At 43.2% G+C, this 72,089-nt stretch overlaps 1 protein-coding gene and 2 pseudogenes across 2 annotated transcripts; 1 reads left to right on the top strand and 2 right to left on the bottom strand.

The window, feature by feature from the left end:
* Window positions 1–4,468: 4,468 nt before the first annotated feature.
* On the bottom strand, window positions 4,469–28,183 carry Ybx3 (Y-box binding protein 3). 2 transcript variants are annotated; one of them, XM_006995684.4, is made up of 10 exons: window positions 27,824–28,183; window positions 24,246–24,309; window positions 23,291–23,324; window positions 20,197–20,286; window positions 18,690–18,812; window positions 15,438–15,644; window positions 9,703–9,794; window positions 7,780–7,951; window positions 7,199–7,297; window positions 4,469–4,836 (listed from the first exon to the last, which is right to left on the bottom strand). In XM_006995684.4, the coding sequence occupies exons 1-9, from the start codon at window positions 28,059–28,061 to the stop codon at window positions 7,232–7,234; spliced, it is 1,086 nt and encodes a 361-aa protein (XP_006995746.3). In that variant the 5' UTR covers window positions 28,062–28,183; the 3' UTR covers window positions 4,469–4,836; window positions 7,199–7,231. The 2 variants fall into 2 exon arrangements, with proteins under 2 accessions (XP_006995746.3, XP_076424194.1); XM_076568079.1 differs by lacking the exon at window positions 15,438–15,644.
* On the bottom strand, window positions 19,658–19,803 carry LOC121828414 (small nucleolar RNA SNORA70; annotated as a pseudogene).
* Window positions 28,184–70,785: 42,602 nt separating the features above from the next.
* LOC102921309 (large ribosomal subunit protein eL36 pseudogene) lies at window positions 70,786–71,110 on the top strand (annotated as a pseudogene).
* The last annotated feature ends 979 nt before the right edge of the window (window positions 71,111–72,089 follow it).

Consider the following 72,089-nt stretch of genomic DNA (forward strand, 5'->3'; position numbering starts at 1 on the left):
AGGACCTTGAACTGACCACATTCCAGATGTACCACCTTCTCAGCTTCTGCTAATAAATCTTCAGTGGCAGGAATGGCACCACCCTCATCCACATGCTTGTGATACTGTGATCTTTCTCGAATCCTTCACCAGCTTCTATTTGCTTCAAGGACTCCTCAAGGGATATTTCCATTTCTCAGTGTGGCTAAAAAATCCCTTTGGAAATGCTCAGGGAGTTATTTTCCTCCATGGCAATAGTGTCTTCCATTTTCTGACGGTGAAAATGGAAACAAGATGTCTTTGCTTCCAAGGTGTCTTTGCTTCCGTTGTCTTGACTTCCTGCCAGTCCTCCCCTTGGTGCTGCTTTTGGTGTGCACTCCCCCTTGTGTGTCTCTTTGGCTTGAATCTTTCACAGATAGCTTTTAAAGTCAATGATCTTGGTTCTAGAGATGAATCCCTGGAGGTGCTGGGCTGTCCATGCAGGTGAATGAACACTTTGGCAATGAGGGGGCTTTGCCTTTGGGTGGGGAAGTAGTTTTGCCTTGTAAAGCAGCTGCTTGCAGGTGAAGAATTACCACTTGGCTTTCAATTCCAGCAGCTGGATCAGGTGTGATATAACGTTGAGAATCCACTTCTGATTTACCATCATTGGCTCTTTACCCAGCTTTTTCCTCTTACACAAGGAAAAGAACTCGGTATTTCAAGACCTGGCCTGGTTTTTTTTTTTTTTTTTTTTTTTTTTTTTTTTCTTTTTTTTGACAAACGGACTCAGTCTTACTAGTAATGGAGCTTGGCTTTGAACTCTTTTTGTTTGTTTGTTTGTGACAGGGTTTCTCTGTGTGGTTTTGGTGCCTGTCCTGGATCTCGCTCTGTAGACCATCCTGGTCTCGACGCAGAGATCCACCTGGCTCTGCCTCCCGAGTGCCGGGATTAAAGGTCCCCGCCTTGAACTCTTAATCCTCCAACTTTTACCTCCCCACAGCTGGGATTAAAGCCCTGAGATAACATGCCTAGTTTGTTACAGTTTTTATCTTTCTACCCACCCCACTCAGCTCCTTAAACTTTTCAAATAGTTCAGATAGATTTATATTAGCCCTAAGTGAATCTACAGGCAAATTTTAAAGCAGAAGAGAGCTAAGATTCTGCCCTTCTCACAAGCTGGAGCTCTGATGAACTCTTAACCACCTAGTCAACACAAGGAACCAAGTTTCCTTTGTCCCTTCCCAGAGCTAACAGTATTAATTACTGAAGCAGAAATTACTCACCCTAGATGGTGAGGTGATCCTTTTATTGAGGCATGGATATAAGATAACTTAGCATTGACACCTAACAACTACTAACATTAGTAAAACGCTCTTAACTACTGCAGAATTGAACAACATGGGTACAGGACTTCGAAGAATCAAGCTGAATGGACCAGGAAGCCTCCTCCCCAAGGACTGGCTCTCATAGTGTTACCATCTTGATGGGGTTTCTTTTCTCTCCCGGTCAAAGAATTAAAAGGCAGGAAAATACTGAGCACGACAGCTTTGGGGAGTCTCAAACACAGCAAACAGGAGCAGACAGGTCAAGAAAGGCTTTTATTGGGAGTGATGAAACGCATGGCAAACACGCACACAATGAAACCCTCCACAAAGTAGAGTGAGGGAGTTGAAGCCCAGACTCTCATTGATGGCTTGTTTTTGTTTTTGTTGTTGTTTTGATTTGTTTTAATTTTATTGTTGTGTTTTGAAGTCTTTGAAGGGTCTTCTTCTCATAATTTAGCTTTGGTCAGTTTGAAGAGAGACAGATGGCTGACTGGCACTCATCAAAGAAGCTTCTTTTTTTTGCAACAGATCAACTATTACAGAGATACACAACTATCCAAAATGAAGAGAGTATGTGACAGTGGGCTGCCCAACCCCAGCTGATACACCACAATACAACCCTACACCCGAGGCTCAGGGAAAATTGCAGAAGGGCCAGAAAGACCATAAAAGCCAGAGGCCTGGGTTGTCCAGCTAAGGTAGTGCCCCAAGGGATGTCAAGGAACCTGTACCCATGAAATCACTACCATGTTTGCCTGAACAAGACCTGCGCAGTGACAAAACCAGTTGACATGCCACTGTGTGTTAGGGTTGGGAGTGTTAAAGCTGGTCCTTGTTAGGGCTCTTGCTGCAAAGCCTGACAGTTCAATCCTTAGAACCACATGGAGGAAGGAGAGGACAGATCAACTGTACATTGTTCTCTGGCCTCCCCATGCACTGTGGCATGTGTACTCACAAACACACATAATAAGTGAGTTTTCTTTTGTTCTTTTTGCTTCTAGTTGCTTTTAACAAAAACATGGGACCATTGAGATGGCTCAGCAGGTAAGGGTGCTTGCTGTGAAGCCTAAAGATCTGAGTTCAATCCCTAGGACCCACATGACCAAAGAGGAGTAATCCTCTTAACTGCCACATGCAAGCACTTATAAGCAAGCTTACAAATAAACATTTAAGAAGTTATTTATGGTGGTGACTGCCTGGAGGCCTGCTCAAGATTAGGCCTGTTTGTGTCCTGAGGATGGTAGGCAGTTGTTGGGAAAGAAAAAAATTTCCTTAGTCTCATTCTCACTGGTAAATTGCCTGAGACCAACCCTGATAACCTAATGAAACTCAGAATCACACACACACACACACACACAAGAAACAAAACAAAAGAATGTAGATTCTATGAGTAAGGGAATCATCAGGAAAGAGAATGGGGGTGAATATAAAATACACTTGCTGAAAAAACAAAACACTGCAGTTTTACTATGTTCTAGCTCAAAGTACTTCACACACACACACACACACACACACACACACATCATGACTACATAAAGAATTATTTATCCGTTGTAATTAGCCTACAGAAGTCACTGTTCCTGGGACAGATTGTCAACACTAGTCAGCAGCTGGTCTAAGCCCTAAGGGAGACACTGTCTCCTTCCACACCATAATGTGGACCAAACAACTGCTTGAATGTGTGAACATGCTGAAATGGTTCCTGGAAAGCGGACACTGTTCTGTTGGTGCAGACTCTGTAGGGGAGATGAACAGTGGAGTTCAATGTGGGGCACTGTGTAGAAACCATGTTGACTTTTTGATCCATTATGGCTACCACAACCTAACCTGCTGAGTGCAGTTGGGTGTGTGGGAAGGTTGAAGGACTGCCCTGTCTCAATGTCCAGCTGTCACCGGCCTTCAGAGTGAAGTAGGTAACATAATTAAATGGACTCTGCCATCTACCACTCAGCTCATGGAAAACACTAATCTGACACAGATTACTTTCTCTATCCACCGAAAACTCAACTGAACATGCTGTGTATGCGTACCTTTCCATACCCTTATATTCTAAAATATGCAGATTATTTCCCTCCTTATCTTGTCAAGTTCTAACTGTTGCTGCCTCTATCTCTCATCTCTCTTGTTGGCACTATGGCCCACCTGGATACATCCTAATCCCTTGACTTACCCTACTTGAAGCACCAAATGATCCACAGTAGTTTATATAAAAGGAATTCTTCCCTTATGTAAAATCAAGATAAATTCCCCAAAGGAAAATATTTAGAGGGGACCTTTCTTGTCACTATCACCGAAACTATGTAAACACAGCCTCAGAACTATTTACAACAGGTTATTTACTGTTTCCGAGGGCAACCTAGGAATGACAAGACAGGAAGCTAGGCACTGTTCCACTTTAGTGTGGGCTATGGACATGCAAGGATTGGGGTACAAGCTGTTGAGACTTGTCCCTGAATGAATAGCCAGAGACAACTGTGTATACATAGGACATGGTATAAAGAATACTTCATAAATCTACAGAAAATTGACAGGAGATCTGAAACTGTCCATCCAGCTGCTGTTCTGATGATTGGCCAGGAAACTCAAGTCTCATCCTAACCACTCCCTACCAGAAATGAACTTATCTCTAGGTTGCATATTTCAAAGACACCCACCCAATTCCTATGACCTCAAATTCATGACAAAACATGAAACTCTAACTCATCTGTGTTGGGCTCAGCATTTAACAGTAACTAATGGCCTGAATGGTGGAGGGGAAAGGAAAATGCAGGGCTGGGGGGAGTGGTTAAGAGCACAAGCTGCTCTTCCAGAGGACCAGTCTGACTCCAGCACCCACATGGCAGCGCACAACTATCTGTAACTCCTTCACTTCCAGGAGATCTCTTCCAGAGATCACTCTCTGGCCTCTGAGGGCACCAGGTAATCCCGTGGCACATGGACACACACACTTAAATTTAAAAAAAAAAAAAAAGACAGGAAAATATACACTAATTACACAGCTTCTCCTTTGAAGGTAAAAATTTTATTTTTGAGGAACTTGTTACTGCACATTTCAGAGAGAGCTATGTAAGAAAGCAAAAATGTTCTCCCCTCATCCTAGGAATAAATAAGGGCATAAAATTTTGTTTTAAATCATGACACTTGGAAGTTTAGCACCAGCATCCAAAATGAACAACAAAGGAAAAAGAGCATTTACTATATATTTCAGATTTCTTTGGTTGGGGTAACCCCCATGTGGTATTAATATTTCTTCTTTTAATTCATATTACCAAAACAGTAAAAACCAGGAAAAAAATATAAAGCTAGTGGTTGCTGAAACTGGGGAGGCCGCTCTCCTGCGCCTGTGCAGGTTCCCGGGATGCAGCTTGATGGACATTGCTGGCTCATTCCCTTTGTAGCTGTTAGTTTCGTAGAGAATAGCAGTAAACATTCTAATGTCCAAATCTTGGTTAGTCTTCCATTTTATTGCTTAGATGGTTCTTTGGTGTTGGTAAGGTCGTGGGTGTGCTTTTTGCCTTGTTTTTGAATTGTCATTAATTCTTAAGGTCACCTGGAAGAAATTAAAGTCAAACTTAGCAAGATATACAATGACCAAAAGTTAAAACAAACAGGCAAAAATTACTTTCATACAATTCGAAATTATTTCCAAGGCTCTAAACCAAGTATACATCTTGCACAGGTAAAACAGGATGAAAATTCTTACTTTTTGGGGAAATATTTTTAATAAGTAGAAAAGTCAGTACACATAACGCACATGAAAAAGCCTTGTATGACTATGCCATCTGTAACGCAGTGTTGTGAAAGGTAGACACAGGCGGACTCCTGGGGCTTGCTGGCTATTAGCCTAACTCTATATACAACGGAGCGGGTTAATGCAGGTCTCAATGGGGATTGCGTCCATTCTGCCTAAAGAAACGAGGAGCGCTGCTGCCAGCCAGCACAGCAAGCAGTGTGCTCTCTGGGAGAACCAACTCCAATCGCTCAGCACACTGCACAGGAAAGCTCATTATAAACCCAAAACTGTTCCCTCAAAAAATGGCACCAACAGAGTGGGTTTCACAACGTACAAGAGCAACAAGAAGAAATAGACAAAAATCAGAAGGGGTGACAGGTAAAAACCTGGGAATGAGCCAGGTATGGTAGCGCATGCCTGCAATCCGAACACAAGACCAGCCTGGACTACAGAATGAGCTGAGGGCACCTCAATCTAAAAAATGAGCCCTAGTCTGTCTACCTCTCTGCCCTGCTCCCCCCCAAAAACAACCCAGAACCCAAAGAAAGTACGGTACAAACTTTTAGCCTAACCCTCTGACAGCTGTAGCTTCCCGGCTACACTTCAATCTACTAGTAAGACTGACAAAATCTCCAGTGAGACAGAAAACAGGTGACCGGCACACTGAGAGGCTGCTCTTCTCCATCCCCGTTCTAAAACCTCAGTGTTACTTCAAACACTCCTAGACATATCCTAGCCATCCGACCAGCAGCAGATGTCAACAAGGCAGAGGATAAACTGTTCAATCCCTAGTCCCCAGGCAGGCTAGAGCTGCAGAGGCCTCACTAGATCTCCCACCATACTGCACTGTCACAAAATAAGTAATGATGATCAGAAGATGGGCAAGGAAAAACCAGATTTATGCTGCAGGTAACAGTTTCCTGGAATTTAAAACCACACCCTGGTCAGGAACCTTTAAATTATCAAACTGAGCCCAGTGTGGTGGTGCATGCTTGCAATCCTTCACCTCTGAGTTCAGACGGCCTGAGCTTCATTGTGAGACTCTTCACTTGTGTGTTCTTTGAGACAGGGCCTCTCTATTACGTAGCTCTAGCTATCCTGGAACTCAGTCTTTCATGTGCTAGAAATAAAGGTGTATACCAGCACATCTAGCTACTAAAACACTGTCATAAATAAAAACCAAAGCAAAACAATGACATTGACTAACAGGTGCCAGAACAGCACTGGTTTTCCTAAGTGTCCTTTAGAATGAGAACAAGTCAGAGTCCCAGCACTCACAGGAAGTGGGTGGCAGGGGTCTGTCTGCAACCCTAGTGCCCTGTGCAAGACAGGAGCACCCCTGGAGTTCGGTGGCCAGCGAGTCTAGCCAATGGGCTTAGCGAGACCCTGTCTCAAAAAATAAGGTGGAAAGCAAAGAGGAATCTGCGACCTCTGCTCTCTACACAGCACACAAAAGCCGACTGTCAAGGCAGGCATGTGGGCACAAGCACCAGGGGAAACTTGAAATAGGATTGCCTCAAGTTCAAGGGGGCAAGTACCAGGCCAGCCAGGGGTATAAAGCAAGACCCTGTCACAAAACACCACCAACACATGCATTAAAAAAAGGTAACAGGGTGGGAGTGATTAAGAGTGCTTGCCACTCGTCCAGAGGACTTGAGTTTAGTTTCTATTACCAACACTGAGTGGTTCATAACTGCCTATTCCAGCTCCAGAGGATCTGACAGCCTCTTCTGGACTCGGTGGGCACTCACGCTCACAAACACATACCCCCACACAGACAAACATTATATATATACACACACAAACTTAAAAAAGATGACACTGTCTAAATAAATAAAGATGATAAAATCGGGCCACCACTTGGCTTAGTGGGTAAATGTGCTTGCCATGCCGGCCTTCTGAGTTTCATTCCCAGACCCCATGGTCAGAAGAACTGACTCCTGAAAGCTGACCTCCGACCTCCACACATGTGGCACACGTACCCACACAAATAAGAATTTGAATAAATGAAGGCTATCTTAGAAAAAGTGGAGATCATTAACCTGTCTCCTTACTTATACCTCAACTTAACTCAACCCCAAATATACTGTGCAGCCAATCATCCCTAAACGCCCCCATCTCCGAGGTGCAATGGAGATGGGCAGGGCGGAATCACAGGTGTACTGAGAACAAGGCTCACCCTGCTGGTGGTGAAGGTGCCTGGGGGCCAGGGTCACTCGGCACTGCTCTGCTCGGTGGCTGGAGCTGGGTTCTCAGTTGATGCTTCACCTGCCTTGGTCTGAAACAAAGCAAACGCAGAACCAAAATCCTTCAGAGGACTGGGTTTAAGGGTAAAAAGTCTCAAAAGAGAATTTTCTCACCAAGGAAGAAAAATAACAATGAAGATTTCCACTTCTCCATGTGTGAGTCAGAGATTAAGTGGCTTCTAGCTGGCCAATAAATACCCCTCTCCCTAGAGTACATGGCACATAATAACTGCTGTCACTTTGTGCTTGCTCGACATCGATTTCCTCCTCTATTAACTACTGTCCTTCATCCTAAGTTCCCAATCACTGCTAGTGTAATTCCTCTAGAGACTGTTAACAAGTCACACACTCAGTGTGTTGTAGGCAGAGAATATTCTCTACAGATGGACCCTAAGCAAAATGCTGTGCTTGTCAGAGTCCAGTTTCACACACAGCAAGACCATCTTCAGGATGACAAAGAAGGCGGCACAGCTAAGGATGGTCTGGGTGTGTCCCTCCTGGCTGCTGCCTTTACCTCTTTGCCATCTTGTGAAACAGTGTTCAGGGGACGGGGCCGGCGCCGATAGTTGTAGGGGCGTCGGAATCCGCGGCGGGCAGACGGCTGGTTTGGACCATTGGCCGCTTGCTGATTCTCTTTATCTTCAGCCTCTCCAATCGCAGGGGCAGGTCGTGGGCGAGGAGGTCCCCTAGAGCAGGGAACAGAAGCTACGTGAGGACACATACAGTGTGACTGAAGGCACTGTGTGGGCGGGGATGGGGGTGGGAGGGATCTCAAGGACACAGGGTTGGTTTACTATCGAATCAAGTGATTAACAAGTACTTGCTGAATGAATCATCCACAGACCAGACCTGCAGATGCAGATGGAATGTAGTCTTGGTGAGAAACTTTATTTCTCCATTATTTTGCTCCTTCACTTGTTCACACATTTGTAGTAAACCAGCACACAGTAAATATATAGGGTCCTACAAGGGACTTTGAAAGGAACCTAGGATAGGAAAATGAAGAAAGACGTATGGCCCAGGACGCAGCCTCCACGAAAGGTGACCCAAGCCAAGACCAAGACTCTTAATGAATCAACCATATAAGGAAGGTCGTGGTACAAATCCTTTCCCAATATATTTTACTTTTGTTTTAATAAATCCCTATTGATAAATTAGAAGGTAAAAGTTGAGTATCCCTAATCCACAAATCCAAAACACAGAATTTGAAAATATGTAAAAAGCTTAACTAACACCTTAGAGCATTCAAACTGGGGATTTTCCAGTTAGCATGTTCAACTAGTGAAACACATGCAAATGTTCCAAAGTCTGAAAGTGAGAACAGTTCTCTGGTACCTAGGTTTTAAATGGGGGAGAGGCAGCATGTAAGACACACCATCCAAAGTCCCATTAGTTCCCCTCACCTCAGTGAGAAGGAACTAACTAAAACCCCTATTATGAAGCTTCCACAGTGAGATGGCTCTAAGTGAAGAGCACCTGCACTCCAAATGCTGTGCACTCCAGACCTGTGGCCTGGTTTCCATCCCTGGAACCTGTGGTAGAGATCAGTCCTCTGACCTGCTCATAAATGCTGAGGCACACACACAAACGATCTTTAAGAGTCACCCAAAGGATCTCAGAGTCTAGCCCAAATGAGGCTTTGGCAAAGAAAAAGCGTATTAAAATGGCCCACCCTTCACTAACAGCCCTGACAGTGGGACCGACACCCAGGATGTACTGAGGGCATCATGGTAAGTATCACGGACCACTGAATGATTCCACCATTTTCATAGTGTGAAACTTCACTGCAAGCCCTGACTGGTCTGAATGCTGAGATCCACCTGTCTCTGCCTCCAGCTATCAATAACATTTGAAAATGTCCAATGTATAGATCTGGTGCCCACTGCACAGTCCAGAAACATGCCAAGGACACATAGCTACTAAACTCTGGTTCTTCAGAGGCTATGTGTTCCATAACTAGATTCAAAAGCCCCAGTAGACTACCTTGACGATTCAAATTCAAATTAAGCATTAAGCCAGACATGGTGTCAAACACCTTTAATTTCAGACTTGGGAGGCCAAGAGATGAGGCATGAGAAGCTCAAATTTGAGGCCAGCCCAAACTACATACTAAATGAGGCAAGACCTGGCCACCACACAGTAAGACCCTGTGTCAAAACAAACAAAAGAAGTAAAAAGATTAAGTAATTCATGTGACTTCAAGTTGCAGGCCATGACCAACAGCCCAGTTAAAGAACAGCATTCCGACTGCTAAAGAGTAACATATCTTAACACTGTGTAGAGCCCTGGCTTCTATCCCCACCATAAAAAAAGAAACTTTCAGGCTTGTGATCAAAGCCACCCTATCTTCCAATAATAAGCATAACCATGAAACAGACCCACAGTGCCCTCACCCACTCTACTGTCCCTCTCAAAAAGCTGTGGCAGACACTCATACCTGCGGAACCTTGGGCGGTAAGTTGGATTCCGATGAACCTGGAGCTGTGCTCCTTCAGGGACTCCATCCTTCATCTCTCCAATCTCACCAGCCTAGAGAGGGCAACGACAGCTGGAAATGAGTCAGGACACAGGGCAAGGAGGGTCAAAGCACATAGTCACGTGCAGAAAACTGGCTTTAAAAAGCAAATCAGAGTCAAGAGCTTTGTTACCCAGCCTGATGCTCCAGTAACAGCAGCCCTACTTACTGGTTATGTTTATGAATGACAGGAAAGGAGAACTCATTCCTACTGCAATAGCCTTCTTCCACTTCCTTAGCACAGAGCACCTAGCTTTCCCACAACATTAAAATCTGACGTTTTCAATACTGAAGAGACTATTTTAGAGACTTGGGCTATAGCTCAGCTGGCATGGCTCTCAGCTCGCACACGCAAAGAACTGGTTCCCAGCACCAAAAAACAAACATAATAACTTATTTTATAAAAGGAAATGACATTATATTTCTGAGCAATAGGACATGTTCAACTGCTTCAAACTCAGATGCACTGACTCATTAACTTAGACTGGTTTCCCATCCATGTCACTGTTAGCTGAGGGTAGGATTTAAACGCCTTGAAGAATGTAAAGAGGGTTCAACTCAGTACTGACAAATGTTTAGCATAACTTTACCTATAGCTCTTCCTTGTAACTTTTCCATCTGTTTATGTCAAGTATAATGTATAATGTGCTGTTTACTTGCAGGGAGGTGAGACAAGGTTTGGCCAGCCTCAAATGTGTGATCCCTCTGCCTCAGTCTACCACGCGCTAGAATTACAAGTGTGTAGTCACCACCCACAACTTAAAATTCCTATGCTAGTGATATAGCTCAGTGGATAATGGTACCTGCCTCTAAGACTGGTAGCCTGGATTTGACCAGGGACCCACATGATGAAAAGAGTGCTTGGTCCACAAAGTGCCTTTCTTGCAAGCTGGAGGACCTGCATTTGGATCCCCAGTACTAATGTAAACAGCCAGGCATGCATCTGAAATCCCATAACAGGGGAGGCAGAGACAGGCAGATCCCCGGAGCTCAGTGGCCAGTTTCAATGAGAGATCCTGTCTCAAAAATAAGGTATAGGGTTGGAGAGACAGCTCAGAGGTTAAACACACTGGCTGCATCATCCACATAGTGGCCCACAACTACCTCTAACGCCAGTTCTGGCCTCCAAGGGCAGCACCAGGCAAGCATGTAGAACAGACATACATGCAGGCAAAACACTGCCCCCAATACATACAAAATAGTAGTCAAGTATTAATGTAGAGATCAACAGAAGACACCTGTCACTGACCTCTGACCTTCACATACACATTCGCACTCACAAAACTACAAGCCATCCAAGCCAGGCATGGTGGCACAAACCTGTAACCCCAGCACTAGGAAGACTGAGGCAGGGACATCACCCTAAGTCCACGGCCAACCTAGGCTACTCAATGAGACCTTGTCTCTAAAACAAAACACTTCCTTGCTCCCCTTCCTCCTCAGAACCAAATACCATCCTTCATCTTTTTAGGATAAAAGAAGCACGACCATTTCCATCACTCACCAGCATGCCCACTAGCCTCCTCATGATCAACTCCTATTTTACCCTGGACGAGGGCTTCATGTTCATGTTTGTTCTCACCCCTTGAAACCCTATCTCTCTCTAACCTATCACTGATTAAAGCTTATAAGCCTCTTGAAACCACACCCACCTCTTTCATTTTAAAATAACCACAAATGGACATACAGAACAATCCTCAAACCACATTATAGTTTTACCACGTGTCAATGTCTCTTTCTATTTAGAATCATGTATTAAGTTTATTTGTATTTCTTTTAGGCTGAGATGTTTCATCTTTCTTTGTTTTCATGATCTGGGCACCTAAATTTGGGTTGCATTACATTTACTTCATGTGCTTCTGATAGGAAAGGTCTCCACTGAATGCTCTGCTCTCTAAGGAAGTCCCTTCACGGCCTGTAAATGTCTTCTTCCTCAGATGTTTCATATGTTCACGTATTTATTTCACCTGTATGGACTCATGGGTTTCCATTTTATTCAGCGAGCTATAATCTGTTACATTCATTAATGGCCAATAGGAACTCCTGCATTCTGGCTTGCTGCCTCTTGACAAGTCTCCAACATTCTTTAGAGTACTTCCTGCCTTTTTGGCACAGGATGTTCAAGGCTTGTAGTATTTTCTGACCCAGCTCAGAAAGCAAACATTTCTAGAAAGGAGCTTCTTTCTGTACAAGAACTATACCCAGAAACAACCAACCAGGGATGAGCTGTGCTCAGCACTCCTAGGGTATCCTCGCTTTGGGGTCTTTAAGTAGCAGTACACTCACATGCATCCCGATGTGTTACATGTGTATGGCTACCTCACCTAGCAGTTTTGGCAGTGAGTTCTTCATATGTTAAATAAGGGGCAAGTGAGACCAGGGGGAACTCAGCACTATAAAAAACAAATCAAGAAAATATCTTGCCATGATCCCACATTTCTCTGAGCTCCTTTACAGAGACAGTGGCTACAGAAAACCCACCCCCATCACTACCAACCATCAGGAAGGAACATCAAAGCGCACAGAGCCTCTCTTCCCACTTCCTGCCATTTAACTTCTCACCATAATACTCCACTGAGTTATCAAATCAGACCACCAATCAGCCTCATTTCCTCTACTTCCCAACTTCCTGTAACAGTTCCTTCCTGGAGTGTCCTGCCAGCATGCCCCTTCCCACAGCCCTTTGCAGGCAGTATCCACCTTCTCAGCCTCAGCCCTGACACTCCAACCCCGGCAGCCCCTCCGTGGCTGCATCCCCCTTCACTGGACACTCCCCACTCTGCTGTCCTTGGTGCCGCTCTCCTCTGCTACACTGAAACCTCTCCACAAGAAGCACAGTACTGTCAACTACCACACCTTAGACGACACTTTCCTCTCTTCAGCCGCTCTTGACCTCTGATTGCTTCTTCTGCCAACCTTCCTGCGGAAGAAAGACTTCCAAAACATCTTTCTCCGGAAACTCCATCTTCATTCTTCTCTCATTTTTGCTGAAGTCCAGAGGTACCAGCTCCTCCCACCACATATTTTTGCAATTATCAAGCACCACCCATTTGAGGCTCTACCGGCCCTGATCACGGAGCCTCACTTGCTGAAGCAGTGCAGTATCTGACTCACATGTACACTGTTGACAGCGGTCCACCTCCTTGATTTGCTCATTGTCCCCTACGGTCTGGTCATCAAGAGTAGATACCACCATGATGCTTATTCTTGCCTCAGATGCCCATCTTGGCCTCATCATGTTTACAGCAAGACAAAGATCCTTACCAAGCTTTAGCAGGAATGACCTGCCTTCCCTAAGATCTCAGCTTGCTCACTCCTTCCCCTACACTCACCATCCCAACCACATGCGCCTGCATTTAACATTCTGAACCCTCCAACAACAATCAAAAGGCAGAAAGAAAGGTCACTGGCTCATTATCTTTGTGTGGGGGTATATGATGTGTATTTGTTGCTTCCCTTCTTCTTTTTTGGCTTTAGTTTCTCAAAGCATGGTTTCTGTGTAGCCCTGGCTGTCTTAGAACTCTGCATACCAGGCTGGCCTCAAACTGAGAAGCTGGATTAAAGCCATGCCTGGCTCTATGATGTGTCTTGTATGTGTCTATGTGGTAAAATGGGTATATAAATACAACACTGTACCTGTAGAGGACAGAGGTCAACCTGAGGTATGGGTACTTACATCCCACCATGTTTGAAACAGGGTCTTTCGTTGTTGGCTACTGTGGCAGCCAGGCTAGCTGGCCTGCAAGCTTGTGGAGTTTCCCCTATGTCTGTTCCCAGTCTTGCTGTAGGAGAGCGAGCAGTACATATATACACTGCTACGCCCAGCTTTACATGGTTTCTAGGGATCTGAGCCTGGCTGGGTCTTCATGCTTGCACAGCAAGTACTTTGAGAGAACCATGACCCTAGTCACCAGCTGCTAATTTTTAAAAACATTCAAATCTCTTTACTGGTAAGAAAAGCAACAAAAAATATGGGAGCCACATTACTTATTTCAAACACCTGGTAGGTGCCACAGTGCTGCTTCCTTTTCTCATCAATGACTTAAGTTTAGGCGCTCTACTTGTCCAATACACACACTACCACTCTTGAAAATTGAGACCCTTTGGCTACTGATAAATGGCCTTAAGCATCACCCAAACACCACTGGCCTGCATGCTGCGTGGCATCATTTCCCATGCTGCCCGCGAATACTCCATGAAATCTCACCCTGCCATTAAGTGGCAAAGTCTTTTCTATCTGAATTTAAATTCTTAACTACCCCAGAGATCTACCTTTACTTTTTAAAATAAGTTACAACAATGATGTCAAAGATACCTAGTTACATGTAAACTTTATGAAGTTTTCGATTTCAGCTGTTGATCTGGCTTAAGCAGTCTTAGTAACCATGTACCAACATTGCAGCAGCATGCATGCAAGACTCTTGCTGCAGACATCTAATAAAGTGTTTTGTTTTCAATATGGAATGGCTACGGTCGGCATGCATTACAAACAATCACATGTCGTTTTATGTGTTGCTGAGAGTAAGCAAGCTGCTAAAAAATTCAGCATTAAGTCACAATACTATAAGACACCAAGAAATCATTTTGCTTTGGTCTTCAGTATGAATTATACTCTTTATGATATGTGAAAGAACCACTATCGTCTCAGGAAGTATGCCAAATAGTATGATCACCTCAGGAAGTCACTGAAAAAGCAACATAACCAATGTTACAATCCGGCTGACTGCTCTCACCCTTTTCCTAGAAGCCCCAGAGTGTTGCCCTGAACGCCCACTGTGCCGCATGTACCCAGTGTTCCCATGTATCTGACACTACTTGTTATTTTTAGCACATTTGTCAGGGGCAGCTGTTGAAGAGTTAGAAGGGCAGAAACAAGAAGCCTTGTAGAAACAACAATCATGCATGATGGGAACGGGAGGAGCGTAGCAAGAGACCGAACAGAATGTTCAGTCAAAACACTGGGGGGGGGGGGAGTACACTAAGGAGGAAAGAGCCGTAGCTAGTAATAAATAAGGACCCAAGTTCCCCGGGAATTGCAACATTGGTGCAAAGCTTATTACAGATTCACGAAAGCTCCACCCACTTCCAGCACTCCATCTTCACACTGTTAGCTTGCCTGAAACCAGCACTCTCATCTAATTCCATACTTTTACGTTTTCCATTGTGCTCCTCCTTCATGTTTAACAGAACATTCTAGTAAAGGCATTCAGTGCCTCCATTTAACAGGTGAACAACAGTTTTCTCAAAATTTGAAAAAACCAGTAACAGAAACAGGATTAAAATTTTGGCCCTTTTTGAGATCGGAGTCCAAGTTCTTAATCTGTCTCAGTATGTACCACAGGCTAGCCCTAAACTCAGGACTCCTCTTGCTTCAGGATGCATCGTCATGCCTGGCTTGTTTTTTCTTACAAATCTACAAACCAGACACCCTACTACCCCTCACTGTGCCACATGATATGCATGTTCATGATTTACTTCAAAAACGGTTTCTATGAGTGTTCTCAACAGGCAGGGGACCTCGCCTCAGCTTTGACAGTATGGGAAGCTGCAAGCAATGTGTTACTTCCGGTAGCTGGAGTTGAAGGAGGAGGAGAAGGAGGAGGCAGAGAAGGACGAAGGGTGAGGACTGCTGAGGAGGAGTCCCAGGTGCATTTTACCTGCATTCTGTTGGGATGGGGAAAGACCCGTGAGCGACGGTCAAAGGTCTGTCCCACGTGGTAAGGCGGGAAACGCCGCTGCCGGTACGGAGGGCGATACTGGGGGCGGCGCAGCTGATTCCTGGCCCCAGAGAACTGCCCATCTGTGGCAGGGGGCTCAAATCCTTCACTGCTGCCGCTCCCTTCCTCCTCCTCCTCCCCAGCGTACTAGCGAAGCAAAGAAACAGAGTTTCAGAAGAAGTTACAGCCAGGCAAGAACCAAAGAATACCACTTAGGATGGCTATCACCAGGAAACACCCACAACGCCCAGAGCAGCGACCGTTCATTGTGCAGACACAACATTGTGCAGACACAAGGCACGTAGATCAAGTGATTGCCTGGGATAAACTACATGGAGATTAAAGTAGGTCTATGCAGATAACATACCGAGCAGCAGAAAAGCAAGAGCAATCAATCTATTACCAAATCTAATGGCACTGAATTAAAACAGCAGTGTTAACAGTAGGCTCCTTTCAATGTGTCTCCCAAATTTACCCCAGCAGGGAAAGTCAAGAACTGTCAAGAAAAAAAAACTTGATGATGTCATCAGTAGATTTGACCTAGGCAGTATGCTTCCTAGGGCAACAAAGGAAAAGCACTCCCAAAACTCCACTAAGATGTTCATCTCTCACCAGCTTCTAGGATACAACGGCATGCAGTCTCTCAAAAGAACAAACACAAAACAAAGAATCCCACTATCTTCTATTAAACCATACATCAAAGACTTGCAATGGTCCAGTTAAATGCCAGTCTGCTCTCCCAATTTGCACAGGATTTTCAATTGAAATGTTTTATATCACTATGTGATAAGTTATTTTAAATTAAATATTATAAACCCTTCCCTTTGAATGGCTAGAAATAAGCTTTAACTGTATTTTAATAGCAGTAAATCCTAATACTAACCATTTCTAAATATAGAACTTAGAAGGCGATTACTCATTTTTCCTATTCTTTATTTTAACAAATACTCAAGGATTTATTATCACAAATCTCACTTAAGCCAGTCTTAAAAAGAAATACCTGTAGTTCCTTTAAGGTGAATCGGAAACTAATAAGCTCACGACCAGTCTCCCTTAGGGATGGGTTTAAAGCTTCAGAGCCTCCACACCAGACACACACACCCGTCTAAACTCCCCACAGAACTGGTTTGTTCTAACTTCGCAAACCAACAGCACGCTGTTCTCTGAGGTACCAGGGGTTAACTCAAAGGCCCAGACACGTTAGGTAAGCGCTCTACCACTTATTTATATCCCAGCCCTTTTTTTACTTTTCATTTTGAGACAGGGTCTCACTAAGTTACTCAAGCTGGCCTTGAACTCACTCTGTAGCCCAAACAAGGCTTGAACTTGCGATCCTCCTGCCTCAGCCTCCCCAGTAGCTGGGATTACAGGCCTGCGCCACTAGGCCTGGCTCATTCTACTCTTTATAAAACCTGTATGAATAAATGATTCACAGTTACGTAAAGACATACTTTGCATTGAAAATATTCACCACATAAATTTCTGAAGGCGTATCTCTTAAGTTCGCACAGCCAAATCTCCCATAAAGATCTTTATGAGGCAATCACAATGGCACCACCACTGCAGAATATACTCAAGTCAGGACAATAAAGACCTCCATATAGACAAACTACGTATTTTTTTTCCAGCTCTTGGAGGGAAAAATCTTTAAGAAAAAATTTTACCTAAGATTTTCTACCACTTTTACTTTTGAATTGACCTAGACATCAAACTGACCATAGAGATCTGGGACATGAACAAACGTGAGTTAACATCCCCAGAGTAAACTGCCCATCCCTACCCCTACTCCTCAAACATTAAGGGGTCTCTGTGTACATACATGTGGAGGCTAGAAGTTGACACTGGGTGTCTTTCTCAATCACTCTCCACTGTGTTTTCTGAGACAGGTCTGCCACTGAACCTGCAGCTAATGTTCAGCTAGGCTAGCTGGAGGATGAGCTACAGGGATCCACTCGTCTGTCCCCCAGCACCCGGGCTCACACACATCGCCAACAGTACTCAGCAGGTGCTGTAATTGGGTCTTCCTGGTTGTGTGGCAGGCACTCTGATTCTTCTCCCCAGCCCTCATGACTTTTTTTTTCAAAACCAAAAAGAGTAAGAAAAATATAAATAGATAAAATGTAAGGAACTCAATAAAATCAACATGGGATGACAGGAACAGAGAGGACAGTTTGCAAAGTAGAAGCACTTAGGAAAAGATGTGCACCTATCAAAATGGAGCCAAGTATTTTCATCTGTAGATTTTTATTTCCTTTTTTTGAGATGAGGTCTCACTACATAGCCCTGGCTGGTACTCAAGAGATCATCTGCCTCCCTCAGTACCCCATGTGTAGAGATTAAAATCTATCATACCTGGCTAATTTGAAGATGTTTCTTTTTGTATGACACAAGCAACTTTCACACTGTGCTCACAGAGTACCCTGACATACATACATGGCACTGGCACCAGGCTCTACTTCCACAAACATCAGAAATATAGACTATTATATTACCATACCTTCTTAATTCAAATCTAGCAAGGTCCTCACGATCACAACTGGGTTCATTATGTTTACCTTGAGAATATTCCAGCCAGCTTCACCTGAAAATGCTTTCACCTGGACTGAGACTAACTGAAAGAACTAAAAATCAGTAATCAGTCACCTCTTCTTAACTTTGAAATAAGAGCAAAAGGCTTTCCTGCATAAAGTAGCCCCTTCGCTGAAGCAAGTCGCTCAGCACTTCTGCAGGGAACGTGCACAGTGATTCCCAAGACATCCCTGACTCTTGCTTGCCAACCAAATGCAGACTTCCTTTGAGGCCAGCTGTCTCAGCACCAAGGCAGAAACAGGTTGCACAACTGTGATAGGAACCCCAATCCTGGTGCCAGTGAATACCACACAATGAGGATCTGGCCAAAGAGAAGCTTTTGGACATCTTGGCACCTTAGTTAAATCCTCTGGTTACGAGGTACTTGAATGTCTGTTACTTGCCACCAAGTCCATCCTAAATGATACAACTTCTGACTGTCAGGTTTCCAATAGGACAGTTAGCTAGGAGTAGAATCTGGGCACTAAAAATCCCCTTCAAAAATAACCCTGTCTCTTTACTCCAGGACACAGCACCTTCGGGTATGGTATTTATCTGTTCCTACGTCCATTCAGTTTTCAACATGAGAATATTTGCAGTCAATGGTTGGGACAGACGACATACATTACGGGGAGGCCCACGGCGTCTGCCATAGTAGCCGCGCCTGTAGCGGCGCCGATCAGCAGCGTAGCGACTCCCTTCTACAGGAACTCCATCTGGGCCAGTCACGTTTGCTGCTTCAGCACCCTGGGAAGGAAACAGAAGGGTTCTAATCTTCAACGAAACCAATAACTTCCTCCAGCAACAGACAACTTTTGTGTTAAGAACTCCTACTATGATCCTAAAAACAGTTTTTAACCACCTCAGTAAGAGTGCCTGGCCTCCAGAACCGCATACCTATAGCTGAGAAGCCCCACCCCCATGTCTGGTCAGCCAAGTTTAGGAACAGTGCATACTTCTTCCAACACAAATGAATGACTACAGCACACTTCAACAGAAGAGAGCAGAAATACCATGAAACGTACTATCATGTGCTAAAACCTGGGGTACCCTGAGATACCACCGGAGTCCTGGTTGGTTGGCTCCAGATGCTCTGACCAGCCCTGAGTCACTACTTAGTTGGAAACATCTCTGAGCTTTGCAGAAACAGAGAAGAAAAGGCCCTGACATAGGAACAGTCTCTACACACAGCCCTCCTTTAGGCCTTATTATATTCTTGACAATGACTAAGAGTCCTTTTTTCTACTAGCTGCTAGGGATGGAAGCTAAGGACAAGCATGCTAGGCCCAAGTATTCTAACACTGAGCTACATTCCCAGGTACCACACCACCAAATTCATCAAATCTCTACAGAAAAGCCCCATTTCTTGGAGATACAGGATATTCTAGGGATCAGGAAACTTCAACCTGCCCCATCTGGGACCTCAATCACTTATTCTTTACTATGTAACTAGGTACAGAGGTACATACTTATCTGGCCAGTGTGAATCTTCGCTATCAAGCCCTGGGGTTTCCCAAAGTCATCCTGCATACCTGTTTGGACCCTAAATTCTGGAGAGCATGAGATCAGAGCCAAGAACACCTACTGGGAAGCTTTGTCTCCTAGGTCCCTTAGATCAACCTATACAAGGAAGAGGCTGTGTACACTATCCAGGAGGCCGCTGTCTGCAGCCAACGCTTTTCTGGCAGGGAGGTGGGAGGGGTGTACTTCTGAGGCAGAGTTTTTTAATGCACAGCACAGGCTGGTCTTGTATCTTGCAACATTCCTCCTCCCTCAGTCTTTCTGGGATCACAGGCAGGTACCACAATGTCTGGTTTCTGTGGTTCTGGGAATTGAACCATGGATTGCGTGCATGCTAAGCAAGCATTACCAAACAGGCTACATGCCTGGCCCAGGACGGTTTAGGATCCAAAATAAAATGTATCTTAGACTTTGAGAAACTAGCATTTATTCCAGAGTTCCTTTAAGTATACAGCATACTGAATATTTATAGTGGCATCCAGTAAAAACATTTCTGCCTCCAATTCCTTCTATCACAAAAAACTTACATAGTATTTCACCGAGGCTGAAAAACCACTTACTATACAATACAATTACGTGTCAGCACACTCAGACACCACCAGCGTCTCACCTTTTCTCCTTCAACCACATCAAACTCCACCGTCTCTCCATCTCCCACACTGCGCAGATACTTGCGTGGATTATTCTTCTTGATGGCGGTCTGTCAAAGAAACAGAGAACTCCACTGGTGTATCCCAATACTGAAATGCATTCATCAATTTCATGATAGCCAGAATACCACATCTGTATTTAACTTAAACCCACCATTCTTCCATTACCCTGCATCTCCAAACAACACTCTACACCACAGTGAACATTTCTTTCTTGGTTTCTGGGATACTTCAAAATGTATCCCAGTAGGTGGATAGATTAAAGAGATACAGTCAGTCAAGACACTGAATCAGTTACATCAAGCCAAGAGGCTCCTGAGGTTCTTCTGTTTATGGCTCCTTCCACAAGGGCAACAATGCCTACATGAGACCTTACACAGACACAGAAGCATGGTTTGGGTACAGAGGGTTTATACACGAGACACTTTCAGCCTCAAAAGCTTTTAAAAATGGGAGTGGCAGGCTGGAGTGATGGCTCAGTCATTAGAGTACATACTGCTCTTGCAAGGACTTGAATTGGGCTCCCACACTCACAGTATGTGGAAGATAACCGCCTGCCACTCAGAAGATCTGGTGACTCTTCTGGTCTCTGTGGTGATATACTGTGTACCCTAATAAACTTGCCTGAGGATCAGAGGACAGAGCCAGGCACTAGATTAGACATAGAGGTCAGGCAGTGGCGGCACAAGCCCTTAATCCTATCATTTGAGAGGCAGAGATGCTCTGGATCTCTGTGAGTTCAAGGCCACACTGGAAACAGAGCCAGGCAGTGGTGGCACACATGCCTTTAATCCCAGGAAGTGATGTCTGGGAAGAGAAAGGCATATAACATGTGACGAAACAGGAACTCACTCTCTTTAGGCTGATGATTTCATAGAGGTAAGAACTAATGGCTGGCTGTTCTGCTTCTCTGATCTTTCAGCTTTCAGCTGAAATCTGGCTCTGGATTTATTAAGAGACCATCTAAGAATCGAACAACAGTCTCCACTGGCACTGCACTCATGTGCACATAGCTACCCCCCCACCCATACACATAAATAAAAATAAAAGGTGAAATAAAAAGGAATTTAAAAGAAATGTTTGTGTGGCTGGATACAGTGGTGCATGCCTGTGGTAGTGGTGCATTTGGGAGGTAGAAGCAGTAGGATCAGGACTTCAATTCTAGATTCTTTCTCAAAAAGAAAGATTGGCTTGGTGGCTCATGTTTGAAATTATCAACACTTGGGAAGATGAGTCAAAAGGACCATTATGATCTTGAGGCCAGCCTGGGCAACAGGGAATTTAAGACCAGTTTAGACACAAAGAAATTGCCTCACAAAGGTAAATGAGTAAAAATGAGTGAGTAAAAAAAAGGAATACAATATCAATGAGATAAATATTTATGACCCGATATACTATGATAATATAATGAATGAACAAATCATTTCAGGAAAGATAACACACAAGTGTGATCTGGTCTTTATGGATGAGGAGACATGAGGCCGACAGGTGACTTCGGAGCTAGCAGGCTCAAATGGAAGAGATTCGTATCCCTACACTTATCTGTAAGTTCTTAACATTTCCCCCTCACATGCCAGCAGAAAACTTGAAGATGCCGCTCTACATTAGACATCTGCACCTACATCGTCTGCCTAAGAAAAGCCCCTTTCTCTTTTTCAAACACAGGGAAAGATGAGTCCTCAACCAAGTTCCACTTCCCTGGCTGGCATCTCTAGACAGTTCAAGGGCTGGGGAGTTTCTATGGAACTAGGTCAACCTTATTTTATAAAGCGATTAGACGTGTAATCCAGCCCTCCTCTACTCTGAGTAGGAGGGAGAAGAGGGGGAAAAGTGAGCCAATAGGGCAGAGACCTTACCCGCTCCAGGAGGAGGCAGCTCTGGACAGGATGTATGCACACACAACATGAACATTTAGCCATTCCAAAAAGCAGCCCCTCCCTGCCGGCTCTTCCCTTTTTCCTGTTAAACTGGGCAGGCCTCAACACACTGAGGTGACTCACCACAACCTCATGGGGCTGGAACCGGGTCATTAGCTCACAGGCTAGGAGGCCATCACCAGCATGGAAACCCCTTTCTCCCAGCAGTCACTCAACAGGGAGGGCTCTTCTCCCAAACGCCATTAACCTCCAGATGTTACAATCAACACTTCCTTTTCAGTCTGTTAGGACTTATCTCAACAAATCCACTCCGATTATCTAGATACAACAGAAATGTATCCCACAGGGCAGACATGGAGGACAGAAAATACAACTGTAGGTTTTTAATATGTGGCTATCTCCAACTGCCAAAGTCCAGCCCAACACATAAACCCGGACACTAGGGAACAAGTGCAGCACCAGCCCTTACAGGCCAGTGTGCCACTGTCACGCTTTCAACACTGAAAATGCCATGCCTCTCTCAGACCGAATATACAAAAGCAACAGCTAGAATGGGTGTGACTTCTCCTAACCTACTTTATAAAGCAAACAATCCAGGGTAATAATAAAGAACATCTGAGGACTGAGACATATGAAGCAGAGTTCCACAACACTCACTTGCTCAATTTCTTTCAGACAGAAGGGAACTGGAGGGGGTTGAGGGGTGGGTGGTCTTTGGACCTGGACATGTACTAGACATTTCTCAGTCAACAGGAGGGAGAATTGTCTAAGAACAGGAAGATTTTTCATGTCTGAGACACACACACACATCTAACCTTCTGCTTGTGGGTACTGTTCACAAGACAAAGGAGTTTTATCCAAAACCAGATCAGGCAAAAGCCAGGTTGGCTCTAGCCAGGCAACCAAGAGAACCACAGCATCAGACCAGTAAGAAACTGACATGGAAGCAGTTGTTTAACTGAATACGACTTCATTCAAACTTGAAAAGAAACCACCCAAATGCTTGAAAACAGTTAATATGATGGGACAATGGAAGGTTTATCTGCCACTCTTAATAATGTTGAACTGAGCTCTCATTCCAAAAACAAAAACAAAAACCCAAAGGAGTTCCGGACACTGCAATCATTTGTAGAACTCATACAACCAATATAAGTATCACTGCTAGAATCCCTCTTACCTGGTGTACAAACACATCTTCTTTGGTGTCATTTCTGTTGGGAGGCAGAAAAGAAAAGAACAACTCAAAATTAAAGGTTCTGAACATTCAGAGAAGCTTCAAAGAACCAATGTACTGAGCTGAGATCTCAAGACCTAAAGAACACCACCTTTTAAACAGTTATCTTTTCAAAACAGATGCCTAGAACCAATACCCATAGCCCTCGTCTCTCCCAGATGCCCCTGCTCTGCTCTACATTGCATCGCAGAGATCCAAGCACTGGATTCCCCACACAGAAACATCCCTTTGCTCTCATGTCTTTCTCAATCACATGCTGTGTAACCAGAGCCCTAAATTTCCCTCGCAGCAAAAGTAAGACCGTCAAAAGGACAGGGCACAGCTGTGAACTAGGCTCTCCTTACACTGAAACTTAAAACAGCCCTCCAACCCCCCCACCCAGACAGGTCAGGAAGAAAACTGGAGGAATTGGTTTTAAAAAGCAAGGAAATCACCAACACCCTGTAAAATACATCCCCATGTCTCCCAGCAGCCTGTGGTTACCTTCATTCCTGTGTGGTCACAAGTCACCATGGTTTAAACACTGGCTTCCTCACAGGACTTGGACCAAACCAGGGCTGGGCCTTCAGCCCCAGCTCAGTTTCTCTCTAGTGTGTGACCTTAAGGAAAGCTGCTTAACCAGGCTCCCTTTTTCTCCATCTGTGAAACTACGGATAAGGACTAACTAGGGCTCTCACCATTTGCCTGCAGTCTTCATCTGTTCTCTTCTAAAGGTTAGGGCATATGAATGTTTTTAAGTGTCTTTATATAAATAATGACCAACAGCTTAGAAATGAGACTATTTACCGTGCTTACAAATCTCAAAATGTATATATACAGCCTATTAGTTAATAAAGTAGGACAACGGACTTGTAACTGCCATTGCTACAAGGTAGGTATAAGAAACACAGACACATACCGATTTATAAATCCATATCCATTTCTGACGTTGAACCATTTGACAGTGCCAAGGACTTTGGTGGCTAAAACAGGATTAAGCAGATATGTTAGCACCTGACCCACAAAGAGATAAAGCTCATATCACTAAGGTCCTGATATCATTACACAAAGCCAAAACACCCTTGAGTAAACCATTAATGGCTTAACTCCTTCCCTGCCCCCCCCCCCAAATGGGTAAGAATGTGGAGCTGTGATTATCATGCAGCACTTTTTACCGAGGCCTCAAGGGGTGGTCACATGCCTGGACAATTCTGCGGTAATTAAAACTGAGAAAGGTGGTGGAGGGCACGTGCTAGTCAAGACTCAGTGCTGAGGCAGGGCAGCTGCACAGGCCCATAAAGCCAGCACTTGGAAGTGAAAGCAGGAAGATCAGGGGTCCAAAGCCAATGCGGGCTGCCTAAGACCCTCCTTAAAAAACAAAATTTAAAACACAAAAGCCCCAGGAAGTTGCCAGGGCTGGGACTTGCGCAGCTCAGTGGCAGAGCACTTAGCATTCAAGAGGCAACAGGTGTGATCCTCAACACAAAACCAAATCAACAACTAGAAAAAAAGAAAAGCATTCCAGTTATTCAGCCACAGACATTTCCTATGTGCAAAGGAAGAGCCACAGAGAAAGTACAGATAGCTGGGCCATCTTATCAGTTTCATACTTTGAAATACTAGGCAAACTTTAATAAGCAACACAGGAGCTCCTTCTTAGTAACCAACCTACAAAGATATAAAGAAACTTGTCTGGTGGCCAAATGAGGGCTGGTCACCAGTCCAGAGTAATAATAGAACTGATGCTGGCTCACCCCAGCTCTGTACTTACCATCTCCAACACAACAGGCCCTTTTCACACCAAGGTCTTTCACCTGCCATCTTCAGCTGCTAAGAAGGGGTCCCTGGCATCTCTAGAGTCAACTTGATTACTGTCTCTATCCTGTCAAGGGCAGGATAATTTCTCTACAATGCCTCACTTGTGAATTCATCAAGAAAATCTAAATTCTGTAGATACCCATTAATCTTAAACTATTCCAAATACGACTGCTGGAATCAACTGTGAATGTCAAATTTAGTAAACTCTAGGAGATAGATCTAAATCCAGGAAATGCACAAGACAATCAAGACTCAGTTAAAAAAAAGAATACCTGGCAAGACTACACTTCAAAAAGGAAAAGTTTAGGGGTGAAAGGTACAGTTCCAGGCTGCCTCGATGAGAGATGATGCTGTTCTGAGTGAGGCACAAGGACAGGCTTGCAAACGCATCTTAGCTTTCTCTGAATGGCTATTCAGCCTTTAGCTTAAAAACCAATCTAATTTGAGCTTCAGAGCAAAGGGGAAAAACTGATGTTTTCAGATGTCACCAGACAGAAGAGGTCAGGTTTGGATAAACAGTACCATTGGAGGATTTTGTGCTTCTTTCAAAACCTCTGGACCTACAGATACACTCACGGAGTCAAACTGGTAGAGGGCAACACCAGGCTGAGTGGTGGTGCACACCTGTAACCCCAGCCCTGGAGAGGTGGAGGCAGGGTGATAACAGTTAAAAGTTCTCCTCTGCTACGGAGTGAGTGAGGCCAAGGCCAGCTTGGGCTACTTCATGAGAGCAGCCTGGAAAAATAAAATATTAGTGCAAAACCAAAAGACATACACAAGGAAGGTGGGGTCAAAGGTAACGATAAGGGAAAGAGGAGAAAGATCCTCAAGTCTGTTTTCAAGGTTGAAGGCGGTTTTAACTCTTCAAAGTAGTTTAAAAAGCACTCATTCAGCTGAGCAGTTGGGGCTCATGCCTTTAATCCCAGCACTTGGGAGGAAGAGGTTCGTGGGTCTCCGTGAGTTGGAAACCAACCTGGTCTACACAGTGAGACTGTCTCAAAAGAAAACAGACAAAAACTAATTCTCCAAATATTTCCAAGGACTTAATATAACCAAACAAATTCACTCACACTTTAATACTACAAACATATTCAAGTACACAACAAGGCACTGGGAGTTCCCCCATCTAGTTCTTTTTACTCATGTAAACTGTTTTCCCTAAAAGACTATGTGGTATAAACCAAAGTTGAGGCCCCTTTGCAAAGACCAGAATGAGAGCATCCAAGAACAGATATCCATTTCAGTCAGCACTAGGTCCAGAACATTTTGGGTATCCATGTGTCTGCTTGGCACAGGAGATGGCAGACCACACTGGACAAAGACAAACAGTACTCAAGTGTCAGGTGCAAGGCTTGCCCTTCATTTTCAGAGTCTGGACTTTTGAGTGGCAGGATGAAAGACATCAGAGTCGTCACCAGGTTATCTGGCAGAAACAGAACTAACTGTTGGAGATTGCGGAAATTAACCTTCATTTATCGGCTCCCTCCATCTCCAAAGACATTATCTACTAGAAGTGCAAGGATCAAGTGAAAACCTGTAGGATTCCATCTTTCCCTCAGTAAGGTATCATTAAGAACCTGCTTGGGTTAGCAACATAGGGTTCTTTCTATCTTTCATTTTGTGTGGAAGTGATCCAAGCAGAATCTGGTGGAAAGTACCATAATGCAACACTCACAAGACCTTAAAGGAACTTTTTAGTGAGGATAGGGAGAAAAAAGCACGCAATTTGGCAGGAACTGAGTTTTTAAAGCCTTGGAAAAACAAGAACCGAAGGATTGTTGAGAGCTGGGAACACCGAATGGTGTTCTGTTTCTTCCACTTATCCCTTCAGCTTTCTTGCTAAAAGGGGAGGAAGCATGGAGGGCAGACGAGCCCAACTCGCCCCACCCAGAAACAGTGAACACTACTGAAGCATCCCACACCATCTGTTAACTTTCCTGTTTCGGAGAGTGAACCACATGCGCCACGCACACACCCTTCAGGGAGCTTATCCACCACCCACCTGCTTGGCAAGCCCGTGGAAGACCTCACACTGGGAGTTCCTTAAAGATGAGGACACCGAAATACAGGGCAAAACCAACAGCCACCGTTGCAATGCCTCTGCCTCCTAAAAATCTCCAGTCTCCACCTTCCCGTTTCCCTTCCAGTTACAAGTCCCAAGGTAACCATATTTTGGACACATGTCCTACTCCACTTCCGACCAAGTTTTTCCCAGCCCCACACCACGTGCGTTCCCACAGTGCGGGGAGAGGGAACTGTGTGGCAATTGGTGGGCAGTGGAAGGCTCTTTGCATCTGTGCCACGGCGAGGGGTAGGGAGGGCACCCGCCCCAAGTTTCCCGAGACGTTGCAACATCCCTGTGCCGGCATGTGGCCGGCAGGAGCATGGCGGCTGTCCCAAACCCACGAGGGAAGGGCGTCGGGGACAGACACCTGACCCTCCCAGGACAGAAAAAATAAAAATAAAAAAAAGAAAAACAATAAAGTCTTCCCAACTCACCCCGCCCATCCCTCCCCGGAATCCCATCTCGCACCCGCCCCCCCTCCACCGCCCCAGGAAACGAGCTGCTTTCCGGACCCACAGCAAAGACTCCAAGTCCCGGCCCACGTGTCCCAGCCCGCCCTGCATCCGCGTCCATCCTCGCCCGCCGCCTCTCCGGGGCTGCACCCGAGGACTCACCGAGAACTTTCTTCTCCGCGTCCTCGCTGCCCGCGGGGGCTGACGAGGCCGGGGCGGGCCCGGGGGCTGCGTCTCCACCGGGGCTCCCCGCGAGCAGCGCGGCGGGCGCCGGGGCCTGGGGCGCGCCGCCGGCCGCCGGGCTCTTGGGCGCGGGGTCCGGGGGCGCCGCGGCGGGCGCGTCGGCCGCGGCCTGCGGGAGCGTGGTGCCGCCGGTGGTGGCCTCGCCCGCCTCGCTCATGCCGCCTCTCCGCTCTCTCCGGGCACCTCGGTGGCGGTTGGCGGCGGTTAGCGCGGTGGCGGTCGCGGCGGCCGGCTCGCTCTCGGGGAGGCCGGTGCGGATCGCGCGGCGCGGCGGCGGGCGGCGGCTCGAGGGCGGGGGACGCGCGCGCTCGCGGTCTCGCTGGGTCTCCCGGCCCCGAAGATGGCCCCGCGCAAGTGCTCGCGGGCGGCGGGCGGGCAGGCGGGCGTGGGGCGGGGAGAGGGTGGGGAAAGCCGGCTCGGCTGCTCATTAGCATTTAAAGGCGCCCGCGGTTCTCGGCAAGGCTTCCCCCGGCTGGCGGTCCCGGGGCTGGGGGGGATCCTCCTCCCCCAAGACATCTTTCACCTGAACCTGCTTCTTGGAGAGGTGGAGTGGGGCACCCACACGCCGCCTTAAGAAAAAAGGAAAGCCCCAAGTGCTTTACATTTTCGCATCCAGCAGATAATAAAAACTATTCTGGGTGCTGCGATTAGGAACTAGAATAACCCGGGCGCGGAGGCTGGCCCGCTCCGGTAATACGGAAACGTCACTGTGAGTTCGAGCCTAGGCATGGGCTACTGAGGCTGTACCTTAGCTACCCCGTCTCCCAAGAAATAACACAGACACAGAGGTTTGGAGATGCAGCTCGGGGAATCCAGTCCTTGTCTAGCAGGCACAGAGCCCTGGGTCTAGGCGTGGATCAGTTCAAGGTCACCATCTACAAAAGAAATTTGAGGGCTACAGGAGACTCCCCAAACACGTGCATGCGTGTGCGGGAACACCACTCCTCCAACAAAACAAAAACTGCAATAAAACCTTAAGGCGACTCTACAAATGAGAAAATCAGAATCTAGACCTTATAGAATTTTTGCAAATGCAGGATTTACACCAGTTAGAAGCAACAGATAATAAAAAGCTGTGAATGCGCATTAACCTACTTTGAAACAGCGAAATAAAGCCACATCATTCCTTTTGTTCCAATTGGCTGTAATTAGCTCTAAATGGTGAAAGCTTGAGCAACTGGAAGCAGGGCCTGCAATAGCAGGTAAAGGCTTGTCTCCGAACCTGACCACCTGAGTTCCATCCCAGGACCTGCCTGGTGGAAGGAGAAAAACCAACTCCCTAGGCTGCCCTGACCTCCACACCTGTGCTGTGGCAACAGCATGCTTCCCTGCCCCCAGTAAATGGGGGGGAAAATGTTGTTTGTTTGTTTGTTTGTTTGAAACAAGGTTTCTGGGTGTTATCCCTGGCTGTCTTTGTACCCCTCCATAAGGCCAGACTAGCCTCTGAGAGCTCCTCCTACGCTGCCTCCCCCGTGCTGAGAATAAGGGCATGTACTACCATGCCCAGCTTAAAAAGCAGTTTTTAAGGAAAAACAAAACAAAACAACAACAACAAAAAACCAAGAGTCCTCCCGGCCTCTAGGATGAGAAATACATGAAGCAGCTCAACTGTAAGCATTCCTAGCCCAGGAGCACACATTATCCTTTACGGAGTGATGCTGAACACATGATCAAAAGACTGAGACCTATACCAAGGACTGTGTGGAATACAGGGCCATTTGGCCCCTATAACTCAAAATGGTGTCTCCCCTTAATAACCCAATAATTATGGGCCAACTCCTCAGTGCCCTGGAGTTGCTAACCTTTATGCGAGTTTTCCAAAGGTGCTGTGACAAGTGGATGAATTGCCATACACGTTTTCAGTGTCTGGTCCAGTGAAAGTTTCCCTTTAAAATTCCCTCTTTCCCCAGGTATTTAGCCTACTTTCCCCCTGGAATTGTTGGTCATGTCACCCTCTGCCATCAAGATGGCACCTCTCAAGTGCAACTCAGCTCCTCTTACACTTCCACTGGCTAGCACAATCCCCAGTCTACACCTTGCACACAGTTAATGTTTGGAAAAGGAAAACAACAAAGACTAGATTATTCCAAACTCGTATACTTACCAATGCAGTCATTATTAATAGAGTCCATCCATGACAAATACCATTTTAAAAAGTTAATTGTTGCCAGGCAGTGGTGGTGCATGCCTGTAATCCCAGCACTTGGGAGGCAGAGGCAAGTGGATCTCTGTGAGTTCCAGACCAGCCTGGTCTACAGAGCTAGTCCAGGACAGGCTCCAAAGCTACAGAGAAACCCTGTCTCAAAAAACCAAAAAAAAAAAAAAAAAAAAAGTTAATTGTTAAGCCATGAGGTGGTGGTGCACACCTTTAATTACTGCACTGGGGAGGCAGAATCAGGCAAATCTCTGTGAGTTTGAGGCCAGCCTGGTCTACAGAGCGAGTTCTAGGATAGCCAGAGGATAGCCAGGCTGTCACACAGAGAAACCATGTCTTGAAAAACACAAAAACAAACCAACCAACGAACAAAAAATTAATTGTTGGGCAGGTGAGAAAGCTCAACAGGTAAAGGTACTTGTTGCCATCCCGGATGACCTGAGTTCAATTTCCAGAACCCACATGGTGGAGGGAAGAAACAACTGACTTCCAAACCTGTGCTGTGTCAAGCATGTCACCCGTTACCCACCCACTGTGTATACACATATGTACACACACACACACACACACACAAATAATAATTAAAATATTAAAAAGTAAATAAAAATAAGTTCTGGACAGGGTTGATGTATCACAGCCCTGTAATCCCAGTACTTGGGAGTCTGGAAGGCAGATCATAAATTCACAGCCTGCTTGAGCTATATAATTACATCCCACTTCCCCAAATAAAAAACATAAATAAAAATAAATAATCCTTAAAATTAAAAAATAGAGTTCAATTATCTTAGAATTAAATCCTCAACGTTTAAACAGTACCACTGCACCTTCCATGTTGAAATCAAATGAAAATATAAATAACATTTAAGGATTTGCCACACCTGGTAATAAGAAAAACATATTCACTGTTAGAGAACAACTCCTAACCCCTGGAAGACCCTAAAGGAATTATGGATGTTCTTACTGGGACTTGCTAGAATTTGAGCTGGAATAGTTCTCCCAACTAACTCATCATTTCATCCAATAAAAGCAGCTGAGAGTTCTTGATCCTGAACTAGATAAATCTAGAGAGAGTGAGTGAAAATAAACATGACATCTCATTTTAAAAATCTTAACTTGGAGCCACCTTAGATACAAATGAGCATAAAGATACTCCTCACTCCTCCACTCATATGCACACACACACATCCTTGAAGCACTCCTGTATGCTGGACAAAATACTGCACTATAAAGAACAGATGTTGCTCAAGACTGCTCCCTCTGAGATCTTTATGTGATATTCAAGCGTTTTTCCTTATCTTTTTCAAACCTTTCAACGCGTTCTGTTTTTTTGAGGCAGAGTCTCCCACTGTGGCCCAGTCTGGCCTGGAGCTCATGAAAGTCCTGCTGTCTCAGGCTCACAAGTGTTGACTCTGTAGGGTGAGTTGTCGTAACTATCATTTATTGCTCCTCCTATAAGCGTGTAATTGTTATTTCTTAAATGTGAGATAACATGGATGCAAAATCTAATCGCAGACAGCCATCATTTGAAAGCACTGGCTGTCTTGGTCCTGAGAACAAATGCTACTCTATTCCTAGTAAGAAGGAAGTCAGAGCATCCATAAAAGTTGCAAAGGCAGGAGGAGAGAGTCAGAGCAGCATTCCCATAGATCTTTGGTGTCCCTCTTGGTCATTCTGTCTCTGCAAAGCTCTTAACCCTTCACAGCTATATCTAGATTTTATGATACTTAAAGCCAATACAATTTAGAGTTCTTTCTTAAAAATAAAGGGCTGCAAGATGGTTCAGCAGGTGAAGATGTGTTGCTACCACACTAGTGACTTAAATTCAATCCCTGAGGCAGACATTGTGGAAGGAGAGAACCTACCCTCACCGATTATCCTCTGACATCCACACTAGAGCATGTGTCCTGTCCTCAAAGAAAAAATAAGTAATTTTATTTTAATTATGGTTCTGTGGTGGTTTGAAGAGAATGTCCCCCCATGGGTTCTGGCATTTGAGAACTTGGTCCCCAGTTGGTGGCACTGTTTGGGGAGCTTTTGGGTGTGACTTTGTGGGAGGAAGTGTGCCGCTGGAGGTGAGCTCTGAGGTTTAGAAGCCTCTGGCCATTCCCAGTGTGCTCTCTGCTCCTGCTTGCCATCTGAGACATGAGCCCTTGGTTGTTCCTGCCACCATGTCTGCTGCCTGGTGCCACCATTCACTGCCACGATGGACTCCTAGCCCTCTGGAACCAGAAGCCATGATGCTTTATTATAGCAATAGAAAAGGAACTAACACAAGTTTTGAGACTAAATTTGCTAAGGCCATTCTAGAGTCTTACTAAAAGTCCTCAAAGACAGGAGCCCTGAAGTCCATTATTTTCATGGTACCATACCTGTGCCAGCTCTCTCGGTGCTGACATTGTCTCAAGAAGTTCTGCTGGCAGCATCTTGAAACGTTTACTGGCCCAGGCATCTTCCTGTAACTGGCTTTGGGGAACCATGGTTTCCTCCTCTTTTGCTTTCTAAATCTCTTGCTGACAGATTCCCACTTGGAAGTATGTAATAGAGAAGAGATTCTGGGAAGTGCAGCTCCCGCTTTTGAAGAGGCTCAGGATGAGGCTGAGTTGACAGGAGCAAATATACAGCAAATCACCCCAAGAAAGAAACAAAAGGTCCTAATTGACTATGGTGATTACATGTGGTTTAGCAAGCATCTACATTCAAGTAGCTAAAACAGGGAAACAGAAACAGAAACCTGACTGAGATAAAACCGCATAGAAAGGAAACAGGTTGACATCCTAAGGTAGAAATAGAAAGTAAACATTTCCAGAGTCTCCCTAGCAGTGTTGGAAGGAGGAGAGCCCAGATTATTCCATTCCATTCTCATTTGCTAACATTGCTTTCAGCATAGATGTTGACTGGTCCCATTAGGTGCTAAAAATGTCACATAGAAGGAAACAAAGAAGGCCCCAGTATTTGAGGAGATTATGGTTTAATCAGCACTGCCCCAATTGAAATGTATTTGGAGCCCCAAATATTATATGTATGTATGTATGTCTGTCTATATATATGTGTGTGTATACATACATATGTATTATATACACATTATACATGTTACATACATATGTATCATTTACATAATACACACATATTACATACATAATATATCAGTGTGTATTATATATTATATATACTTAATTATATATACTTATAATTGTGAATGTATGTGTGTCTTAGTCATTGTTCAATTGCTGTGAAGAAACATTATGACCAAGGCAACTCTTACTAAAGAAAGCATTTAATTGGGGGCTTTCTTACAGTTTCTGAGGTTTAGTCCATTATTGTGTAGGCAGGTGCTGGAACAGTAGCTGAGAGTGTTACATCCTGATCCATAGGCAGAGAGAGAGAAAGACAGGGCCGAGCATGGACTTTGGAAATCCTCAAAGCCCACTCCTAGTAACGACACACTTCCACTAACAAGAACACAGCTCCTAATCCTTCTAATCCTTTCAAACATTTCCACTCCCTGCTGACTAAGCATTCAAATACATGAGCCTGTGGTTGTGGTGGGGGCATTCTTATTCAAACAACCACAATGTGTATCTAAATTCCACATTGTTTGGTTTGGGGAGATAGGGTTTCATTCTATAGCCTGTGGTGATACAAAGCTTGCTATGTAGCTAGGCTGACCTCAAACATAGACATAATTATCCTCCTGCCTCAGCCTCCAAAGTTCTGGAATTATAGCCATGAGCCACAACACCCTGCTTTAAGTTTAAGTCACAAGAATAAAAAGAGACAAATCTTCCAGGAGGATCCTGTCTCTACACTTGGTTATGTATTAGTTTCTGGGACTCTTCTAAGAAATTCATCCTATACTTTTGGTTTTTACTTCATTCTGAGTACTTCTCTTTGCCTTAACTCTTGTGATTAAGCCTATAAAAATACCTTTATTAAACTCTAACTCTGCTTTAAGTAAGAATACAAATAAACATATGAGGGTTGGGAAGATGGCTCAGCAGGTAAAGGCATCTGCCACTAATCCCTGCAACCCACATGGCAGGTTGGCAGGTTGTCCTCTCACCAGGGAGTGGAAGGATTAGGAAGATTAAGAAGCATGGCCTTGTTAAACAAAGTGTGTCCCAGGGTGGGCTTTGAGGTTTCAAAAGTTCATGCCTGCATGTACCTCTCACCTACTACTTCAACACTATATATACATTCACATTGAGGTAGGATAAAAGTGACTGATGTTTTAAAATATTTTGATGTAGTGTGTGAGTGTGTGTGTGTGTGTGTGTGTGTGTGTGTGTGTGTGTTTGCCCGTGGTAGGAGGTAGAAGGTAGAAGTCAGAGGACAACTTATATTTCTGTCCTCGAACCTTTACATGGATTTCAGGGATTGGGCTGGGGTTGTTAGGCTTCTGGGACAATCTCTGTTTCTCAGGGAGCCATCTCCCAGATGCCCCATTTTCATTAAATAATATTTTAAATAATTTTGGCTAGTACTTTCAAATCTTGGCTTGTATGTTACACTTATGCACATTTTACTTTGGATTCATGACATTCAAAGTGTTTAGTGTGGCTAGTGGCCACCATAGTGAGTAGCACAAGTCTTCCAGACAAATAGAAGTACTGCCTGAATGATTTTCCTGGAGTTTGCTGTGCTAAGACATGAACTCTGACTTACTCATCAGCCATCAGTGACCCATTAAGACAATGCTGCCTCTCAGACTGACTTGAACTTCCTTTTTATCATATAATATCCAAAGATTTAACAGGTGTGGTGATATATCTCTCAAATCCTAGCACTCCAAAGGCAGAGGCAAATTCAAGAGCAGCTTGGTCTATACATCCAGTACCAGGTCAGCTGAGGGCTATATACATTTATATCAAAATAATAATATTAATAATCATAACAACAAAAGATTTACATGAATTGTAGTTCTCTAATTTTGAGTAACCATATAGTGGTATTACTGATATATCCTAAGGTATATAAATAAGTTAACTGATAATATCCACCACTCAGCACCCTTGCCTTTGTGGATATGGACTCTCCTTAACTTTAATGATATTGGCATACTTGCTGAATATATATTTGGGCTCCTTTCATTTTTTATAAAAGATCTAAGAGAAATTGGGCATGGTGTACAAAACTGTAATTCCAGCACTCTGGAGTCAGAGGCATGAGATTGCTGCAACTTTGAAGCCAGTCTGGTCTACACAGCTAGTTCTAGCTAGGCTATTTGGCTAGATCCTATGTCAAAAGACCCCAAATTAGCTGGGTGTGGTAGCACGTGACTTTAATCTTGGCACTTGGGAAGCAGACACAGGTGGATATCTGTGAGTTCTAGGCCAGCCAGAGCTACATAATGAGACCTGTCTCAAAAAAAAAAAAAAAAAAAAAAATAACAACAAAAAAACTGCAAATTAGCCAACTGTAGTAGCACCTACCTATAATCATAGTATTTGGGAAGTGGAGACAGCAGTATCAAGAATTCAAGGTCATCTCTGACTACCTAGCAAGTTTAATGCTTACCTGAGTGACTTGAGAGTCTCAAAACCAAAGAGAAAAGGGTTGGAGAGATTGCTCCAAGAATAACAGTCAATACTTGTTGTGGGATATTTGACCACACTATGTGAAGATGTCTCTGTTCTACCTCAGCTGCCTAAAACACCTTTGGATTGGTTTAATAAAGAGCTGAATGGCCAATAACTAGGCAGGGGAGTATAGGTGAGAATTCTGGGGAGAAAGAGGAGCTCAGGAAAGAATCAGAGAAACAGAGATTTGCTACAGAGACAGGGAAAGTCAGATGTACTGTACTAAGGAGAGGTAGCGAGCCACATAACAGAACATAGATTAATATAAATGGGTTAATTTTAAGAGGTATTTGGGAACAAGCCTAAGTTAAGGCCAAGCTTTCATAATTAATAAGAAGTCTCCATGTGTGGTGGTATTGTGTTCCCCAAAATATTGTGCATACTAATAAACTTATCTGGGGTCAGAGAACAGAACAGCCACAATATTAAACATGGAAGATAGGCAGTGGTAGCACATGCCTTTAATCCTAGCATTCCAGAGGCAGAGATCTACCTGGATCTCTATGTGCTCAAGGATACAGCCAAGCATGGTGATTCACGCCTTTAATCCCAGAAAGTGAGCCTTTAATCCCAGGGAGTGGAAGCAGAAAGGTATATAAGGTGTGAAGACCAGAAACTAGAAGCTTTTAGCCTGGTTAAGTTTTTAGGCTTTTGAGCAGCAGTTCAGCTGAGATTCATTCTGGATGAGGACTCGGAGGATTCCAATCTGAGGAAACAGGATCAGCTGAGGAACTGGCGAGGTGAGGCAGCTGTGGCTTGTTCTGCTTCTCTGATCTTCCAGCATTCACCACAATAACTGGCCTTAGGTTTGATTTAATTAATAAGACATTTTAAGATTCCTGCTACATCCATGTCCCTATTTAGGAGCTGGCGGTACAAAGAAAGTCTGACTACAAATCCTGCTCTTCCAGAGAACCCCAGTTCAGTTGCCAGCACCTACATCAGATGTTCACAAACACCTGTAACTCCAGCCCCAGGGGATCCAGTGTCCTCTTCTGGCATCCACCTGTATTCATGTGCACATATTCCACCCGCTCCCTAGCACACAGATGCATAATTAAAAATAAAATAAATCTTTACAAAAAGAAACATCTAAAAAGAAGAAGAAAAAAACTAATAATAAAGACAAGGGATAACTTGACAACCCTGTGGGAAACAGGGCTTTAGTGTTCAGAAAGTATCGTACCTCTAGGCCAGGGACCATTACAGAAAGAAAAGGGAAGCAACTACTGAGAAATGTTAAAGGCACATTTTGGGGGGAGGGGTGTAAAAAGGGTTGTCTCAGCATATGTTGATTTTACACATAAATTGCAGCTTCTAACATTGTTCTATTTTTTAACTCCTAAGCCATTTAGATAGATTCTTGCTAGCATATTGGTGCAATTTCAGAAAGAACCAAATATAGAAGAAGGGGACAGGGAGTGTGTCTCATATCCATTTCAACCCTATTTGTTTTAGGAAGAGGGAACAGGGCACAGAGATGAACCACTTTTCAAACCAATTCAGCTATTTCACAACCAAGTAGAACCCAGTGTCTGAATCTTGTTTCCCCCAAATGGAGAGAACCTGCAAACACTCAGAGCTGTCTGCAGGGTCCTGAGGTTTGCTGGCTACTGAAGGACAGATCGTTCCAATTAGGACCTCTGGAGAGGAAACCAAACAGCTGCGTGCAATTTTCTTTAGAACATCTTGGAACACTCTGAAACAAGGAATAAAATATATCCCCTTCCTGAAAAAGCTCTCTTCTGCCTTTATATTTCTGCATATATATTTCTCCCTTCCTTGTTTAAAAAGCTATTTAAATCTGCTTTCCTTATTATTTAATCATCATCATTACTTCATACCTTCATGCCCTTATTTCTGTGGGAATTAAACTTCATGGAAACTTTATGGAATACCTAACATCAACTCTGTCTAGAAAATATGTCTTACATTTTTGATATATGTGATATTTCTGGGAAAAACACTCACACTCTGCAGAAGACAAATAGTACAATTCTTCTTATTATTTTTCCTCTTTAACATTGTTCCTCTGGAGACCAGAACTAGTGGTGTATGCCTGTGATCCCAGTGTTTAGGAGTGGAGACCAACAGACGGGAAGTTCAGGGTGCTACTCAACTACACAGACAGTTCAAGGACAGCCTGGACGACATGAGACTCCGCCTCAAAAAAGAAAAAAAAAGAGAAAAAGAAGTTCCTTTTCTTCTCAAACCGAGTGTTCCTCTGTCCTGATTCTCAGCATAACAGACCACTTACTGCAGTGGTCTGTTAGTGCTTGCTTTTGCAGACAACTGTTTAATCGGACTCTCTTTCTCCCTTCCTTCCTTCCTTCCTTCCTTCCTTCCTTCCTTCCTTCCTTCCTTCCTTCCTTCCTTCCTTCCTTCCTTCCTTCCTCCCTCCTTCCCTCCCTTCTTTCCTTTCCTTTCCTCCTCCTCCTCCTCCTTCTTTTTCTTTTTTAAAACAGTATAATGCACTGGGCAGTGGTGGCACACACCTTTAATCCCAGCACTCAGGAGGCAGAGCCACGCGGATCTCTGTGAGTTCAAGGCCAGCCTAGTCTACAGAGTGAGATACAGGAAAAAAAAAAAAGTTAGTATAATACTTTGTAACTCAGGCTGGCCTAGAACTCACTGTGTCCCCCAGGTTGACTGTCAACTTTCTGCAATTCCCAGCTTTCCAAATGCTGTTAGTGAAGATGTGAGTCACCAACTAGACCCCCACCCACTTCTCTCTTTCTGAGGAGTGAACACAGGACTTGGTGCATACAAGTAATTACTCTAATACTGAGCTATGTTCAGTCCTTTAATTGTAATTCTTCTTGTTTTGGAGTGTGTGTGTGTGTTTGTGTGTGTGTGTGTGTGTGTGTGTGTGTGTGTGTGTGTGTGTGTGTGTGCAGATGCTTTTGCCCCTACAAGTACGTGTGGATGGCAGACAGTGATGTCATATAATGTCTTCCTCTACCATTCTCCACTTTATATTTTAGGTAGGACAGAAACAAAGAGTTTACCATTTTGGCTAGATTGGTTGGACAGTGAGACCTTAGGATAAATTTGCCTTCACTCCTGGCTGTGGGGTACAGAAGTCTTGCACCACATCACTACCCTGTCCAGTTTGCACAGCAGACACTTTACTCACCAAGCCATCTCCCTAGCTCTCTTTTTTAAATTTAAATTTATTTATTTATTGAAAATTTCATGGAAGTGCACTTAGATCACATATCCCTTCCCTCTTCTGACATAGATGCTGCCACTCCCACCTCTTCCTCTCAACTGAATAGTCTCCTCCTCCACCTCTTCCTCCTCCTTCTTTTCTTGTCCTCCTCCTTCTCCTATTTCTTTATATCCCTCTTAGTCTAACTAGAGCTGCCTGTTTGCACATGGGTGTGTAGGACCATCCACTGGAGCATTGCCAACCCATGAGGGAGGAGCTACACCCATGAAGAAAACTGACTCTGCCTCCCCCAGCAGCCATCAACTGCCAATAGCTATCAGCTAAGGGTGAGGCCTCCTGAGTGGGCCCTTTCCCCATCCATGATGGAATGTTGACTGACTGGCTTGGTAGTCTACAGTCAGCCACAGCTGCGGCTCTTAGTTCATGAAGGCAATGGCCCTGTCATGTCCAGGAGGCACTATTTCATGCAATCCTCCTTGACTTCTGCCTCTTGCAGTCCACCCCACACTTTCTTTGATATTCTCTGAACCTTGTGAGGACAAGAAGATACAGTGCTTCATTTGGGTTCAAGCATCCCATAGTCACCAATTCTCTGCTTTTTGATGTATTGAGTCTGTCTGTCAACTTCCACCTGTTGCAATAGGAAGCTTCTCTGATGATGAATAAGAGCTCACTAATCTATAGGTATAAGGATAAGTACTTAGAAGGCGTTTTGATGCTATGCCCATTAGCAGAGTAACAGTGATACTTTCTTCCCTAGAGTATGTGGTTCACTTAACCGTGGGTTTTGAGGCAAGTTAATAGTACCAGGCTGCCGGGAGGTGGTGGCGCATGCCTTTAATCCCAGCACTCGGGAGGCAGAGGCAGGCAGATCTCTGTGAGTTTGGGGCCAGCCTGGTCTACAGAGCGAGGACAGCCTCTGTCCTTGAAAAACCAACCAACCAACCAAAACCCATTTTATTTTATTCTCCCTGTGCGTGCACATATGCATATATGTGTATTTATGCATACTTCTGAAGCAGGCATGTGTATGTCATGGCATGGGTGTGGTGGTCAGAGGACAATCTTTGAGAGTTAGTTTTTTCCTTTGACCACGTGGATTATGAGTATTGGACTCAGGTCATTAAGCTTTGTAGTAAGTGCTTCATCCACTGAACCATCCTACCAGCTCTAATCTAAAATTACTTTTTAGAGTGTGAAAGGGGAGAAACTCAACACAATGACATTAAGGGCTAGTTGGAAATATATCCACAATCTTCATGGATGGGGCTTGGGTGATGGTTGGTATAGTCTTGACTATCTGTGAGACAGCCACAGGGATGGGTTTCCTGGCTATTCTGTTACCCACATTTACTAGATGAAGCTTACTCTACAGCATGGTCCACACTTCATCAGTCAACTCTCTATGGCTTAGGAAATAACCTTCACAAACACTGCTCAGCGGGTGTAACTGGCCACACCTAAGTCTTAGTTTCTGATCTCAACGTGTTCTTGTCCCTCAAGATTTTTTGGCCCTCTCCTGGTCTCTGTTATGGCTAACACTATTAAGCAAGCTGCATGTGCCTACAGAAATAGGCCAAGATGCTTTGTAAGATAGAAGACTGTCAAGAAAATGCTGGGTTGGGATCCCTGATATCCTTTGTACCTGCTCATCACCATCCTTCCCCAATGAAAACCAACCAAGAACAGACTTACACTCCTCTCAGAGACTTATCACTTCAACTGATCCTGTCTATGTTTTTTTTTTTTTATGTAATCCCAATTTTTTTGTTTTTTTTTGCGTGTTTTGTTTTGTTTGTTTTAAGAGACAGGGTTTTACTCTGTGGACACAGGCTGGCCTGAAACTGACTGTGTGGCCCAACCTGGCCTCAAACTTGCAGTGATTCTTTCACCCTAGTCTCCCCTGTATTTACAAGAGCCACCATGCCCAGTCTAGTTCAGTCTGGATCTATCAGATTTTCAGGACTGCCTTTTCTGTGGTTTATGGCATTATGACTTCTATATTAGTAGGAGGCACTATTATTTTCTGGTGTCTTCCATATTGCTACAAAGGGGACTTATGCTTATTATTTCTAACTCTTCCATCAGATCTTCAAAGCCCAAATTCAGACTGTTTGCATGACTTTGTCTTAGGTTAGGAAATCACTCAGGTTGGTTAAAACTAGGATCTTTGTTGTTTTATTTTCCCTGTGTTGATGATATGATTCCACCAGCTCCAGAAAGTCCAGTGATTCAGTGTTCACTCAGGAGAGCACTTGCTTGGAAACCACAGATGATAGAAATTACAAATGTTTGGAAATGGCTTCAGACTGTGGCTGCTTTCATCTTCCCACCTCCTTCCGTCTTTATCAGCCTGCCAGGCTCAGCTACATGGAAACTAAGAAGAGGAGAGGGGACATATTCAAAGTGAGATGAATGACAAGGACATTGGTGCTTTGCTATCTTTTTGTTTTTCTTCTTGAGACAGGGTCTTACCACCTATCTTTTACTAGCCTGGAACTCCATATGTAGGACAGGTTGTCCTGAACTCACAGACATCAGCCTGCCTCTGCCTTCAGAGTACTTGAATTAAAAGTGTGTGCCACCATGCCCAGCTCAGCTTTTCGATCTTTTATGTGCAGAATTTTTTTTTTTGTATTCCTTTTATATGCTAGAATCAGCCTCAATTCTGGATTCTGGTAAGCAGTTCCAAGTCCATCTACATTTTCAATTTGATTTATGCAAATTAAATTGCCTTTTATTTATGTTGCAGTGGAAAAAAAAAAAACCCAAGAGAATTTTAACTGGGTCTGTTTCTGTGACTTTATTTTTTTCTTATTCCAAAAGGAAAGCTGAGATGTTGGCAGTTAGTAGCTGACGGGCTGGAAACAGAATTTGTTTTAAGACTCTGTGAAAATCCAAACCCTCTCAGGAAACTACAGTTGGCTGTTTGGAGTAGAAGAGAGAGGAGCTGGTGTCTTCAAGAAGGGACATAAATACAGGATTCGAAGCAGGGGGGGGGGTTGAGGCTAGGAAAGGAACAATTGGTTACTATGGGTAACTGGGACTGTGGCCCACTCCCTTTGTGCCTCCTAGAATGACTATGAGGTGCACGGAATTTTTTATGCTGGTGGATTTGTATTGCATGCTGTCTCTCTCTCTCTCTCTCTCTCTCTGTGTGTGTGTGTGTGTGTGTGTGTGTGTGTGTGTGTGTGTGTGTTGGGGGGGTGGTATTTGGTCACTGTAGTGCAGGGCCATAGAATCACTAAGCTTGGGCACTGAGGTAAAGTGGTCAGTGTGCATGTGAACACAGGTTACAGACTACTGCCTGTGCTCTGTGTAAGAGTCACAAGCTGATTATGGATGGGAAGGACAGGCAGATCTGTGTAAATCACTGAACTTCTTGTCCTAATGGGATGGCTTTCCAACATGAAGCTAATTTGAAGTTTACAAAAAGAAGGCAAGTCACATGTGATGGTGGTCCATGCCTATAAATCTGAGACCTGAGCAGTAGAACCAGGGAACAGAAGGATCAGGACTTCATGGTCATACCAAAATGCATAGTGAATTTGAGGATGGTCTGGGCTGCATGAGGCCCTGTCTTAAAAGAGAAGAAGAACTGGAAGAGGAAGGAAAGAAAGAGAGAGAGAGAGAGAGAGAGAGAGAGAGAGAGAGAGAGAGAGAGAGAGAGAAAGAAAGGAAGAAAAGAAGGAAGGAAGAAGCAAAAAAGGGAGAGTGGAAGGGGGAGGGAGGGAAGAAGGAAGGAGGAAAGAGAAAGAAAAGGAGAAGAGGAGAAAATAATGTAGCTAGGCTTGATGGTTCAAGTCTGTAATCCTTGATACTTTAGAAGTTGGGACAGGATGATCCAAGTTCAAGGCCTATCCTACCAAAAGCAAACCCTAGATTCAGTGCAATCCCAATAAAAAATCCAGTGCCATTCTTCACAGAAATAGAATAAAACAAATACAAACAAGCCAAAACAGCCTTAAAATTTATATGGAAGCACAAACATTTCCAGATAGCCAAAGCAACACTTTTTTTTAAAAAAAATTTATTTTACAATGCCATTCAGTTCTACATGTCAGCCACGGGTTCCCCTATTCTCCCCACTCCCACACCCTCCCCTTACCCCCAGTCTACCCCCCATTTCTACCTCCTCCAGGGCAAATCCTCCCCTGAGAACTGCAATCAACCTGGTAGACTCAGTCCAGGCAGGTCCAGTCCCTTCCTCCCAGACTGAGCCAAGTGTCCCTGCATAAGCTCCAGGTTTCAAACAGCCAACTCATGCATGAGCACAGGACTTGGTCCCTCTGCCTAGTTGCCTCCCAAACTGATCAAGCCAATCAACCACTCTCACCTATTCAGAGGGCCTGATCCAGCTGCGGGCCCCTCAGCCTTTGGTTCATAGTTCATGTGTTTCCATTCATTTGGCTATTTTTTTTTCAATAATTGAGTAGAACCGAAATTTATTATAAGCCACAGTCATCCTAGGGACCTCCATACTATATATATAGCCTCTATGGTTCTATGGGCTGTGGTCTGAATGTTCTTTATTTTATATCTAGAATCCACTTATGAGTGAGTACATACCATGACTGTCTTTCTGGGTTTGGGTTACCTCACTCAGGATGATTTTTTCTAGTTCCATCCATTTGCCTGCAAATTTCATGCTTTCATTGTTTTTCTCTGCTGAGTAGTACTCCATTGTGTATATGTACCACATTTTTTCCATCCATTCTTCCGTTGATGGGCATCTAGGTTGTTTCCAGGTTCTGGCTATTACAAATAGTGCTGCTATGAACATAGCTGAGCATGTATCTTTATGGTATGAATCAGCATTCCTTGGGTATATGCCCAAGAGTGGGATGGCTGGGTTTTGAGGTAGTTCGATTCCTAATTTTCTGAGAAACTGCCATACTGATTTCCACAGTGGTTGTACAAGTTTACATTCCCACCAACAGTGGAGGAGTGTTCCCTTTGCTCCACATCCTCTCCAACATTGGCTGTCATTAGTGTTTTTGATCGTAGCCATTCTAACAGGCGTAAGGTGGTATCTCAGAGTCCTTTTGATTTGCATTTCTCTGATGATTAAGGATGTTGAGCATTTCTTTAAATGTCTTTCAGCCATTTGTAGTTCTTGTTTTGTGAATTCTCTGTTTAGCTCTTTAGCCCATTTTTTAATTGGACTGTTCAGTATTTTGATGTCTAGTTTCTTGAGTTCTTTATATACTGTGGAGATCAATCCTCTGTCAGATGTGGGGTTGGTGAAGATCTTTTCCCATTCTGTTGGCTGTCTTTTTGTCTTATTGACTGTGTCTTTTGCCCTGCAAAAGCTTCTCAATTTCGAGAGGTCCCATTTATTAATTGTTGTACTCAGGGTCTGTGTTGTTGGTGTTTTATTTAGGAAATGGTCTCTGGTGCCAATGCGTTCAAGAGTGCTTCCTACTTTCTTTTCTATTAAGTTTAGTGTAACTGGATTTATGTTCAGGTCTTTGATCCACTTGGACTTGAGTTTTGTGCATGGTGACAGATATGGATCTATTTGTAATCTTTTACATATTGACATCCAGTTATGCCAGCACCATTTGTTGAAGATACTTTCTTTTTTCCATTGTATAGTCCAAAGCAACTCTTAATGTGCTATAGGTTTGGGGGTGGGGAGGTGGAGATGTTGTTAATTTACCATGCTTGACTTCAAGTTACACTTTAGAGACAAGTTTCAACAAATGGTACTGGGAAAACTGAATGTCTACAAGTAGAAGGATGAAACTAGAGCTTTACCTGTCATCCTGCACAAAACTCAACTGCAAATGAATTAAAGACCTAAATGTAAAATCTGAAATTGCTGGGATAAAAGGTAGAATGGGCTCTACAAGATGTTGGTAAAGGTCAGAACCTTCTAAATGGGATTCCAGTTGCCCCAGATATAGGACTAAAAATTGACAGATGAGACCTCATCAAATTAAAAATTTCTGCACAACAAAGGAAACTATGTATTGAGTAAAGGGACAACCAACAGAATGAGGAGAGACGTCTTTACTGCCTATGTATGTGAGAGAGGATTAATATCAAGATTATACAAAGTACTCAAGAAACCTCAAGAAAACCAATAACTCAGTTAAAAATCTGAGCTACAGAAGTGTACAGAGAAATACAAATGGCTAATAACTATCTTTAAAAGCACTCAACACCCTTAGCTATGGGGAAATGCAAATTAGGACTACTTTGAGATTCCATCTCAACTCAGTAAGCATGACTATCATCAAGAAAGCAAATAACAAATGCTGGTGAGGTTGTGGGAAAAGGGAAACCCTTTTCACTGTTGGTGTGGTTGCAGACTGGTATAGCCACTGTGGAAGCCAGTGTGGAGGTTTCTCAAAAAACTAAAAATAGAACTACCACATGACTCAACTATATTATTTTTAGGCCTATAAAAGGACTCCACATCCTACTACAAAGACACTTGCACATTGCAGCTCTATTCACAATAGCTGAGGAATGGAATCAGCCTAGATGTCCATTGAATAATGACTACATAATGAAGATGTGGTACATATACCCAATAGGATTCTCATAAGTGAAGAAAAAGGAAATTTCCCGATTTTCAGAAGAGAGCTGGAAAATATTATACAGAGTCAGGTAACCACGGCCCTGGAAGACAAATGCCATTATAGAAACCTACTATTTTTTAAGCAAAATATAAGATGTAACTATTGTTTTAACATATGAATAAAGTTACCCTACATTACTGAATAATGCTGCCCCAAGAATCCATAGGTCTTAATTTAAAGTCCCAGTGCCAGCTGGGAGGTGGTGGTGGTGAATGCCTTGAGTCCCAGTTGGGAGGCAGGGGCAGGCGCATCTCTGAGTTTGAGACCAGGCCCGTGTACACAGAGAGTTATAGGATAGCCAGGGCTACACAGAGAAATCCCATCTGGAAAGAAAAACAAAACCAAAAACTCCTAGTACCGGGTGTGGGATATCTCCCTATGAGATATTGGATGGGGATCTCCTAGACGATAACAAAACAAGGGGTTCTATTGTCGTTGCTCTTAGCCATACCCACTAGAATTAGATAGTAGGACCCTGTTATTGAAGATACCACATAGTTGGGACACAGTACACATGTAAATCAAGCTGGAACTGAGCTGGAAGCTTCCTCTCCACATCAGCACCCACTGTACCAGCAGGTGACATGCAGACAGCTGGGGGACAAAAAGGCATCATTACTCTTACTCAGTTGTGAATGCCACAGACTGCAATACCTACCTGCCTGCCAGACAAGATGTTCCTACTGGTGTAACTGGGGCATGAAGGAATTTTGCTGTAAATTTGGGGGAAATCTTGTGACTGCAAAGCTCATGGGCCCTTGAGAGGGACCTTAATACTGATCCTATGCTGAACAGACACATAGCCAAAGTGCCTTCTCAATGTGTTCATGCTCTTAGACTAATGCTGCTCTCAGCCTTGGCTGAGTGGTTTTGGTTAATATAGAGACTGATAATTGGACCAAGTGCTGAGACTAAGTGACTGTGAGTGTTTGGCCTTAAATGGGACATCTCCCCCTCCAAGGCCTAGGAACATCACCAAAAAGGGGACAGAAAGACTAAGAGCTGAAGGATCGAGAGAGTCCTGTGAAATTGTCCTCTCAATACGGCATGACTGATGGAACCATGAACATGCAACAGCTGTGGCCACATGCACAAGACCTGCACACACACAAATAAGATATGAAAGTAGGAGGGGGCTACTTGGGGAGAAAACGGGCTAACCAGAGCGAGAGAAGGACAAGAGCGTAGTAGGGATGAATATGTTCCCACATTGCACATATGTGTAAAACTGTCAAAAATATTACACTGAAAATTTTAAAAGAAAGGAAGTTGAAGGTGTCCCTGGGCTACAGAGTGAGGTAAGGCTAGTCTGGGCGACTAAGTGGGACCATGTCTTAAAATAAAAGCATTGAAAAAATAAAAAATAAAAGGGCTAGGGATGTTTCTCAGTGTTAGAGTGAGTACTTGCCTAGCACATAGAAGGAAAGAAAATAATTGTAGGCCGGTGTGTGTGTGTGTGTGTGTGTGTGTGTGTGTGTGTGTGTGTGTGTGTGTGTGCCTTAAGGCCATTCTTGCTACTTTTCTTTCCTGCTTGCTCTGAGCCTTAGGAGGCTAACCACTTAGGCGGGCAGCTTCTGCAGATGGCCTCTGCCAGGTGGTTGGGTCCAGCTGCTGGTAAGTGTTACTGAGAAACAAAAGGAAGGGACCAAAATGAGTTGGGATATTTATTATCCAAGGATCCCTCGCTAAGGGTGGACTGGGTCCTGGGTCATTTCCCTGAAGGCAGCAGATCTTGTCTGGTGGCTGTCCTTATAGTCATTTCCCTTAAGCTGGGATGTAGTAACTAAGTCTTTTTCTGAAACCTGTTTTGTTTTGTTTTTTGAGACTGGGTTTCTCTGTATAACAGCCCTGCCTGGCTGTCCTGGAACTCACTCTGTAGACCATGCTGGCTTCGAACTCACAGAGATCTGCCTGCCTCTGCCTCCCAAATGCCGTGGTTAAAGGTGTGCTCTAACGCTGCCTGGTGAAACCTGGGATCTTTAGTGGCTACTCTGCTATAGTCAGCCCTGGGGATTCAGCATCATTCCGAATTCTAGCTTTGTCTCTTTAATGAATTATGTATAAATAATTACCTTCTATCATGTTACCTTGTTTTTCTCTCCCTCCCGCTCTCCTTCCCTCCCTCCTCTTTCCTCCTTCCCTTCTTTCCCACCTGTCTGACTGCCTGTGCCCTGACACTATATGATTCTTTTCCACCTAGAATATGGATGTAATATTCATACCTTTTTTATTCTCCCCAAGATTACAAAAACTACAAAAATACCATTGTGGTTCTTATCAGAGTCATGGGTAGTTAGAGATTTTAGTAAATCAACACGAACATTTAATACATTCTCACATTCTGGCAACACCTTGGTCCCAGAAATATAGGCAAACCAGGTGACTGGCCAGTTTCCCTGGGACTCAGGTGCTCACAAGGCCCTACTTGGGAGCTTGAGGATAGAGGATTGCAAGCCCAAGGCCAACCTGGGGTACAGATGCAGGTCAGTTGGGATAACTTAATGAGACTTTGCCTCAAAAGGGAAAGTAGTGGGGGGGAAGGTCTTGCTTATGGTGCACTAGACCCTAGATGAAACCGTTCATGCTAGAAGAGGGAGGAAGAAGAAAAGGAAGAGGAGAAAAAATATAGGTAAGCACAAGGTTACTGTATTCTGTAATGGCTTGGAAAACATTCTCATATAAGACTGTCATTTATGAAAGAATGATTTAAAACAAACAACCAAAAATGAAAGACAAAACTCCAGAATGAATTGAAATGTACATTGCTGCCTGAAGATGGAGGAGCAGTAGTGTCAGAATCTTGAGTATCAATAGTGGTAGCTTTCCTAAAGCTGGACTGACCACCTGACACCCTTTAACACACTGGGACACATGACAAAGCTAAGCAGAAGCCATTTGGAGTATTATGAACGTGACTACCTGCCAGAAACTGAGAATGTTTTTACAGACTGGAATTCCTACCCTGAGGGAAGAAACATTCCTATCTTGGGATAGTGAGGCAGCAGGATATGCTGGGAAGAATGTGGCCCAAGGAATGAGTGAGGAGGTCAGGCCAGGTGGACATTGCAATCTTGGGCACTGTGTTCCCTGAGCTACCTGAAGCTATCTGAAAGCTGGTGTTCAGGACTTAAAAAAAAAATCAGAGAATCTTTCAAGCCAGCCTCGCAAGTATCCCGAGAGCTAAAAGAAATTGACTCTATTTAATGACAGGTTAGTGGGATGCCACAAAGGACAGGTGGCCCTCCAGCCTGGGGGGCTCCTGCAGCACAGGTGGGGTGGTACAGTAGCAAAGCTGATCTTAAGGAGCCCTGTCCCTTTCCAGTTCAAGTTTCTCCCAGTTAGAAAAGCTGGTGGGTGGTCTGGAGAGGTGGTTTAGGGGGTAAAACCTTCTGTTGCCAACCCAGATAACCCGAGTTTGGCCCCTAGGACCCACATGATGGAAAGAGACAGCCAAGTTTTGCAAGTTGTCCCCTGACCTCCACAAGGACACTGTGGCATTCCCAACAAATAAGTTAATTAATGGACAGTGGAACATTTTAAAAAGAGAAAAGAGAAGGAAAAGCCCTTCCACAGCAAACTGTAGCATCCAGACAGACAGGTCTTGTTCTGTGGATTGTGGGAGACCTGTGGGAGATACACAGGAAGTTAATGTGGCAGAGGAGTTGCTGAATTCACTATTTCAAGGGTGGAATAACCATTTCCTCTAAATGCTAAACTGGTGGTAGCTCCCTTTCTTACCAGAGAAGCAGCTTCAGGGAGGTGTAACTTCTGGTACCCTCCCTTAGCGTAGACTTTACCTTATCATAAGTATTGTGATCCAAGGCACCTGCAGAGAGCCTGGAACTTGAAAGGGATTGAAAACAACTGGTTCTTGGACCAGCTTCATGATGATTAAGAATGGAGGTGTAAAGCTGTATTTCCTGGGTTTTTAATATCACAGATTGTGAAACGTTATGAAAGGTTCTGTTTCTTCAATGCACAGTGGAGACAGTAACCGTTCCTCTGTATAAGGACACTGTGCTGATTAAATGAGACAATACATGTAAGGTCTTAGAATAGTACCTGCCACAGGCAAATGCTCTGAGTCTGCCTTTTCTTATTCTTGGTAGGGAATGCACTTGCACAGCAGCCTTGGAGAACATGGGTGTGTATGATCACTCTTCTTTCGCCATACGTTGGAGGATGATTGGTGTCCCATGACTAATCACACAGCGATTTCTTATGATGCATAAGCTAGGATGTGTTTAGGCTTTTCAAGGTGAAAGGGCATCAGTGCAGCCGTACATCTTAGTGGAGGCATTTTGGCATCCCATTGCTTAACTCACAAAGTGAGTCAAGCACAACTCATCTGTCTTATGATTAACTCTAGGTGCCGACCAGTTCCGAAAGGACCAGCGCCAGGGGCTCGGCTCAAACAACTGTAGAAAGGAGCTGGCTTCTACTGGGTAGTTTCTTTCGAGTAGGGCACTTGCAGGGCCTAGGACAATCGTTTAGAAAATATTAAATAAACCTGAAATTGGAAAGGGGAAAGTAGTCTGGGAATGGATGAAAAGAGCTCAGAGAGGGGTGCCACCTCTCTCTCTCCCCCTCCATTCAAATGGGTAGATGTGAGTGGAGAGCCCAGAGGCCAGGGCAAAGAAGAGAATGCTTCTGCCCATCAAGAGGTTTGGCTGAAAACTGGGCTTTGAGGAGCAACGTCCGTCCTGTTTCTCATTAAGCTCTAGTATCCCTGTTTAAGCCTCTCCTAGCTGCTCCATCCCTAGTTGGCCTGGGTAGGCATAATGGATGGTGGATTCTAGGACTTTTTAGGAAGAAAGATTTCCAAGAATGTCTCGGTTCTTGTAGGAAACAGGCAAGAGATGTCCTCTCTTGTCAGCTAACACAGATTTGAGTAAATGCAGAGACAAAATTTCCACCGCCCCAGAGACCTTAATTCTTAGACACTTCCTGTCTTTGACACACCTCAGGATATAAACCGTTTGTTTAATTGTTTGTTTTGTTTACTTTCGAGAAAAGGTCTCGCTCACTAGCCTAGGCCCTCCTAGAACCTACTTTGTATCCCAGGCTGGCTTTGAATTCACTGCATAGCCCAGGCTGTCCTGGGGCTTGAGGTGATCATCCTGCCTTACTCTTCTAATAGGATTACAGAAGTGTGACATCATGCCGGGCTTTGCTCTCATTTTATTTACAGTGAATAAGCTAAATAAAGTTCTGCATAATTTATAAAGATTTCAGTTTCTAAAGAGGCCCGTCTTCATATTAGTATTGCTCAAAACTTTTTTTTGAGCTCACCAAGTTCTATACTAGGTGGAGATGTTTTGCAACCGAAAATGTAGCCTCTACCTTGTCTGAAGCCTACACTCCAGAACTAATCCTAACTAATTTGCGCACCCAGCCTGCTGATTGAAAGAAGATTGGAGGCCATGAGTCATCACTGGAACTCTGAATTGTCTCTCCCACATTAACATGTTCAATGAAAAACAGCTTGAGGAGCGTGTTCTGCTTAAGGCCATGCTATTACTTCCTGCCTTTCAGACTCTGGAGTCTGGGAAATTTTCTCTTTTACAACTTCTTCATTTTTCTCTCTGAGTGAAAAGAAAGAAAAAGCTGGGTGTGATGGTTGCACACTTATAATTCCTCTCAAGCCTCCCCTATCATTCCACTCACTAGAGATAACCACCATTGAAAGTGTTTCACCTAATTAAGTGCAGTAATGAGGTAAAGGGGAAAAAATGAGTCAGTGAGTCATGCTGATAGAAAACAAACAAACGGAGACAAACAAGGTCTCTTGCTTAGGAACAAAATGCTGAGAGCTGATTGTGAATATAAAATGGTCAGCTGCAGGTTCAGGCCCACACTTTGCCAGCAGAGTGACAAGAATTGGCTCGGGAAAGAGCACCAGGAGCTAGTCTATCTACTAGTGCAAAACTTGTATGCAATAATAAGGACATCTCAGAAGAGGCCTGAATGAGGCACAATGTATGAAATAGAAGGGTAGAAAGTGTCCATTAGAAGTGCCAATAATATTTTAAAAATGAAATGCGGTCAGATGAAGGGCGCTAAAGAGACTTGGTCACAAGGTGCAGCACTTAGATCTATGTGACAGAAGAGGGAAAACATGCTAGAGAAGGCCCAGTGTCGAGGCGTAAGCTTGTAATCCTAACACCCAGGAGGCTGTGGCAGGAGAATAACAACTGGAAGAGCTGGCTAGGCTGGAGAGCCTGTTCCAGGTCAGCCCAGGCCAGGTTAGACATCATCGGTAAAGGACATGAAGAAATCAAGCTGGAAACGGCCTGCAAGCCTCCTGTCTCTGGCCAGCTTCCACAGTGGTGAAAAGAGCTCTGCATCTGAGGGAGGAAAAAGTCATCAAGTCTGAGACCTGGAAGTGTAAGATGAAATAAAGTCTTTCCTCTCCAAGTTGCCTTTGCGCATGGTCTTTATTACAGTAACAGAATAGTGACTAATGCATGTCCTCAACTAAGGCAGTGGTAGAGCTTTGCTTCCTATAACATCAAAACAGATACAACTGAAGAGAGTTCTTAAGACCTGCTACAGGCAATAAAGAATTTTATGCAATGTGTGTGAACTTTGTGACAAAATGATACAAATGACTGTTATTTATGGCCATGCATGCCATAACTGAGCAGAATCAAATGAAACATAAAACATGTTTAAGATATTTTACAATCATTAATTAATTTAGTGTATATGTATGTTTGTGTACATGTACATGAATGTGTGCCATGGGAGACGTCACGTGGGGGTCAGAGGACAGCTTTCAGGAATCAGGTCTCTCCTTCTACTGTGTGGGTTCCAGGGACTGAACTCAGGTTGTTAGAACTGGTAGCAAGCACCTTTATCCACTACATCATCTCTCTGGCTGGAAAGAAAATTTTGAAACACTTACAAATAGAAATGGATGAAAAATGCTATAAAAAAAATAGCCATTTTATTATGTCACTGAGAATGTAATCTAAACCAGACAGACAGTCCTGTAGGCTAGAGACCTTGTCTTGACTAGTTATGGAAGATGAGCATCTATGCTATTCAAGTTTAATGTCAGATCTCCCTCAATTCTGCACCAGGATAGACTAACCAAAAGACTAAAGACCATTGGAACAATTATGGAAAATAGATTAAATTAACCAAAATAAATCCCAGCTCCCCGCTCACTTTTTCAGAAGATCCACCAACAAGGCCTCGATGAAGTTAGATATAAAAATAGTGAACTTGTTGGGTTTGATGGCTCAGGTCAGTAATCTCAGCTCTTTAGAAGGTTGAAGTAGGAGAATAGCTGAGTTCAAGGACGGCCTGAGCTACAGAGTGGGTTCAAGGCAGCCTGATTTGAAACAAATTTAAATAATAATAAGATAAAATAAGACTCAAGGGCTGGAGACATCCTTAGTGCACATGTCTCAAATGTACAGACAGTGGGTTGGATCCCCAGCATCCAAAAAAGAAATGAAGTAGGTGTTACTTAGAGTGAGGAAAGGTCAGGGCTAGGCTCAGAATGTTGGCCCGTGAGGAAGTCATTCTGCAGTGAGAATCCCCAGGGTCAAAGTTACAGCAAGCACACTTGAGATGGAGATGATGGGGTAAGAAAGCTTATATTTGCAGAAAGCCAAGCAGTTAGTTTCAGAGCAGGTGTTGACTTTGAGTGTTTATTTGTGTACTTATAGTCTTATAATTCAGTTTTCCTGTTTGTAAAGTGGGGTCACGATGACTGTGATAGTGCTTATGATAATGATATCTGCTCACTCTGATGACAATGAAGTGAACTAACTCCTTGTGCTTCCCAGGACTGTGATGGTGGCGGCTATTGCTATTGAACACCTGCTACATTCTGGACATTTTGATATATGTTAACTGACACTATGCATAACATTATCTTCTTTCTTTTTAAAAAGGTTTATGGGTATTCTGCCTGCATGTATGTCTGTGTGCCATGAGTGTGTGCCCAGTGTCCATGCAGGCAAGAAGAGAACATTTTGGGATGAGCTATGTAGAGTTGTGAACCTGGGTCCTCTGGAAGAGCAACCAGTACTCTGAACTGCTGAGCCATCACCCCAGCTCCCATAGCATCACTTTCAATGGGCATTATGAAAACCAGAGTGCAACTAGACAGCCTCAGAGAGTTTTGGAAGTCTTTAGGTTCTATTCTTAGTAAATGGCGGATCTCAGTCAACTCTGAACAGCCTGACAATACCCTGTAATGGTGTCATTATGCTGCACTCCTTCACAAAACTGTGACAATCTGAGTACACATTTTTATTTTGTCTTCTATAAACGTATCTCACTTTAATGTGCTTTCCTGAGTTAGCACTTAAAACACACACACACACACACACACACACACACACACACACACACACACACACAAATCGAAGGCTTGTGGTGAGTCTGGTTGTGTTATTTTCCCAGGGGCATGTGTTCACTATGTGTCCACGTCACACTTGGGTAATTCTGGTACCATTTTAAACTTGTCCATTATTGTTAGATCTCTTTCTTTCCATTTCATTTTATGCATTTGCTTACATGTGTCTGTGCACCATGTGCATATAGTGCCCAAGGAAGCCAGAAGAGGGTATCAGATAACCTGTGACTGGAGTTATTACAAAGGGCTGTAAGTCTCCACAAGGGTGCTGGGAATTGAACCTGGGTCCTTTGGAAGAGCAGGCAGTGCTCTTAATTGCTGAGCCATCCCTCCAGTCATTAGTAAGAGGCTTTAAAACAATCTTCTGTGACTCTCCCTTATACTTATCCTTTGGCGCTATCAACAATTCACATTAAATAAACAAACAAACAGAAAACAGTCCATGCTAAAATGAGCAGGTGAGGTATAGATACTATAAATATGAATTCAGAGTTTTCTAATTTTTAACCTAACTTTAAATATTGTGAGAAACTAATAAAATCTTTAGCTTACTTGATACTTTTGTAAGTTTTGTGGTATTACCACTGTGGTAACAGGGATGTGCATGAATATGCCAAATAACTTACAATTCCATGCTGATTCTCTGGGAAATAAGCTTATGTATGTATGTATGTATGTATGTATGTATGTATGTATGTATGTATGTATCTATCTAACTAACTATCTATTAATTCAACTATTTATTTTGCCTTAGCAGGGATGGCACCCAGAGTGCCTTACATGGTAGGCAAATGATCTACCACTGAGCTACATCCTGAGATTAAATCTTTCATTTAACTAATGAATTTATGTTTATGTGTTCATGTTTGTACAAGTGGACATGCATTTGTGTATGCATGTGTGTAGAGGCCAGAGGTCTTTTTTACATGACTTCATCAATTGCTCTCTATCTTAATTTTTAGATAGGGTTTCTCATTGGACCTGGAATTCACTGCTTCAGCTCTACTAGCTGGCCCACAAGCTCTAGGGATCCTTCTGTCTCCTCCTTACCAGTACTGAGATTACAGGTGCTCAGTAGCATATTTGGCTTTTTTATGTGGGTGCTGGAGGTCAAACTCATGTCTTCCAGTTTGCGTACAAAGCATGTTACCACTGATTAAGCCATCTCCCCAGCCTCCTAAATAATTTTCTTTATCCCCCCACCCTGCTCTGCCACTTTTAATCTAGCCCAGCATTCTCTTTGGGTGTTTGTGTCTCAGAATATCCTTCGTTGATTATCACTAGTCTTGTTCATGCTTAATTATACTGCAGCTGTAGTCAGGCCAGATGAAATTTTCTTTCTTAGAGATTGTGGGTAAGGAATAAAAGACATGGGTCTGTCCCTTCTAGTTACTAGAATTAAAGATGTGTGAGAGAGAAAAGAGTCAGTCCCAGAAAGAAACAATACTTTGCACATGCCAAGAAAGGCATGGAGATGAGAACACAGAGGAACAAGACATGGGTTGAGAATCCCTTATTCCAAATGATTGAGATTAGAGTATTTCAGGCTTTTATTTTTTTAATGGAATAGTTATATGTACTTAACAAGAAGCTCAGTAGAGAAGAGATCCAGGTCTAAACATGAAATTCATTTCTGTTTCATACACATCTTACACTCATTGCCTGGAGGTAATTATATAGTATATTTTTATTACATCTGTGTTTTGAGTATGACTCATCATATGAGGTCAGGTGTGGAATATTCCACTCATGGTATCACGTTGGTATTCAAAAAGTTTTGACTTTGGAGCATTTCACAGCTCATTTCTTTCTTTTTTTTTTTTTTTGGTGATGGTGGTGGTGGTTGGGGGATAAGGTTTCACTCTGCAGCCCAGGATAATAGGGAACTCACCGAGACTCCTGTTTCATCCTTTAGAGTGCTGGGCCCAGAAGCATGGGCCATCACTTCCAGTTATGAGTAATATTGTTGGGTTATGGATGCTCAGGCTGTGCTCTAGTTTCATTTTGGTTGTTGTGATATAACACCCTGATAAAGAGGGAATGGAGGGAAGAAAGGAGTTTATTTCTGTTCATGGTTGCAGGTTACAGTCCATCACGACATGGAATTGACAGTGGCAGGAGTTTTGAAGTAGCTAGTCAAAAGCAGAGAGAAATGAATGCATCCATACTTCCTGCCCAGCTTCCTTCGTCTGCTTCTATGCAGTTCAGGACCCAAACCCAGAGAATGGTGTCACTCACTTTTAGACTTGGTCTTCTCACATCAATTAGCATAATCATGACAATCTCTTAAGGACTGGTCACAGGCCCACCTGATCTAGACTATCCTTCCCTTTCCAGGAGACTCTAGACTGAGTCAAGCTGACAGTTAAAATGAACGATTACAGCCTATATGAAAAGTTATCATGATTATGGATGATTTCCTGATTTTTTTATTTCAATCTATTGTATCAAAAAAGCTTCTTGTCATTGGATACTTTGACACAATCCATCACTACTTTAAATGCCATGTCCTCGCCATTGAACTCAATTTGTAAGAAATGCTGTTGTTTAACTCTAAAGTCCTCCATTAAGACAAGAGGTGATGAAGAAAATGTCCGTGCTTTATTTATTTCATGCTGCCAAGGACTGAACCCAGAGACCTATACCTGCACACTCCCAGCTCCTCATGCGCTGTTTAAGCTGTAGGAGAGAAACAGAAACATGAGTGGCCCTGATAGAAAACCTGAAGCTGACATTGCTAAGGCTGTTAAATCATTATTTAGTAGTGACTAGGAAATGATTTGTATTAGCCTGTGGCAAAAAGGAGTCAACCTGATGAAGCATCCTTTCTCTTATAAAGGAAATAGAAAATAGTAAAAGTATCTTTTTTTTTTTTTTTTTTTTACCAATGAGGATGGTTAGGAAGGAAGGCCACTTTGAGTTTGTCCAATCAGTTCTCTTCAGAGTTGTCAACTTGCTGGAGGTAAAGATCCTAGGTGTTTGACTAAGGATGGAATTCAGCCTCCATTGTTTGCTACCTCTGTTACTTTCAATAACTCGATACTTTAGTAGTTTCTCTTCCCTCTCCCAGCTCACGTATCTTTCTTTCAAATCAGGATAAGAACGGTAAAGCCTGCTTTGTGTGGTCATAGCTGGGCCTCCCCTGGGAGTCCTCTCTCCCACTCTCAGGCTTTGTGTGTGGCCTTTGTTCCACTGGCGCCAGCAGCCTGGTGACTTCATAAAAACAGGGAAGAGAGAGCTGTAAACATTAGCTTCTGAAGAACACAGTTTCTGAGAATTTCAACTCTCCTCGTATTTTTACTCAGTGTTATTGCCACCCTGTGGATTTCTCGGGTAATGAAACTCAGGCTGAGAAAAGAAAAGGGGAACGCAGCCAAGTGAAGTGCATTCCAGTCTGTACGAGTCTTCCAGCTCTACGAGAGCAATTGTTTTGCTTTGGTTTGTAAAGTTGAATACAAGGCTGGGGCTTGAGTGAGATCATTAGTTAATCCACCTTCACCCAGAGGCCTCCCTCCTGTTCAATTTTCACATACAAAAATCAGTTGCTAAGTAATCTGAAATTTCAAGGCTGGCCAATAATGAATCTAGGAAGAGATTGTGATGGCTAATCAAATGTTCTCCCCTCTCACATGGTTGGATAACAAATGCTGTTCGTACAAAGAGCTGATTATTTTTTCATGACTATCTCATCAACAATAATTACTTGCTCACTTAGGAATCTACCTTATGGTACTGTATCTATGCGTGCTTCTGCCTATGTTCTGCTTCCTTGGACTTGTCAATCTTCTCCTTTCAGAAGCATTTTCTGTTGCTCTTTTTTGCGTATGTGCTATTCTGTGTGACGCTTCAAAGACCAGTTCGCATTTACTCAAGACTCCCTGAGAACTTACTGTTTCTGCTTCCTATTTCCGGAAACATTCCTCAACTTCAGAGAAGGTCTGCGCATCTTTTTTCTTCTAGATTCTGAGCCGTGTGTGCTACAGTAAGCCGTATTCATCATTTGAAGCATTGAGAAGCTATTTTAGCATTTTCCTAATTCTTTAGCTAGGTGATTGCCTCAGAGAAGTTCCCTATCTAATCATATGCCTAAGAGCACTTGAATTGCCAGCATGTATTCAATTAATGTGGTGCATTTATCAATGCATCGTAGGCATTCTTGCTTTCTCTTTTCCCATTCTAGTACATTTTGTTCTTTTATCGGGGTGGTTGGGATGTGGAGAAGAGGGCAGATTAATTTTAGAATATGTAAATCTTGTGGAAAAGTACCATTAGGATTCATGACTTGATAGAACAATCTAGAGAGAATTGACAGTTTAGAATAACCTTCCCAACTTTAAACATGAATTATTGCTCCTTATTGTGTTTCCATTAACTCCATCAGTAATGTTCTGATTTTTTTTTTAAAGATCTGGCACTGAGGTTTTTAAAAAGGCTTTTTAAAAAAATCTCCATTTTGTTGATTACTGCTATTTAAACAGCAGATATTTACATGGTACTTATTTTAAATCCTCCAGTAGTCTTTTAACTGATGAACTTATTCATTAATTTAAATATTGTTACTTGGTTTTGCTTGAATTTTCAAAGACAGTTATAATGACTGACCTTCCCTCCTTTTAATATTGTTGTTTTCTGTGCACATTTCCATTTTTTTCTTTTTCTTTTTTATTTGTTGTTTTTAGTGAGATCATTTCCCCCTGTGTAGGTTTTGTTTTGATTCTCTCTCTCTCTCTCTCTCTCTCTCTCTCTCTCTCTCTCTCTCTGTATGTATCTTGTGGAGGTGGATGTTTGTGTATTTGTAGTGGGTGTGGAAGCAGGGCTAACCTGTTTGGTTGTTTTGCATTCCATCTCTAAGCAGTCATCATAATGAGTGCCCTCGACTCCCCACTCTTGCCCATTTTCCTTAATTATGTGTTAGGAGAGTCTTAAGAACTAATCTCACTCTTATCAGACATTTAACCTGGTCTCTCTCTCTGTGGAGATGTGCCTCCTTATGTCAGTCCTCTAAATTCTTACATTTTGGAGGCACAGAAGAATCCTTAGTTTTTTTTTTTTAATTTTTAGAAAACTTTTAAATTTATTCTTCTCTCATACAGTACATCCAATCTAAGCTTCCATTTCCTCTACTCCTCCCAGTTTCTCTCCTCCCCTCTCCCCAGCCTCCTCTCCCAATCTCCACCCAGAAAAGAGCAGGCCTCCCAGGCACATCAACCCAAAACATACAATAAGACAAGGCACAAACCCTCTCATCAAAGCTGGGCCAGGCAATTCAGTAGGAGGAAAAGAGTCAGAGAGACCCCCACTTCCACTCTCAGGAGCTCCCACAAAACAAGAAGCCAATAACCATCACACATATGCAGAGGACCCAGCACAGACCCATGCAGGCTCTGAGGCTGCCTTGCTGCTTCAGTCTCTTTAAGTGCTGTGAGCCCTGCTTAGTTGATTCTGTGAGCTGCATTCTCTGGGCACTTTGACCCCTTTGGCTAGGACAATTCCTCTGCACAGTTTCCACTGGGGTTCACTGGAGCTCAAAGGGGAGAGACCCAATGGAGGCCTTCAACCTGGGCTCTTTCTCCTAATTTTTGACTGTGGATCTCATCTCTGCATTGACTCCCATCAGCTGCTAGAGGCAGTCTCTTAGAGTATGGCAGAACATCATTAGGAATAATTTCATTGATATAATTTATATATATGTTTGTATATATATATATGTTTGTGTGTGTATGTGTGTGTGTATAATTTATATATGTTTGTGTGTGTGTATATGTGTGTGTGTGTGTGTGTAAAAAACCTGGTTTATATATAAATGTATTACACACACACACACACACACACACACACACACACACACACACACGCAGTCCTTTTTGGTTCTACCCTAAGTCTCTGAGCTATCAGCCTTTGGATCCTGTTCGTTCAGTCATGGGCTCCCCCTTGTGGCTTGGGACTCAGGTTAGCCCAGTCATGGGTTGGCCACTCCCACAAATTTTGCACCACCATTGCCCCATCACATCTTGCAGTCAGGAAAGTTTGTAGGTCAAAGGCTTTGTGGCTGGGTTGGTGTCCCCTTCCCCTCTTTAGAAGACTTGCCTGGTTCGAGAAGATGAGTGGTTAAGGCTCTATATCCCCAATTACTGAGTCCTTAGTAGGGTCACCCTTGTCGATTCCAGGGAGATTTCTCTGTACTAGGTTTCCACATTGCCCCCAAATGCCCTCCTATTCCAGTCATCTCTCTCTGTACTCTCTCTCTCTCTCCATCCACCTGAACCCTCCTATTTCCACCACACCTGTCCCCAGTCCATCCACAAAATCTATTCTAAGTCCCCTTCCCAGGGAGATACATGTGTTCTCTTTGAGCCCTCCTTGTTACTTAGCCTCTCTGGGTTTGTGGATTGTAGGATGATTATCCTTAACTTAACAGCTAATATCTACTTATAAGTGAGTACATACCATGATTGCCTTTCTGGGTCTGGGTTACCTCACTCAGGATGATTTTTTCCTACTTCCGTCAATTTGCCTACAAATTTCATGATGTCATTTAAAAAAAACTGCTGAGTAGTATTCCCTTGTATAAATGTTCTAAGTTTCCTTTATATATTCTTTAGTTGAGGGACATATAAGTTGTTTCTAGTTTCTGGCTATTATAAAGTCCCTATGAACATAACTGAGTGTCCTTGTGATAGGATGATGTTCTTTGGGTATATGCCAAAGAGTGGTATACTGGGTCTTGATGTAGATTGAGTCCCAGTTTTCTGAGGAACTGCCATGTTGATTTCCAAGTTTCTACTCCTACCAGCAATGGAGGAGTATTCTCCTTGCTCCACATCCTCTCCAGCATGAGCTGTTGCTTGTGTTATTGATCTTAACCATTCTGACAGGTATAAGAGGGCATCTCAAAGTAGTTCTGGTTTGCATTTCCCTAATGGATAAGGGTGTTGAACATTTTTTTCAAATGTTTCTTAGCCATTTTGGTTTCCTCTGTTGAGAATTCTCTGTTTAGATCTTTACCCCGTTTTTTAATTGAATTGTTTGATTTGTTGATGTCTCATTTCTTTAGTTCTTTATATATTTTGGGGATTAGCCTTCTATCAGACATGGAGTTGATGAAAATCTTTTCCGATTCTGTAGGCTGCTGTTTTGTCCTATTGACTGTGTCCTTTGCCTTATAGAAGCTTCTCAGTTTCATGAGGTCCCATTTATTAATTGTTGATCTTAATGCTTGTACTATGAGTGTGCTGTTCAGGAAGTTGTTTCTTGTGCTGAATGATTCAAGTCTATTCTCCACTTTCTCTTCCATCAGGTTCAGTATATCTGGTTTTATGTTGAGGTCTTTGATCCACTTGGACTTAAGTTTTATATAGGGTGATAAATATGGATCTATTTGCATTCTTCTACATGCAGACATCCAGTTAGACTAGAACCATTTTTTGAAATGCTTTCTTTTTCCCCTTGTGTCTTTCTGGCTTCTTTATCAAAATTTAGGTGTCCATAGGTGTGTGGATTTATGTCTGGGTCTTTAACTTGATTCCATTGATGAACCTGTGCTTCATCTGTGTCAGAATATTCAGGACTGGCTTTAGTATGAAAGCTGGACTCTGGTGGTGACATATTGTCTTGGCTGTTGTTGGTTGTGTTCTTATGCTGGCATATAGACATATGGGCTTCTGGTGATTCCTCTTTGGTCTTCTGGCCTGTATGGCCTGTAGCTGAGCAAAGGGTCTCCACCTAAGTTGGGGACTGGGACATGGCAGTGAGGAGGGGCAAGGGAATTGGGGCCAGAGTCCAGGAAGGAAGGAAACTAAAGAGTGTAGGAGATCTGCAGGGGGCAATGTTGTTTTTCATTAAATTAGCTGCTCCTTAAGCAACTCCTGTCCTAATCAGCAATTGCAACTTCACAGCTACCAGTAGCAGTTTGGCTGCACTGGCCATAGCCAGGTGGGAATTCTATTCCCTCAAGCACCAGCTCTATCACAACCACTAAAGGGAAGTTTATCTAGATCTCTATTCCTCTATAGAACTAAGAATTCAGAGGCCGAAGTAAAATTCTGCTCACTCAGAGAGGCTGAATAGCAAGTAGCTAACCTTCTCTCCTAGCTTGCATCTACCCAAAATACCAGATGACCTTCTGCTCAGCCCCCACTTGAGAATCTTAGCTACACATGGTTCCTCCTACCACTTCCTGTTAGCTGGTTGATGACTCAGCCTCCTGACAAATGTAACACGTCTTTACATCATTAAACAAATGTTCCACAGCATAAACGAATGTAACACAACTTAAATTAATGTTCTACAACATTTTCCCCTTTTTATCTAAACCAAAAGAAAAGGTTTTAAATTAAACATAGTAAGACTATATGCAATAAGAACAATTATCAAGTAAGGATTACATTCACAATGTCCAGTTAATTTGTGTCTGGTAAATTTAAAGAAAATGCACCATTATCTATCCTATCTTACTGAATCCAAAGTTTTGTACCTAATTTGCTTTCTGTAAGGATTAAGGGAACCTGTAACTATAACTATCTAGTCTTCAACTCCATCAAAGGCCCCAGAAGGATATAATATTATCTGAGTAAACAGGAAGTACATTGCAATCAACTTCCAAAACCCTAGAAATGATGGAGACATTTGACTGCCTAGATAGTCACACAAAGTTCCTCTGTAACATTGGGGCATCCATCTTCAGCTTACATGCCTAGAGGATCTGGCAGACTTTTCAGTGAAGCAGGAAATTTGAAGGATTGTCCTGCCTTATAATGGCAAAGCTTGTCAGTGTCCTGTGGAATGTCTGGCCAACTTTTCTGTAAAGCAGGAACTCTGAAGGACCATCCCACCTTGTTTGGCAAAGTTCAGCAGTCACTTCCTGTGGGTCCTGCATGTCCAGTTTATACAGCATACTGTCAAGCAGTCAAGGCAAAAGCAGTTTCTTGCCCAAATGACTAAACTTGCCGGAATGAAAGCAAACTCCTATGGGGTTTCTTCAATGCCTATCATCCTTTTATGAAGTAAATTGGTGCTACCAGGAGATGTTTCTCATGGTCATGAAAAGCCCTAAGTTAACCAAAAATTTTAAATGCCATATTCTATAGGTCTTTGAAGTGTTTGAAGACCATTTGTTTATCTAAAATATATCTCTGTATGATCTTGAAAATATACCTAACATATCTACAAATTTGATTGTTATAGATGACTACTGACCCATGTTTCTTGATTATCCTAAATAGTTTATTATAATAGCTTAAAAAAACTAGAACTTTACCATATATATATTGGTTTTTCGAGACAGGGTTTCTCTGTATAGCTTTGTGCCTTTCCTGGATCTCACTTTGTAGACAGGCTGGCCTTGAACTCACAGAGATCCGCCTGGCTCTGCCTCCCGAGTGCTGGGATTAAAGGTGTGCACCACCACCGCCCGGCTTTACCTTATATTTTTAAATGAACTGCATAAGTACAATACCTTAAACAAGAGTAGAAACATATATACAGTTTAACAAAAATAACTTGAAGTTTGCATCAATATATTATATTCCCCTAAATGATAACAAACATCCATAACCCACCAAATAACCAAAGACCATCCACACTCCCAAATTCTTGGAAATGTGGTCATCATTTTCTCTAGACTGTTTCCTGTTGTCTGTGGGCAAAGGTATTTTTAGGGGTCCCTGAGAAAAACTTGAGATAATGGCCAAGTCCTGGAAATAACTGCAGTAACCTTTGCTGATAGATATCACCTGTCAAGATTCAGGAGGTCTTGTTCTCCCTCTCTGTTCTTGATCCAGCTGGGATCTCCTGCTCCCCCAAGCTCTCTTTCCCTCAACCCTCACCCTTCATTACCCCCACTCATGTCCAGGCTGTTTATGTAGATCTCATCCATTTCTCCATCATTGGGTGATCCCCATGTCTTTCTTGGGGTCCTGTTTTCCAGGTAGCCTCCCTGGTGATGTGGGTAGCAGTCCAGTCATCCTTGTTCCACATCTAGTATCCTCCTATGAGTGAGTACATACAATGTTTGTCTTTCTGAGTCTGGGGTACCTCACTCAGGATGATTTTTTCTAGATCTATCCATTTGCCCGCAAACCTCATGTCATTGTTTTTCTCTGCTGAGTAGTATTCCATTGTGTATATGTACCACATTTTCTTTATCCATTCTTCAGTTGAAGGGCATCTAGGTTGTTTCCAGGTTCTGGCTATTACAAACAATGCTGATATGAACATAGCTGAGCAAGTGCTCTTGTGGTATGATTGAGCATTCCTTGGTAAATGAAGACTACATGAGAATAGGAAGAAGCAAAGTGCTAGAGAGGCCCACAGAAATCCACAAAGATACCCCCACAATAGACTGCTGGCAATGGTTGAGAGACAGCCCGAACTGACCTACTCTGGTGATGGGATGGCCAAACACCCTAATTGTCATGCTTGAAACCCTGTCCAATGACTGAGGGAACTGGATGCAGAGATCCATGGCTAGGCTCCGGGTGGAGCTCTGGGAGTCCAATCAGCAAGAAAGAGGAGGGTTTATATGAGCAGGAATTGTTGAGACCAAGGTTGGATAAAGCACAGGGACAAATAGCCAAACGAATGGAAACACATGAACTAAGAACCAATGGCTGAGGGACCCACAACTGGATCAGGCCCTCTGAATGGGTGAGACAGTTGATTAGCTTGATCTGTTTGGGAGGCATCCAGGCAGTGGGACCAGATCCTGTGCTCATTGCATGAGTTGGCTGTTTGAAACCTGGGGCTTATGCAGGGTCGCTTGGCTTGGCTTGGGAGGAGGGGACTGGACCTGCCTGGACTGAGTCTACCAAAAGGTGGGGATGGGGGGGTGGGTTGGAGGGAAGGGGAAGGGGGCAGGAGGGGGAGAAAAAGGGAATCCATGGCTGATATGTAGAACTGAATTGTATTGTTAAAAAAAAAAAAAAAAAAAAAGATTCAGGAGGTCTCGCTTGATCAAACCTGATCCATATTAACCTGGAATGAATCCACAGCTGTTGGGGATGTCTTTCCATATGCTGTGAATGTGTTGCTCTGATTTGGTTGATAAATAAAATGCTGATTGGCCAGTAGCCAGGCAGGAAGTATAGTGTAGGCAGGACAAGCAGAGAGGAGAATTCCGGGAAGTGGAAGGCTGAACCAGGAGATGCTGCCAGCTAAAGCTACCATGAGAAGCAAGATGTAAGGATACTGGTAAGCCATGAGCCATGTGGCAAGGTATAGATTTATAGAAATGGGTTAATTTAAGATATAAGAACTAGGGGCTGGAGAGATGGTTCAGACTGACTGCTCTTCCAGAGGTCCTGAGTTCAATTTGTAGCAACCACATGGTGGCTCATAACCATCTGTAATGAGATCTGGTGCCCTCTTCTGGCCAGCAGTCATATATGCTGTATACATAATAAATAAATAAACCTTAAAAAAAGATATAAGAACTAGATAGCAATAAGCCTGCCATGGCCATACAGTTTATAAGTAATATAAGTCTCTGTGTGTTTACTTGGGTCCAAGTGGCCAGCTGCAGGAACTGAACAAAACCAGGAAAACTTTAGCTACACACAGCCTTTTGTTTCCACAGGAAACAAAAGCAAAACCTATTCTCCAAAGCATTTTCACTTCCATTTGACAAATACATATTTTGACTTCTTTTTTTAAAGTTAAGATAGCCCTAAAGTATCTATGTTGGTTCAATTTTGCAGTTCCATTGATAGTCTCATGCCTGTCAGTAGCTGTCATTTGTTCAACAACATTCAAAAAATTCAAAATTAACACAATACTATGTATGAATGGATCATACATAGTATGGACTCCCTATGTATGCCCCCTCTTTACATGTTTTTTTCTTTTATATTACTTTTACTGTTTCTAAAGCCTTTTTAAAAACTATTTATTTATTTATTTATTTATTTATTTATTTATTTATTTATTTATTTCTATAATGGCCTATACCCATTTTCTTTTCTTTCTTAAGCCTACACACATTGTAAAACACTTTGGAACCTGTTTATAGGTTTTTTTTCCATCTGGACCTCTTTTACTACATATCTCTAGTCTTTTCAACACCTGAGCAAACTTTAAACTGCTAACCTACACCTGAATCCTTCATGTGGCTCTCAGTTGGCTCCACCTGTTCTTGGGTCATGAAAGCCAAGCCTACAGCTCACAGCCTGGTATGAGATAGGTGACCAAGAACTGCATTCAACCTTCCTAGAGATCTAGAATGCTCGTGCTTGCACTGTGACAAGCATTTTTACTTAGTTCTTTGTTCCTGCTTAACATAGTGGCTGCTCAAGGGCTCATCATCAGGCAGAAACTCTTAAAGGAGCCAGTCTCTTTTTTTTCTTCCTTAAGCTTTCTCAGGCCCTATATAGAAACTTGAGAGCCCCACATTAGGTACCAAAACATTTCTTTTCCCTAAATTCAGTATCTATCCCTTAGGGAACTGCTGTCCTGATTGATAATTGCAACTTTGCAGCTACCAGTGAAGTTCAACTGCACTGGTCAAACACAACAGGACTGTCTACCTGGAGCTTTGGTGACCGGGGTGGCTTGGTTTTTGATATTTATCCTTAGTTTTCTAATGACACCCTGGCCTCCCAACATGATTAAGAATTTCTTTCCTTTTTATTCTGTGAATAGAGGGAACTCCAGACCCAGAGGATGCTAGGTAATCACAGAACTACAGCATCAACACAGTAGTTTACTTTAAAATTCATCTTTAAAAATTAATTGTGAGGTTTTTTAAAATCCATACTATTAATGACATTGTATAAAGTCATTAATTATACATTGATTATCTACTATGTCTTAACTACTTTTTGAGATGACACATTAGTAAGAAGACAGATAAGAGTCTTTTCAACTAAGACAATAAGGAATATTGTTTTTTGTCATTGTGTTTATAAAGACAAGGGAGGGACAGAACCCTGAGTCTGGGCCTTAAACTCAGAGGAATTTAGAGATAACTGAGTTCCAATTGGGGGAAGGACTTGTTGCCATGATCATCTGATGTCTGGGTTGTGTTTGCTGACCGGAGGTGTCTCAGTTTATCTTGAGGAAACAATCTGTTTGGTTTACAGTTACACATCACAGTTCCTCATTGAGGGAAGTTGTTGGAGCAGGAACTCAAGCAGGCAAAGAAGGCAGGAACTGAAGCAGAGATCATGGAGGAAGGATGCTTACAGATGGTCCCCTGGCTTGCTCAGTTTGCTTATTTATACAACCCAGGACCACCTGTCCAGGATGACACTACAGTGGCAGGATCCTCCCACATAAATGACAAATCAAGAAAATGACTTGCCTATAGGTAAACTTTATGGAGGCAATTCCTCAATTGAGGTGTCAATGAAAGGAAAAGTATTGGCTTAGGATCACCAAGACCAACTTCTCAGACCAAATTCTCAGCACAAAGGAGATTTCTTTGTCCCAGAGGGACATGGGGCAAGGATAAAGGACACAGACAGGAGATAGAGGAAAAGAGAGAAGGGAAAGGGAACCTGGGAGAGGGGGAAGGGATATTTGTCCCAGAGGGACAAAAGACTGCCCCTGGATAGACAGATGTGGTACATAGGCAAATGGTGGTTTATAAAGGTAAAGGGGGAAACCTCATGTTTTCTTAAGGTATAAATATTATCTCTAAATTTATAAGAATATATATATTTAAACCTTCCATCATGATATTAATCATGATCATATAGAGTACTATGTAGTTTTAGAAATAGGCTTCATATAGCTTACTATGCCTGATTTCAGTCTTGAGTCTGAAGCAGATAACTAGGTTTTAAGTTTGTGTATTCCAGGTTTATTTAATAGACTGTGGTCCTTTAGCTTCTCTGAGATCTGCTACATATGACATTTTAAAATGTTTAAATTTTCTGCAGTGAACCATAACCATTCCTAACAGTGATCTTTGAAGTCGCCAAAATGATGATGTGGTCCCACAACAATGATTCTACCTGGATTGTGGAAAACCCATTAAGGTGACAAACACCATCCAATGATCAGATTTGGATTACAAACTGCTCAAGACAATTTCAAATCTGCTAGATGAGAGGGTCCATTTTCACAGACTACGCTAGCCTGGTTTTCACATGAGCTCTGCACTTTCCCATCACACAGAGACTGAACAACAAATGATAGAGGTAGTTTTACCAGGACTTGAGCATTATCTCTATTTCTTCAGGGCCCCCTAAAGATTCCAGCAACCCCCAGAGAGCAGGAAGTAACTTTAAGAACATGATGCCCACATTCCTAAGAGATGGAGTAGGTAGTTTTTGGTTGTTTGGTGGGTTATGGATGTTTGTCATTGTTTAGGGGGGTTAGTTGCAAATTGTTATTGGTCATGGTAAGGGAGGAAACTAAGCAAGGGAGGTTGGATTTAAGGATCTCTTTCTAAAAAGATGAAGGGAGACATGGAAAGGATAGGATAAAGGCTTAGATTATTGAATCTACTAAATATTTTGCAATGGCATACATTTTTATGTATTGATATAAATTCAAGGTTATTTTTTAAACATATTGTATATATGTGTCTGTTCTTCTTTAAGGTACTTTTGTAGTTGATGCAAATTTAAGGTTATTTTTGTTAGAACGTACACTACAGATGTTTCTACTTTTTTAAAAGATATTTTTGTATATTGATACAAATTTAAGGTTATTTTTGTTATACTGTATATTTATTTCTACTCTTGTTTAAGGTATTGTACCTATGCAACTCATTTGAAAATGTAATATATAATTAAGAGATAGAGGTTAGTAGTCATCTATAATAAGCAAACTTGTAGTCATGTTAGGCATACTTTCAAGATTCACCTGAGATATTTTAGATAGATAGGTGGTCTTAAAACATTTCTGAGGCCTAAAGAATATGACATTTAAGATCTTTTAATAACCTAAGGTTTTTCACAACAGTGAGACATGTCTGTTCCTGGCAGCAACAATTTATTCCAAAAAATATGATGGGCATCAATGAACCACCATATGGAGTTAGCTTTTATTGTTGCAAAGTTAGCCACTGGCTTAGAAACATTCCTTGCCTTGACTGCTGACAGTGCATTTTCCAAATTGGACAAGCAGGACACAAAAGAAGGCAACTGTCAAAGCTTGTCAAGACAAGGCAGGACAGGCTTTCAAAATTTGCTGCTTCACTGAAAAGGCTTTGAGATATGCTAGGCCACAGTGTTGCCTAAAATAGATATCCCAACATTGCAGAGGAACCTTGCCTGACTTTCCAGGTAGCCAGCTGTTTCTGTTATTTCTATGGTTTTGGAAGTTGTTTGCTCTACACTTCTTGTTTACTTGGGTAATGCTAAATGAATCCTAAATGCTCTTATAATAAAATCCAGAGCCAGATTGGTGTAAATGCTGAAAGATGAGAGAGACAAAGGAACAAGCCACAGCCACCACCTCTTACCTCACCAACTCCTCAGCCTGGGAAAGCCTCCAGCTGAAAGGGACACTTCTGCTGAAAAGTCTTTATTTCCTGTCTCCTCAGGCCTTATATACCTTTCTTTGACCAGCCATCACTTCCTGGGGTTAAAGGCACCTGTGCTTCCCAGCACTGGGATTAAAGGTGTGTGCCACCACTGCCTCTGTTTTCTTTCCTAGCCTGAGTCAATCTCATGTAGTACTGGGTGGCTTTGAACTCACAGAGATCCAGATGGATCGATGCCTTCTGAGTGCTGGAATTAAAGCTGTGTGCTATCACTGCCTGGCTTCTATATTTAATATAGTGGCTTGTTATGTTTTCTGATCTTCAGGCAAATTTTATTAGGGTACACAATATATTACCACAAGGTAATATTATATCCTTCTCAAGTCTTTGGTAGGGTGAAAGTCTAGATAGTTATAGTTAGAGTTTTCCTTGTTACAAAATTCAGAAAAGAAACTCACAAAAGAGATGTAAATTGCATAAGGTTGAGAGACATAAAGTCTTAAGCTATTTATTGAAGAAAATGTTTTTAGGCCTAAAAATATATTTCTAGGTTGGTTGTATAAGTTATGATAGAAGTGGTGTAGGTATACAACTTTGAACTTACCAAGATAGGATAGATAATACAGTATTTTCTATGGGTTTGCAAAAAAAGAAAAAATGGAATGGATATTGTAAATGTAATTCTTACCCGATAATTACATATATTGTATATAGTTTTAGTATATTAGAGTTAAAACACTTCCTTTTTATTTAGAAAATACCTGATAATTGTTCATATTGTGTATAGTTTTACTGTGTTAGAGTCAAACCTTTTGTTTTTATTTGGACAAAAAGGAGGAAATATTGTGGGATATTCAATCACACTGTAAACCCCAAGTTTGCATTTGCATTAATTAAATAAAATCAACCTTGGGTCTGGAGGCCGGGTTAGCAACTAATTGACAGAAAGTAATCAGAGAGTCATAGGGTGTCTGTAAGTTGATAGAGAGATGCCCAGGAAGTAGTAGGGAGGGACTTAGTGTAGCATGGGGTTTTTGTTTTGGCACAGCAGACTCTCTTTCTTTTGGAGATACCTGCAAAGAGAGAAGGTTAGCTAGTCGCTACTCAACCTCTCTGAGCTAGCAGGTTTTTACTTCAGCCCTTGACTCCTGAGTCTTATTGATAAATGGAATGATAGAGATTTAATTAAAAGCTGTGTTTGGCCGCAGCAACATAGCCTGCTCCTGCAGGAACAGAACTCCCACCAGGCCAAGGCCTGAGCAGCCAGGCCACTGCCAGCGAAGCAGGCCGTCATCTGTGGAGCTGCATTTGCTGGCAACAACAGCAACAGATTAAAGTACAGTCTCTGTGCAGATGGAAAAGCAACGTGTATATGTATTACTTGTAAACGGGAAAACATTTTTCAAGATTTTATGGTTTTACAAGTGCTAGATGTCCAGGTAAGTGGAGATGGTCAGGGCGGCACCTGTCGCCATTGGGGCTCCTGAGCTGCCATCGGGGCTCCCGGGCCCACGGGGGCGTCGGAGGAAGGCAGATGGGCATCACGGGCCGAGGTGCTGGGTTTCAGCCGCTGTCTCGTCTGCAGCCATGGCCCTGCGCTACCCCACGGCCGTGGGCCTCAACAAGGGCCACAAGGTGACAAGGAAGAACATCAGCAAGCTGAGACATAGCCGGCGCCTTGGGCACCTTACCAAGCACACCAAGTTGGTGTGGGACATGATCCGGGAGGTGTGCGGCTTCGCTCCCTATGAGCGGCGCGCCATGGAGCTGCTCAAGGTGTCCAAGGACAAGCGCGCGCTCAAGTTCATCGTGCAGAGGGTGGGCACGCACATCCGCACCAAGAGGAAGCGGGAGGAGCTGAGCAAAGTGCTGGCTGCCATGAGGAAGGCTGCGGCCAAGAAGGACTGATGCCCCCACCCCCAATAAACGTTTGCTACCGCGCAAAACAAAACAAAACAAAAACAAAAAAGCCCAACCAAACCAAAAAACAAGTGCTAGATGTAATAGCAGTTACTTTCTGTCTCTACTACACAGCTATGTAGTATGTACCAATTCTTTCCCCCTTGTTCTCCATCTTTTAAAAACACACCAGTTGTTAATTAATCAAATATTATTACAACCAAAATTAGGGATAAGATGCTGGTGGTTCTGGAAGCAAGAGTGCATGGAATCTCACCAATTGTTAACTGTGTGATCTTGAAGAGGTCTTAGTATTCTCATTTGTAAAGTGTGGTGGGGGGAACACGACACAAAGTTACATAGTTAAAGCCAGACACAAAGGCACATGTCTGTAATGCTAGCAGTATTGGAAGGCTGATATAACACGAACCTTAAAAGGTCTTCTTAATAAAAACTCAGGGCCACACATTGGGGTGAAAACTGAGAGATCAGAGGAATAGAACAAGCCAAGTCACAAGCTCTTACCGCTAGGAAATCCTCAGCCCAAGAGAGATCTACTTCCTGCATACTAACACCTATATACCTTTCTGTGCCCTGCCATCTTACTTCCTCTCTCTGTCCAGCTCTAAATCACTTTCTTCTTTCTGCCCAGCTCTATCACTTCCTGTCTTGTCTGTTCAGAACTCCAGACCTCTATGGCTAACTAGTGCTGGGATTAAAGGTGTGTGCCACCGCCTGGCTCTGTTCCCAGTGTGGCCTTGAACTCACAGAGATCCGGATGACTCTCTGCCTCCTGAGTGCTAGGATTAAAGGCATATGCTACCACTGCCTGACCTCTATGTTTAATATAGTGGCTGGCTTTTTCCTCAGATCTCTAGGCAGGGTTTATTTGTTAGAACACAAATAAAATATCCCACAGGCTGAGGCAAGAGGACTGCTGAGAATTTGACACTCACCCTGCGCTATATATAGTGGGTTCCCATTGTCTAATA

This window comes from Peromyscus maniculatus, chromosome 3, assembly GCF_049852395.1.
Source record: "Peromyscus maniculatus bairdii isolate BWxNUB_F1_BW_parent chromosome 3, HU_Pman_BW_mat_3.1, whole genome shotgun sequence".
NCBI classification, from domain to species: domain Eukaryota; kingdom Metazoa; phylum Chordata; class Mammalia; order Rodentia; family Cricetidae; genus Peromyscus; species Peromyscus maniculatus.

What these genes read in the sequence shown, in the direction of transcription:
- Ybx3 (XM_006995684.4), bottom strand. Translation starts at nt 28,061, where the DNA reads ATGAGCGAGGCGGGCGAGGCCACCACCGGCGGCACCACGCTCCCGCAG. An exon ending in AAGATGTGTTTGTACACCAG is followed by an intron (nt 20,287 to 23,290) that starts GTAAGAGGGATT and finishes TTTCTTTGACAG; the next exon opens with ACCGCCATCAAGAAGAATAA. An exon ending in TACCGCCCAAGGTTCCGCAG is followed by an intron (nt 7,952 to 9,702) that starts GTATGAGTGTCT and finishes TCCCTGCTCTAG; the next exon opens with GGGACCTCCTCGCCCACGAC.